Source organism: Bos indicus, chromosome 5 (assembly GCF_029378745.1).
Source record: "Bos indicus isolate NIAB-ARS_2022 breed Sahiwal x Tharparkar chromosome 5, NIAB-ARS_B.indTharparkar_mat_pri_1.0, whole genome shotgun sequence".
NCBI lineage: Eukaryota > Metazoa > Chordata > Mammalia > Artiodactyla > Bovidae > Bos > Bos indicus.
In genome coordinates, this window is record NC_091764.1 from 46585527 (window position 1) to 46657615 (window position 72089).

At 37.2% G+C, this 72089-nt stretch overlaps 1 protein-coding gene and 1 long non-coding RNA gene across 2 annotated transcripts; one reads left to right on the forward strand and one right to left on the reverse strand.

Annotated features, from left to right (window-relative positions):
- Window positions 1-2811: 2811 nt before the first annotated feature.
- CAND1 (cullin associated and neddylation dissociated 1) lies at window positions 2812-38035 on the reverse strand. Its single transcript, XM_019960858.2, has 15 exons — window positions 37690-38035; window positions 28856-28999; window positions 21439-21593; window positions 19084-19207; window positions 17858-18114; window positions 17672-17777; window positions 16425-16570; window positions 13569-13861; window positions 11812-11953; window positions 9979-11472; window positions 9018-9113; window positions 6515-6684; window positions 6274-6438; window positions 5096-5203; window positions 2812-4362 (listed from the first exon to the last, which is right to left on the reverse strand). Exons 1-15 carry the CDS (start codon window positions 37755-37757, stop codon window positions 4138-4140), a joined length of 3693 nt encoding a protein of 1230 aa, XP_019816417.1. The 5' UTR covers window positions 37758-38035; the 3' UTR covers window positions 2812-4137.
- Window positions 38036-38234: 199 nt separating this feature from the next.
- On the forward strand, window positions 38235-51263 carry LOC109559253 (uncharacterized). Its single transcript, XR_002180738.2, has 2 exons — window positions 38235-38363; window positions 50429-51263. It is a non-coding gene; the product is annotated as an uncharacterized lncRNA (long non-coding RNA).
- Window positions 51264-72089: the final 20826 nt, after the last annotated feature.

Consider the following 72089-nt stretch of genomic DNA (forward strand, 5'->3'; position numbering starts at 1 on the left):
AAATCCTGATCTTAAAAGAACATGCATTTTTCTACTGAAGTCTAAACTGATTTCTAGAATAAGAAACTAGGAGTTTATTTCTAGACCTTTTAGGAATGCCTAGTTTAGTTCACGGATGGTAAGGATTCCAAGCAAAGTACACATTTGGTTTCTTAACAATAATGCATTAGGGTTATAGTAAGATACCATCACACACATTTAGCTGCCCTGACCTAAGTAAGCAGTTGGTTTTATATTAAAAGTGAAATGTCTATGAAACAAGTAAAAAAGCTTTTCACAGTAACAGGATTACTACAGGCTATTAAATCATGAGGTCATCATGGTATCATACATTAACCAGTTCCATAATATAATTCTTCAGAATTTCGCTGTGAGAGAGCATTCTAGAATAAAATCAATGTGCATCAACCACTAAGTTACTGATAATGGTTAAATACACTAATTCCAACACATCCTAATTTAGAAAGAAATTTCAGATGGCCTTTTCTCATCTAATACTTTAGTGAAACAATTCAATTTGCCAAAGTAATCACTAATAATCATTTAAGATCAGAACTAAAAAATACAAAGAGGTCAGGGTATCCACACTTCCTCCACTAAAAAGCATTCTGACACATTAACATTACAAAGTCTAACAAAGTAAAATTATCTGCAATACTCCCATTAGTTTTAATTGAAGTTGATTTTTGTGAAAAACAAATTCCATTTTCAATTAAGAGCTAACTTTGAAAGTTACAAACAGCAAAAACATATTGCTGATAACTCTTGCCTAAATTACAGGTGTTCACAAAATCTTATTTTTCTAGTATTAATAGGAAAATCAGCAACTTACTGTACTATAAAGGGAAAAGAAGTAATTTCAGTGTGCATATTTCTTAAGAAAATGACCACGTATGGTCAACTTTTGCAAGCTTGCCACGTGATTATTTCCGATGTGTTCCATTTTGTAGCCAAAGGTATCAGGAGTTTTACTTAACTAGAAAAAAAAAATCCATTAAAACCAGAATATCCTCTTCCCAAATAGTAAAATGGAACTGTTATTACCACTGTCCATTTTCCATTTCACAAAGGATTAGTTAAAATTTCAAAAACATGTGTGACTCTGGAGTAGCAGTAATTTAAAAATTAGGATTTAATTTAAGAGCTAGAACCAACATCTCCTGAAATTTTAAAGCTCTTTAATATAAAAATATTTACTAAGTATACTATATCTAGAGACTGGCAGTTAATTTTTACAACTTAAGTTTTTGGTAGAAGTTTTTACCTCGGCAGAAAATGTTACTTCAACTTTTAAAAAATTGTCACGCATTACTATATTACTTTGTCATGTGGTTAAATACACCTTAAAAGGATTATTAACTAGTTAACTGAATTTCCTGACTGAGGATCTTGTGTATTTCATTAAACTTCAATCATGCCTATCTATATAATCATATTCATGTATCTGAAATTGAGTTAGATATAAAAGGTATCAGAATATGCCTTTAAAACCGGTTAGATACACCCATATTATTTATCATTTACCCAACAGAAGTGCAAAAACAAAAAAGTGGCCTGGTTATATAAAAATTATGTAAGTATCAAACACTTGTTGAAGTCTCTATACTCCAAATTTGTGAGGAATTCCAAATGGTTAAGCAGCTTTAGATATCACTAATTAATATATGACCACATTTTAAAAATTATCATGCAGTGCTATTGACTTTAAATTTTTAGGTTAGGCTTTGCCATACCAAATTTCCTTTCTGCCTTAGTCTCATAACGTAACAAACAACTTAAAAACAACCCATATTGAGCTGTCTTTAAAAAGAACTTGGTTAAATCTAAACAATTTAAATGTCCTCATCAGTGAACAGCTGTTTTTTTCTCCTGAGGAACCATCATGTGCAGAACCGCTAAGTAGAACTTCCTAATAATTATTAGAAGACCAGTGAGCAGTGTGAGTGACAGACTGTGACTGAAGCTCACACCTTCCGTCCCAGTACCAGGACGTCACCACCAGAAAGATGAACCTGATCAGTATGACTCCGCATTTAAAACTTGAGTATTCTTCTTTTACTAACTGTTATATATGTGAATATATACATTGTAATATATATATATATCATATATATAAACACAAATCATATCGACTACTAGAAAAGAGCAGAACCTCTTTAAAAGATAGAATTTCAGCTATATTAAAAAATTAGCCATTTTGCGAGACTCAAAAAACAAAAAACTACAAGCATTTTAGAAGTTAAAAAAACTGAAGGTGAAATCCAATATGTGAAAAGAGTTTGGATTTAACTTCAATTAACTAAGACATTCACACAACATGTCAGTCTCCTACTTGGTCCTAGAGCCTATAGTATTGTAATTTATTGTGAAACCGTGAAACCAAATACTTAAAATATATCCACAACATCTGTACCACGGTAATGCATAGTACATAATATACTAACAGCTTGAAATAAATTTCTATTACAGTTTTTTGCAAATTATAGTATGATTATCACCTGCCACACACTCTGAAACAGCACCAACTTCATGTAACGTTTCATGTCCACATACTAATCAAAATCCTTACTGGTAATGAAGTCTTATGCACGATCATCTGAATACCTAAAGTTAGGCTGTTCGTCTAATAACCACAGTATGTTATAATTAAAATCACCTCATATTTGCATGTTAAAGCAGGTAAGTCAAACAGCAGGAAAAATATTTCTAATTCACAGTTTCAAAAATAAAGGGTGCAGTTTTCAAATATGTGAATGCTTAAAACTCGTCACTCAATTTAACAACTGCCTCCTTCAATACATGTAAACTATGTTTGCACAGCATTAGGAGATGTCTTTTATTTCAGAAGTTAGTTCTTACTGTTACAGGAGCACCACAAATTTGAAGGAATAGGCTACAGTGTGAAAGGAGCTCACTGAAGGATATGTTAAATAAAATTTTAACTACAATATAAGGTACTGCAAAGCTTTGCTTCCCCCCAAGCACAGACCCTTTCATCAGGAGTAGTCAACACTTACCAAATACAATATGTAAATTAGCTCTAGAAGAAAGAGGGAAAAAAATCTAACTCAACTAAAAGAAAATACTATTATTAGCTAACAAACCTGGGATAGCCAGCTTCAGAAGTTTCCAAAAAATAAAATTCACAAGCACACAGTTATTAGAATCACTCGATATGGAATGTAGAGGTCCAAAGGAAATCAAAGAAAAATCTGACTAAGAATTTCTAGGGGGAAACACACGCACACAAATGGGTAACCGAGAAAAACTGAGTACTTAAATATTCAAATTTTAAATGTCTAAGAAAATTTATAATAGAAAAAGTGGCAAATTGTTATTTGGACTTGATTTGCTGAAAACACCTGCAAATTCACACTGGCATTAAGAAAACCAAAGTTTCAAAAATTTACTCCCCTCTCTCTCCAGATATGTGTTTTCTGTGCAAAAATAAATATCTGAAAATTGCACTAATACAATAATACTTATTTTAACTTTTGTATTATGAATAATCTGCACATGCTGCTTTACAGACAATACATATTTGCAAACTTGCTCATGCAAAATTAGTGTGCGCAACAGGGATATTGTTAATCCCCATACTTAAAAAATGATACCCTATTGTCTCTCTTAAACCGCCAACCCCTCTGAAATGTAACAAGTCTTACACAGATAATTCTTGTCTGCCAGCTAAAAATCAATTTATGTTGCTGAAACAAAGTTACACAAGAAAAAGAAACATGGTTTTTGTCTTGCAGAATTTTTGATTTTTAAATAAGAGAAAATTTATAAAAGAAAGAAATTCATGGTCACAAAATTTTAACATTTTAATCCTAAACATTACAGGGTAAATATACTGGACCCTATCTCCATCAATCCTAACGTTTAGTTGTCATTTTAAACGTTGCTCTAACCACTAAAACATCAGTGGTTTTACAACCTCTGGATTATGGAAATACATATTTCTGAAATAAATGCTACAAAAACAACAATGGAAGAAAGTCAAACTGTCTCCATGAAGGGGAAAAAAAGTGGAACATTTTGAAGCTTTTAAATACTTCTCTTTTCATGTCTTATGATTAACCTGTCAAATCAGTGCATCATATGGTCAATGTAATGGTCCCCAGGTTGAACAAATATCTAACTAGTGTCCATTGATTCCAAGTTAGTGGATGATGAATCTTTTTGGATACTTTCAAAGATGGCTGCCAGCTCAGGGTTAGAACTGATCTGTGACTGGAATTCACTCATCAGCGGACTCTTCTCTGCTTCTGGAATGGTTAGCAGTGCTGCCACTGCTCTCATGGCAGATCGCTTTAGTTCATCTTGCTTTTCAAACTCCTGCTTTACTGAGTTTGCTTTTACCTGGAACATTGAGTAAATTTATATTACATGCTATAAAAGGCAGCTCTTATACCAACAAAATCTAAGCACATAAAAATAAAGCAAAGCAACTCTTGCATAGATCCAAAAGGCACATTATTCTTCAAGCAGGGGTGTTTTGAAACTTTTTTAGCAATCACTGTCTCCTTTTAAGGGAATATTTTATACAAAGCCCATTATAAAAACCAGAGTGGGATCTGCTTAGCAAGTCCTACTTTGTCCTCCATCAAACTACTGTTTGATGTTACCATATTTGTTCATTATTCTTCAAACATGTCATGTACTGAAATCTCTGTGCCTTAATTCATATAATCATTTTTGTATGAAAAGTCTTGCTTCACTTTCTGAACCTAAAAATAATCCTGATTTTTTCAAGGTCCATTTTAAATACTGTCTTGTGCATATATGAAGCCTTCTATGACTCCCACACCCATTCGCCTCCTCCAACAGAATTAAACATTTCCTCCTCTTTTGTGGACCTATCACTTTAATCATATCAGTACTTTAAAAATGTGTCACACTGTTAGAACAAACTTTTAAGAATAGCATTTAACAGTGATAAGCTTTCTAAAACATCCACATTTAATACATTAATTTTTGAAGCCAACTGCTACCCAGGGTGCCAGCACAGTTAAATTTGGAAAACCACAGTACAGAATCAACTGAGAATCCTGAACATACCAAGTCTGGCCTAAATCAACATCATCAGTATTACCTTAGTTGTGCACGTGGCACGCAACGGCTCAACAAGTCGGTCCAACCTCTGCAGTACCGCGCTTGGACAAAGGGTAGAGAGTCTCACCAACATTAAAAATGTTAGCATCTATTATGAATAAAAAAGACAAAATTTAGATTCTGAATTTATTTTCTAAAGACAAATCCCAAATTCTGACAAAGTTTTTAAAAGAAAATGACTAGCCTGTGCTACAAAGTTTCATTTTTAGGTAGTCTGCCATTTGGAATCACACAGAATTCAAATCTAAGAAATTTTAGCTACAAGTACTAAAGTTATCTATCATATGGTCCAAAAATACAGAACTAGAAAAGTGATTCTCAATCTTGACTGCACATGAGTTAGAGCTGGGGAGCTTTCCAATTTTTTTTTTACTTCACTCATTGGGATAGGGTCATAAACTAACTGTTTTTCAAAAAGTTCATGTGCACCAAATGGAAAAAAATCAGTGAATGAGAAAATAACTAGAAGAAAAGCTTTATAACAAGTTTCTACTATCTTAGATTTTTCTAAAGAACAAACAAAAAAAAACCCCCCAAAGCCTGCTTATTCAGATTAATCCATTAAAGTCCAATAACCCATAGTCTTTTATCTTAAGACTATAAATTGTAGAAGGATCCTATTCTTTCAGGGCTCTTTTCATTGAATTCTGGGAGAATCAGGTTATTCCATATTACATTATGGAAACATCAAAGTAAGAGTTCTGATAGTATGGCTGAATTACTGCTCAACTACCACTTTTGCCCTGCTTGACCAAAGGCCCTGAGTAGACGATTTTTCAAATCACCGTTTTATAGTTCACATTTTAAATAGGAAGATAAAAAGCAGCTATGAGCAAAGTTCATGCTCTACGCCTAAGAGGCGGTATAATTTCTCTGTGGTTGCATCTACAGATAGCTTTGTGTATAACATCCTTTAACAACACTCTGAATCTGACTTGCTCCGCTAATGACAAGGTTTCTGGATGTTCCTATATGTCAACTGATGTTATTACACTGCACTGCTACTTTGTTTGCATATTAGAGAGTTTCTAACACACTAAAATCATGACAAGTAAACTAATCGTTCTCATTGAATAACAAGAGTAAATTACAAAGGTGAAAGTCACTAGCAAAAAGTATTCTTCTAAAACATTTTATCAACAGGCACAAACATCTCACCTTAATGTCATAATGGTCCTTCAAACCGTCTTCAACATGATTAAGAAATTCAAAGATATCAAGTCTGTCCAGACAACTATCTAGAAGCGTGTACATACACTCAAAAGCTGCCTTTCTAATATCCAGGCCGTCATCAACTGTATGCTTAAATGGACCCATTTCTACCTGTTGAAATACAAAGATATGTAAATATTCTACAAAGTAAAAGACAAGCTTAGGTAAACAATGTAATCTAACGTACCTCTCTTATAAGCTCCTTTCTAACTTTTGTTTCATTATAAAGATGTGGAAGAACAGTATCCAAAAGATCCCTTATTAATGATGGCTTATTATGTGCTGCTGAGTTGAATGTGACCAAAGCTACTCTTCTTACATTTAAATCTGGGTCTTCTAATGTTTTTAGGAAATCACCTGAAGAAATCAAAGAGAAGCAACATAGTTATATGGCAAGTTTAAAATTAAATAGGCATTATACTGTTATTTTACTAGTGTTGGTATTATGGCCATTTCTTGAACGTGGATCATGAAATATGATGAAATACTAAGTGAACTACATAATTTCTTTTGGCAACAGTTATACCATCATGTCTGAATATGAGTGTATTTAACTGATAAACCTATTCTCAGCACCTTTAAACACAGGAGTGAGGGCCCCCAAAGCTCCCAATTACTTTTATAGATAGTTGATAAAAAGGTGGGTGGCAAAGAGAAGTGATGGAGTCAGCAACCACAAGAACTAGTAATGTGAATGACTCTCCTTAAAGTTCAAAATTAGTACTCACACTAAAAAAACCACCAACAGAAGTGGAAGTTTTTTCATTCAAAAAGTACTTGTTGAGCATTTATCGCATGAAGCATTGGGGATACAGCTGTGCGAAAGTCAAATTTATGCTCATATGAAGTTTACATTATATGTATGCTATAGTTTACATTCCAAAGGTGAAATCTTAAAACCTGAGTTCAAAAGATAAACAAGGGTGGGGACAGAGCCACAGCTAAAATATTGTTAACAAGTAAACAATTTATCAGATGACAGAGAAATGTGCCTCCAAAAACTTGTTTTTATCTTTAACAAGAAATGTATAAATTGACAAGAGGTCTAAGAGTAGAAAAGAAGGAAACTGAAGCCTAACATAAGACAAAAAGCTAGAGAAAGTGCCCAGCCACTCTAAACACAGATATAAGTCTGACTGTTCTTGCACATGGGGGAAAGAATATCTTTGGAGTCACACAGATGGTGATCCAAACTGCTTCACTTGTCAACTCTAAGACTGACTTCTAGCAATTTATTATAGGCAAGAGCCTCAGTTTCCCAGTTAATAAAATGAGAATTATAAACTTTTAGGGCCACGGAACAGAATAAATAGCATGCACATTACTGAACACAGTGTCTGGTACATGTATTCATTCATAGCTATTCATCAATATGTAATCTCAACCCTATGATAAGTAATCTTTTAGAATACATGGTGGGGAAAAGGTGCCAGAAGACTTAAATGTATCACAACAGCAATCTGCTAAAATGGGAGATGAAAAAAATGCTTCAAACATCACAGATTGGTAACCTCAAGACTGACCACCCAGGAAAGTTCTGACTACAAAAAAGGTTAAGAGATAGCTTGTGTTCAAGAAGAATTTAAAGCTCCTCACCTCTGTCTGTCTAGAATTACTATGACGGTAAACTGCTTTTAAGTAAAGCTCCTAAAGTACTGCTATCATTATGGACAAATGGTGACACAATCTAGGATCAGTGGTCCCCAACAACTTGGTCTAGGAATTTCAATTTTAAACAACCAGAATGATCATCATCTAACTGAGTAACTACTCCAGTGATGCACACTTGCTGACTGTTGTCAACCTAGAAAGATGTCTCTAGAGATCTGGCACAGGTCTCTTCCCTTGTTGTATCTTGTACAATGCCAAAAATGAGAGTAAACAAAAGAAAAAAGAGGGGAGAACAAAGGCAAGAATCTTCTGACAGAGACTTCCTATGAATTATCTCTACGTCTCAGCATTGTCATCCATTTATCCTCTATGTCCCTCCTACTCTGAGCTAGTAATCCCTTTGTGTAGTTCTTTTAGACTGTTTTTGCCCCTTCTGGCCCACTGCAGAATGGCATGAAGCTGTTAAGTTTCTATGCATACCCCTCTATCCTTTCTGCTGATATCCCCATTCTTTTGTCAAGAAAACCCCAAGAGTTTAGTTACTAAAGACTCTAGGGAAACTGATGATGAAAACAACTTAAGAAGTTATAAAATCATGAAAAATAATAAAGAGATGACCTTTTTCTTTCTTGTGTATCTCCTCTTAGGCTGACAGGGATAAATACCTCAAGAATTATCTTTTTTAGTCTTAAATTTCCACCTTAAATTTAGAAGCCTCCACAGAGCCCCTTGGGAGCTAGAGGGATATAAATAATAACAGAAAATTCAGCCATCACAACTCAAATGAGATTCATTTACAACTGGGAAGAACTTCAGACTGTCAGATCATATAATATTACCCTTTACCCATTAGTTTACTTTAGGTCATTCCCCAAACACTATTACCAAATGTGTAGTTGACTTTAAAGACATCCTAGCATATTTAGCTAATTTCAATTATTTGCAAAATTATGTTTTTAATGAAACAATTACCAGACCCTTAAAATAGTTCCTTGGAGATATATTTAGCTATTGAAATGATTCAGGTTTTGACAATTAACTACTATTTAGGCAGTATTTTTATCTTCATTTGCACTTACCTATGCAGTTCTTTAATAGTGGATCAATAGGTTGTGGATGATCAGAAATAGTAAACTTCACAGCTGTAACCACTGAGCTTCGGGCATATGATGAACCTAATTAAAAATAAATTCTAAGTCTACGGTATTTAAATCCGCTAAAATCCATGGACATCTTTATCATTTTCAAACCACTTCAAGTAACATCAGTGTCTGTAATTCCTTAAAATTCTCTTTGATCAAGAAGGGTATTTCTTCTTTCCCTCAGGATACCAATGGAGCAAAGTTTATTCATTTTGTGAAATATAATCTCGCTAGATCTCAAAACGAACAATTTCATCCAAGGAGGAGGCAGCCTGAGAAACCAGGAGTGAAGGATCTACCCCTCCTAAAAGGGAACTGGTTTAACCACATCAGCAGATAAGATTATCAAATTTATTAAAAATGGAAGCAATTTCTAAGAATGAATGGCCATTTTTACCTTCTCCTTGGATAATAAGGGTTGACACTGGTAAATCTGAAAACTGTTCCCAGAATTTTTCATTTGAACTTAGTTCACCAATTTTAGTACTGTAAGCATGGTTCTCGGGCTTTATTAATTCAAGACCAAAGAGTAACATTAAAATATACTGAACACTAGAAATGACACCAGATTTAATCATTATCTAACTACACTCTTAATTCTTTTAAACAACAAAATGTCATTTGAACATGGCTCCATATTATAAGTTCTACATGTAACAAGATATAGCATTAGCCATCTTTCCAGGCAACCAAATACTAATAACAATTGGGGGGGGGGGGGGGAGGGGAGGGAGGCTCAACAGGGAGGGGATATATATATATATGTGTGTGTGTATATATATGACTAATTCATGTTGTTGTACAGCAGAAATCAACACAATACTGTAAACCCATTTTTCTCCAGTCAAAAAATTTTAAAAATAAAAATTTTCTTAAATAAGAAAATCTAGGTACCCACCTGATATTAAATACCCCTTAAGCCGTGGAAGGAGAGTTTCTGGATCAATTAGAGTGAGTTTGCCTAGACATTCAGCAACAACATTTCTGGTTCCTTCTTCTGCACACTCACAGTGCTTTAGCAATAAGGCCCAGATGTTTTCAACATACGGTTTAAGGCCCACCACTGATGCAGAGCTAATAATTTCCTTCAAGGAATGAAGCAGTAGATACTGCCTTTTGGGTTGACTGGTTATTTCTTGTAAGACAAACGGAAGGTATTCAGGAAGGTTGCCCACACTAATGCTGCCTAATGCATAGGATGCAGCTGATTTGACTTCTTCACTAGGAGATGAGAAAGCTTCTAATATGACAGACTTTAGTTCCAGCTGCCCACTTAAGTCAATATGATGCCCAACTTCTCCAAGAGACAGTAGAGCTAAGAGACGAATTGAATCTGTAGACCTTGAGTTCTTCACATCTTGAATAAACTGACCTACTACAGCTGGTCCTTCTTTAGGGCATGCTCGAGTAAGAGCAGCTACACATTTGGCAATGGAATAATAAGACTGCTTATGAGTAAGAGCTGTGCTCTGAGAATAAACTGGGCCAGTGAGCATGCGCAACAAATCCATATATCCTAGATTATTTGTTCCAGTAACAACCAGAGCTTGGAAAAAGTCTAGCATAGCACTAAGTGCTCCCCCTTGCAATAAAGGTGATCTAACAAGTCCAATAAGTTCATTGAGAATGGATCCACTTATCTTCGAAAGGGAGGAGGGATACACTTTTGCTAGTGTGGTTAGAAAACTGATAGCCATCTGTGAAACATGCATATCACTTTCGCTGATAAGAGGTGGGAGCTCATCTAGAACTGCATCAATCATGGCAGCAGTCAAGCTGTCACTATAGTTTTTAATTAGAATATCTAAAGCAGAAAGGGTACCCAGTTTCAAAGCTCTCTGGTTTTTCCTGAGAAACGAGGCAAGGATAGGAACCCCTTCTCCCAGGACAGGCCTCAAATCTATCTTCAACGGGGACCCAGCAATCAGTGTCAAAGCCTTCACTGTAGTTAACCGTGTAATCTCATTCTTCAGTCTCTCCAAGAAAATCTGAAGTGTATTGGGCAAGTCAGAGCCCAAATTGTCTCCAAGGTTGCAAATAATTTGTCCCATACAGGAAATAGCCCTTTCCTTGACTTCCTGATCAATGTCAGCTGCTTTTAACCTCTTAATGGTACAGGTAAATAGATCTTTGATGTAAGGAGTCGCATCAAACGAGGAAGGCTGATCTAAAGGACGAATTACTTTGACAAGTTGTTGAGTAACAAGAAGAGCTTCAGATGTAATCTTGTAAAATGGGTCTCCAACACAAGCCACCACTGGGGGGACCAAAGCTTGAACGTGAGGATGGAAGACTTGAGGAGAGTGGTTACAGAGGATTACATATAGACAGGACAAAGCATCGATCTTCAAATTTGATGAGCTTGATTTATCATTCAGTGAGAAAATGATTCCTAAAAACCCAACCAAAAAAGAAAAATCCAATATTTTTATGCATGACAACTTTATGAAAGCAAAAATATAAAACTAATCCCTAAAAGACTGCTAAAGCTTCCACTTTATATTATCTCTAAAGTAATAGAAATTCCACAAGCTGTGATAAATATTAAAGTAAAATATTTTAGGGTTTGGTTTTAAACTTTTTACTTTTAACTTTAGATATTCAATGTTCCTATAAAGTTAGTTCCATGTACAAATTAAGTTGTCACAAGTCATTCTTTTCAAGGAAACAATTATTTAAGCTTATCTAAGTCTTAATAAATCCCAAAAGTGATTTACTATTTCTTGCATACCTGGTACAAGTACAGGAATGTGTTGTGTTAGGGCCCCGGGTAATACATTTACCAGTTCAGTTAACATGTTAAAACAACACTGTCGGGTCTTCACACTTTTCTCTTTCATCTGTTTGTGCAGAGCTTTAACAATGTTTGGAACCTGTAATTATCAAGTGCTCATTAGCTGGTTCAGTTATTGGTACTTCCTCAGTTCACTTAACACAAATTACAAGGGATGCGGACGAATGGAAGAATTTTTCTGGTCAAATTCCTAACGAATGGAAGAATTTTTCTGGTCAAATTCCTAATTCTGCTAACTGCTAACAATTAGTTCGATACAAACTTTGTTGCCATCTACTATGCATGTTCTCTTGTAACTATATTTGCTTGATACTGATAAACAGAGAAAAGCTATCATTAGCTTTCTACAGAACAACAGAATAGTCTTCCTTGATTAATTTTACTTATGAAATGCACCAGACTAAATAGAAATCTAAATAATAATTTTCAACCAAAACTTTAGGAACATAATTTATAAACTTAAATAGCACATATAAGCAATTACAGGAAAAAAGACAAATTACAGAAAAGAAACCATTAAATGGGTCTTTGTCTTTGCTTTTCGTTGGCTCTTACAATGAAATCAACCTCACTTCAAATGTAGTTACAAGCAGCAGGAATAGGAGTCAAAGACATCACTTCTATACTTTCTAATATTAGTGAAACCTAAATAGGGTATTTGCTAAAAAGTCTTCAGGAGAGCAGGATACAGACACATACCATATTGAACAATGATGTGAGAACTAGAGGCAAAAGAAAACACCTATCTAATTAATTCATCATAGCACCATCATAATTTTTTGTGATTTTTATCTGCTTTCCATATAGTCAATTACTTATGTCTTGGATACACTTTCTTTTTCTTCTACAATTAATCATCAGTGTTCACCTTTTAAGTTCACCACAATCTATTAAAATTTTTACTACTTAAAACAAGATAGCTATGACACGTACATCCCTTGTCCTAGTTTAGTTGTTTAGTTTCTCTCAAGATCTCTTCTGTAATCCATAAAAATGGACATATATGTACCCTATGGGGATGCTTTAGAGATTACATATAAGATAGGAAAATGCCTAGTGTGTACTAAATATTCAGTAAATGGGGACTATACAGACCTAATATTTAGATCCTAAAGAAGATGTCCTAAAGTGAAAAAATATGTATTTTATCAATAATAGGTGGCATATAAAATCAATAATAATATCAATAATAATACATGGTATATAAAGCCTGTGTGGCAGGCTTCATCGTGTGTTTAAACAGAGCATATCATTTCCATCTTGGGTAGACAGTTTTAAGTAAACCATTATTACAAATGAGAAAACTGAGACTTAATAAAATGTTTAAATAACTTGTCCAAGACCACATACACAAACACACACAGAGTCCTAATTTCTCTAAATTAGAAGAGAAAGCTATGAACACAAGTAGTCCAATTCTACTGCCCTAAGATTTCTCCATTAATACATCAAAGATAAAAGATATTTTATTGAATCTTAAAGCTAATACTGTTCAGCCAAGAAAAATCAAGAAAACTTCAATCAGAATAAATTATAAGTAAGTAATGTTATATGAGGATCCATAAACTATTATACAAACATATCCCAGAAATGTTTCTCTAAAGCTATTCTGGAACTCCTATTTTCATACAAAAACACCATTTTAAAACATCACATTTACTAGCAGGACTTTCAAAACCACACTTTAAACTGACCTGACTCTGAAGCATTGTTAAAGGTGTTTCTCCCTGTTCCATTGCGTCAGGGTCACACAGCCAACTTTGCACAGGACGAGTTTGCTTCAAAAGAGAAAGGTATGCATGAAATACATCTGCTTTTACATTCTCTTCACGCTCTTTAAATCTGGATATCAGTGCAGGAGAGACGGTCTTGTAGAATTCTGGAAGCATTTCATGCCTTGTGCTAACTACAGCATCCAAGCACTTAGCAGCTGCACGTCTCACTTTCCAACTCATGTCATCATCGTCACTGTATTCATCATCACTCCCTAAAGAGAAGTTTTAATGTTAACAGACTATTAATCATAAGAAAAGTTTAATACAGAAAATAAATTGATAATCATAACTAAGATAATTTTCCAACTTTTAAGATACACAGCCAGAGACAGATTTAAAAAGAACTCGTTCATAAACCAGAAGCAGTTTACTTAAAAAATCTACAAATAAACCTCTAAAGAAAAATGATCTGATTGTGTTTTTAACTTAACATTTTCTCGTTGATGGATAATGAGCTGTTTATTAACTATCATTTATTAACACATTAAACATCTTCAGATTACAAATACGTATAAATGTCCCAGCCTTTTAAATAATATGAATAGAAGTTCAATTCAAAAGATTCACTTGACACTACAGGAAAACCAAACAACGGGGGAGTTCATAAGATAAACCATAAAAATAATGATCACCAATGGCATATCACACTGTGAAACTAATTTTTCAGGGGTAAAAAAGAATCCTGACATTAGCTTTCTTTGTGGCTACATGGCTTTCCATTAAATTTGTTGATGGGCTATTAGGAACAAATATGCATATTCTCAACTTATTAAAATATTATCTTAATATAGCTTAAAGAACCTATACTTTCTCAGTTACAACAATAAAATTCTGTCCACAGAATAGAGCACTAGCTTCTCCAAATTCCTGCTAAACATTAAAACAATATTCTAAGCTTAAGTATTAACAACTCCATCTCACTTATACCAAATACTGCTAAATCAAGGCATTTGATTTGAAGAAAAATTACAGGGCACTATCAAGTAGACTATTTAAAGCAAGTAAGTAAAAATTTTTAGAGAATGTAAACATTTCCAATGGCAACCCAACTATGGGAATAACTTTATAGAAATATACTTTATTGAAAAAGTTATAAAAATTAAATAGCCTAATAACTAAAATTATGGTTATATAAGTTACAGTAACACTATGATAAAAATATATTAGGTATCAGAAAATATTAGGTGTAATGAAGAAAGAATGCTAAAAAGGGAAATAGGAGTATGCGGTATGGGAAAGTCCTGAGATGGGAGACTGGATGAGGGAGGTATGTAAAAGAAGTAATCAGGTATAACCCCAAAGTTTTTGGCCTGAGAAACTAAGAATAGAGGTGCTATTCTGAGATGGAGAAGTCTAAAGAAGAAACAGGTTAATAACCAGTCAGTGGAGGAAGGCTGGGAAGAAGATATTCTGGACATCTAGGCAGTGTATCAATTAAGCAGTTTTGCATATATGAACCTAGAATTAACAGGAAAGATCTGGGATAAAGTTTGGGTTTTCAGCATACTGATATTAAAGCCAAAAGACTAGATGAGATCAACAAGATTATAAGAACATAACAGAGAAGTCAAGAACTAAGCCCAGAAATACTCCACAGTTTAGTGATCAGGGTGATGAAGAGGAATCAGCATAGGGAAAGAGAAGGAGTAATCACAAAGACAGGACTAAAGCCAGGAGAATCTGATATCGTGGCAGTTAAATGAAGAAGTGCTGCTGAAAACTGAGGAACAAGCTAAGTCAAACATCTGAGGTCACTAGCAATCACTGCAAAACTGGATTCAAAACAAAAGGGGGAAAAAGGAGTTGGAGAGCATTTATTCTTTTGAGGAGTTCTGTTATAGTGCAGAGAAACTGAGCAGTATCTGTCGAAAGTCTAAAATGAGACTAAGAGAGAGTTTTTGTATCTTTTTTTTTCAAATGGATGAAATTACAGACTTTAGAGCAAAGGCATTACCTAAATTCATTCAAAGAATCAAACTTAAAAAGTATAATTAACAGGAAATCCACCAACACATAAACCCAATAACTTATTTAAACATTGCTATTATGATTCTTTTAATAGAACAGAGACAACTACACATGAGCAACCCTGTGCCTTTGATGTGTTACTCCTTTCCACAGTAAATACAACAAATCTCAGCACAATGACATCAATCTCAGGAACCTCAGAAATACTTGGATTAATCATGAAAGTTAAGTAGAGCCTCAAATAATACTTAAAATTTCTCATTAAAAGTAACTATGCATCAGATCAGATCAGATCAGTCGCTCAGTTGTGTCCGGCTCTTTGCGACCCCATGAATCGCAGCACACCAGGCCTCCCTGTCCAACACCAACTCCCGGATGCATAAAACAAACCAAACTGCTAGGAATATGTTATAGATATCTATAGGTACAATTTATTCATTTCCCTCCTTACAAAAACACTGTGTAATCACTGATAAGTGCTTGCCAAGAGAAAAACACTAACATTTTTTTTAGCTTATTTAAAAAAATTAAATTGGGACAGAGTAATTTTGTTATCTACTTTTCATTCAACTTATTAACCGCTTTAACAAATGTTTACCTAGAACATGATTTTGAAAATGTTGCATACAGTTCAATAGCTGGACGCCCCGTAATTAAATCAACTTGCTCTTGTTGAATACTGTGGTTATTTCCACTTTCACTATTATAAGCAAGCAAACAAACAGTACATTCTGGGGCTAAGAATCATCTCCATCTATAATTAGTTCTTTCATGAAAATATAACAAATCCTACTTAATTTGAAATACCTTGGTCGTCATCATCACCACCGTCTGCATCCATGGCATTTTCATCTTCATCTTCATCATCATAATTATAATTAGGATCATAAGTAAGATACTTAAGACATATATTTATAATGGTAGAAACATGGGGATACACTTCCTTAGGACATCTGTAGAAAAAACAAAAGCTACCTTGAATAATTGTACTTATTTTCTTGATTCAGTATCTGTCAACTTTATTAGCAGATTGTCTTCCGTTTAACGTTTTAAAACATTTACTTTTCAAATTACTCTTTTTTAATCAATTTTAAGATGAACTCTTCCCTCCTACCACCACCACCACCACTTAACACCTTTGAAGTCAGGATGATTTTTACAATAAATGATATGACATGGTTAGTGTGGGGTCATACAAAGAGAGATCTGCACACAGTCTATCTTTTCAACATACAGCTATAACACAAAGGCCAAATAAATGCATTCTTCAGTAACTAGCATTACTGGTAAAAATGGCAGGGTACATTAATTTAGGTTTGGTCTTATAACTTTAATGTTCAGAAGACAGAACGTATAGTAAATGCCCAAGAATAAGTATTTCTCAATTAAAGGTATAGAAATGAACCCCACAATTTGTAGCAATTTTATATGACTATAAAGCTACTTATCGAAAACCATGAGTGAAAACTGCTTACTATTACTACAAACAGCCAACAGTCAAGTCACAAAACACTGTGTTACAATGCTGTCAATTCTAGCCAGGAGTGTGGGGGGGCGGGGGGGGGACGGGGGGGACAATCTCGCTACTTAGCCAGTATGATCTTCTCACACATAAATGCAGTTATTATTAGAACCAAGGTTTTCAAACTGAGAATCACTGCCCTAGCAAATATAACAGATCTCAAAAATTGTTAAAGAGATACAAAATTCACTAGTATATATTTCTGACCAGATCATTAATTTGTTCTGGTAAACCACATTAAGACAACTGGAAGACAATTATATATACTTTTCCCAAGTTCTTTAAGTTCTAACAGTAAGGAGGAAACATTTCAAAATAAATGTGATGACTGTATTTTAAAATAAAGATGATACTCACTTCAAATACTGTATTGTTATCACTTATTATTTAAAACTTAATTAAAACATCTGAAATCCAAAATTCAATCCAGCTGTGAGTAAAATAATCCATTTTTCCTCACCCACCAAATCTAGATCTTATTATTCTATTCTTAAGAAAAAATATTTGAAAAATAGGTATCTTTAAAACTTGCCTTCTCACAAATGATTCAAAGGCTTGAATGCAGTACTCTCTTAATTCATCGTCATCTACATTACAAAATTTTACCACCAAAGGAATTATCTTCTCAAGGTATTCACCTAAGAAAAGCATATTGGTTCTTATAAATATTCATTAATATGTTTTAAAGAAAATTTTTAATTATATAAATATTTCTTACCTATTCTATGACCAGCTTGCCTACTAATAGCAGCAATACATTGTATGTAGGTTCTTGTTGTTGACATGGAATCATTTTTGGACAACTCTGACAACAGATGTTCAATAAGATCGACAAAAACTATATTTCCACAGCTCATAACCAGATGGCCAAGAGCAATAATGGTTCTTTTCCTCACTGCAAGTCTAGGGCTGGTCAACTGGGGGAGCAGACAGGTCAGAATTGAAGGATGGAAATTAACAAGAAGTCCTCCTTGCCTTAAAACAAAATGAGAAGAGAACAAATAAATTCAAAATGTCCAAGAACTATTACAATTTCTGCCTTCTGACCATCTCTCGATTACTTCTTCTCCCTATTGTCTTTTCTCTACAAATCTATACACTCAGTTTCAACCCACTTTGTTGGTTCAACTCCTCTCTCTCAAATCATTTCACATGTGCAGTTCAATGACTCAACAGCAGTCAAATATCTGTGTCCGGTGCAGTGCTAGTGATAAAGTCACACAGAGGACAAAAGGTCTAACTGAATTTTCACTACATATCAAATTAATAAGATTCCAATCAATCAGAATGATCTCCGACTACCTTCTATTCATTCTATATTCTGGAATACTAGAATATGTTTCCCACCTCAAGACTACTCATATATTCTGATATATTTTATCCTTAAGCACATATATCTGTGCTCTGACCACTTTGCAAAACTAAATCCAGATGTGGTTTCCATAACAAACTTTCATGGCTCCTTCCATTTTAAATGTCAAAATACACCATACTCTGCGTTAATATTTAGTCCAGCTCTGCCTTACATTACAGCCATTTGTCTTATCTCCTATAGTGAAGTATAAGCTTTTTGTGTGCTAGGATAGCTCTTCACTTTTACTGTGTATTTGTACCATATGAAGGCACTTGATTACTTTCAAGTTCAAGTGAATTAGCCACAAATGATAACTATATTCAAGAAAATAAAGGGTAAAACAAAATATAAAAACTGTGCTGAAATATTTAAATTACAAATTTTATTATTTTTCAAGCTACAAGAAATATGCTTGCTATGTAATATTACGTGAGTATAATTAGCTTTTTTCTTCCCTCACCCCTAACCACACATTTATAAAACAATTTAAATATGAATAATTTGACCAAGTTTTATTATATTTATCAGAAAGAGTTCTTAATAAATGCAAATATCTGTATATAAGTAATAGAAACCACAGTCACGTTTACCTGCTTAACATATCAGCCATAATATCCAAGGCTTCTAGCTGAACAGAGACATCTTCCTGCTTTGCTATTGCACTGGTAAGACGCCCAGTAATCTTTTTACATACATTAGCAGCTAATGCAGACCCTGTATGAAAAAGGAACCATAACTTCAAGGCGAGTATGTTGAATTCCACCTTAAATTCATTCTAGTTATTAAATATTCAGCAATTCTAAACTTGATTTAAAAACTGACTCGAGAGATCCACGTCAGAAAAATGTTTCAAAATAGGCTGTTTTTCAATAAAATAAGTTATTAGACATAAACAAGAATTAGAGATAACTGCAGAAGAGTGCATGAAACAGGGAAAACAATATTGATTCAGTAAACTCATACTGCACAACTATTTCTGTGCACCAGTGGGAATGCTGGCTATGGAGCTATTAGCAGCTATAATGTTTACAACTCTAAACTGGAAAGCACATAACATTTTTCTCTACTTGAGTCATCTTTAGTAGTAACCTAATGAGATCCTTTCCAATCTAAGTAGAAATGTTGTTCCAGGAGACTCATCAAAAAGGTTATTAATATTTTAAAGTAGATCTATATTGTTACTGACCAGAGAGAGGAAAAAAAGGAAAAAGAAACTGTGAAAGTAAAAATCTGCATGGTTAACAGAATTCCTGTTAGAGCCAGAAATCGGCTAAAAACAAACATGTTTTAATGAGGGGAAAAAATGAGGAAAATTATCAATATAGCTAATAAAAGGATGCTTGCTCCTTGGAAGAAGTTATGACTAACCTGGAAGAAGTTATGACTAACCTAGACAGCATATTAAAAAGCAGAGACATTACTTTGCCAACAAAGGTCCATCTAGTCAAATCTTTGGTTTTTCCAGTGATCATGTATGGATGTGAGAGTTGGTAGTATGAAGAAAGCTGACTGCCAAAGAAGTGATGCTTTTAAACTGTGGGGTTGGAGAAGACTCGAGAGTCCTTTGGACAGCAAGGAGATCCAACCAGTCAATCTTAAAGGAAATCAGTCCTGAATATTCACTAGAAGGACTGATGCTGAAGCTGAAACTCCAGTACTTTGGCCACCTGATGCAAAGAACTGACTCACTGGAAAGACCCTGATGCTGGGAAAGACTGAAGGCAGGAAGAGAAGGGGACGACAACAGAGGATGAGATGGTTGGATGGCACATCACCAAATCGATGGACATGAGTCAGCAAGCTTCAGGAGTTGGTGATGGACAGGAAGCCTGGCATGCTGCAGTCCATGAGATCACAAAGAGTCGGACTTGACTGAGCAACTGAACTGAATACAACTATAAATGACATACTCAAGAGTTGGTGAAATGTTTTTGAAGTAACTAATTCAGTAAGGGTAAAGTAACAATGACATGATACAGTGAGGAAAAAAAAGCCCATCAACTCTGGGTTAGAAAATAATGTGTATGAATCTTCTTCACCCAACAAGCTAATCAAAACTTTGGATGAACTGACCTAATCTCTCTGAATTTCAATTCTCTTATCAACAATCTACAGTATTAAGACCTCCCACAGGATTAACATTTGGACAAAGTGAAATAGTATACATGCATCATCTAGCATGATAGTTAGCACAGTAATTAATAAATATTAAGTAAATGAATGAAAACTACATACTAAGACTACATTTTTACCAATACACATATTTCCATGAAAGAGTAATTGCACTCCATTTGCAGATGAGACAGTAACTTTAGACTGTTAATTTAAGCCAATAGCTTAGTAGTCAAGACCAATTCTAAAACTTACATAAAAATTTCTGTTGGAGATCAAAAGCTAATTACTTGACAAATTCATTAACTGTAACTGTTTTAAACTTTTTAAAATTGTAAGTAGTTATAAAAGGCTCAGCCTGAATTAAAGATACTAGTAAACTGAAATCTTTCATAGCTATCTTAATAGTGTTAAGTTTTACACCATAAATTCTAATGCAAAGCAAAATTAATACTGAAAATGGAAAGCTAATCAAAATAACTCATGGTTTTGGGTATCTTTTCTCCCATTGCATACACTGGTTTGACTCTTTTCTGCAAGTCACTGTACATGCAATGATATAAAATCAAGTTCCAACACCAAAAATTTTCAGAACTGGCATTCCAAAAATACTTAAATTCAATCAAAATAACTGAATTTATTTTTAAGCAAAAATAAGACTCTATAGACTTTTTTCCCCTCACTGTTCAAAGGGATATTTACAAAGATCTTTCAGGGGTAAATACATCTCTCTCTCTCTCTCTCTCTCTCTGTGACCAGGAGGAAAAAAAAATTAAAGGAGAAACACTTCCATTTATAAAAGGGAAACAGAAGGAAAAAACACTCTTGCTTACCACTGGAAGCTGGAGGAAGTTCTCCAATTACTGTCTTGAGGCCAATACTCGAAATATCTCGAAGTTGTTCTTTATCAGAAAGCATGTTAGTGCAGAGGGTATCTACAATTGTCTCTACTTGGTACTCTTTCACTTTACTCACTAAAGGGCCAAGACTGAAACACAAAAAGAAAAAAGAAAAAAATTAACCTAGATAAAAAAAAAACACAGAAAGAGAGACAAGTAGTATACAAATAAGAGTATAAAAAATTCTTGGTTAATAAGCTTCTGGCAGTTTCTAATTTCTTCCCATTTATTTTCTTCATAGTATCATGAAACTCAAGATGCTTTCACCCGACCCCCACCCTTGGCAAACCCTTCAAATACACATCTTGTAATAAAAAAGCTAATTAGGAGTCTGTTCCTAACAAGAATCCCATGATTTACCAGCAATAGAAATTCTATCCAACATATCACATTTGCCAACTGTGATCCTTTCTTCCTACCATCTAACACCAACTTCATTCAATTCATAAGCCCAAGAATTTATATTTCTTTTATTTTCTTGTTTTAAGCATCAAGTAATCAGTTGCAGAAACCAAACAAGTCAGAACCTCTCCATGCTTCCAAAGCATCTTGAATATGCCTTTCATATTAGTATCTCATACTGCTACATACATGCACTGCATGTAAGTCCACTGGTTGAGGATAAAGGCAAGCTCTCCTCCTATGTCCTTCCTACAGAATTCAGTACATAGATACCTGGGGCATGACTATCCATTGAAGAGCCACTGTACTCAAGACTGTACTGAATAACAAAAGTACGGCCCTGATCTTCAAAAATTTACCATCTGGTTGGTGAGGTAAGGAACTCACATAACTATTTTAGAAATTAACTGAAGGCATTCACTACTCTGCGCAACAGAAAGAAAAAAAAAGGTAACTTTTAAATGCAATGTTAGTATTTATTTACAGACAGGAGACTGCACTTCAGAGAAATTTTAGGTACTTGCATTTACGGGATATAGTTAGAAAAAAGAGCATTTCAAATGGAAGGATCAGATGCTAGAATGAATACAATACACACTAAAGAGATGAGAAGTCAAAAGAATTGCCTGACTTAGTCATTACTCATATTAGTTTTAAACTTTCAGGGTTACTTTTCAGGGACCCCAACTCAAACTTTCAGAATTGTTGCTATAAAATATTGCCCCCAAAAAGGTAAAAAACAAAACAAAACAAAACCAACAGGGACTTCTCTTTTGGTCCAATGGTTAAGTTAAGACTCTGCCTGCCAATGCAGGGGACGTGGGTTCAATCCCTGCTCCAAGAAGATTCCACATGCCATGGGGCAACTAAGCCCATGCGCCACAACTCCTGAGCCTGAGCTCTGCAACAAGAGAACCCACCCTCAATGAGAAACCTGTGTACCACAACTAGAGTAGCCCCTACTTATTAGCACAACTAGAGAAAGCCCTCTCACAGCAATGAAGGCCCAGAGCAGCCAAAAAATAAAAATGAATTTGCAAAACTAAATAAAAACCAACAACAAAAGAAACAAATAGAAAAAAGGCAAAATGGCATACTGAAAGCGTCCTACATCAATATTTACAATAAACAATGAACTAAAAAACAATACCATCAAAGGGAAGAAATTATGAAACTGAATAGGAAAAAAAGCAAGACTTAACCATCTGCTGTCTACAAGACACATAATTTAAAAATAAAAACAGATTAAAAGCTGAAAGTAAGAGAAAAAAGATGCACTATGCAAATACTAGTTAAAAAAAAAACTGGGGCAGCTATATTAACATAAGAAAAAATATATTCCAAGATACAGTATATTTAAAAAGAAATATTTTTACTCATAAAAACATCAAACATCAGGAAGACATAATTATAAATATGTATGCCTCTAATCATACAGCTTTAAAATACATGAAGCAAAAATTGCCATTATTAAAGAGAAAAACAGATAAACAGACAATGATAGTTGAAAATTTTAACACTCCTTCTCTCAGTATTTAATATCAAGGAAAAAAAATCACAAAGGATATATAAATCAGAACAACACTACCAGCTACCTTGACCTGACATTTATAATATATCACATCCAACTTCTGTAGAAAACACTTTCAAATATACACAGGGAGCATCCACCACAGTGAAAGCCACTCAGTCACGTCCAACTCTTTGCGACCTGATGGACTATACAGTTCATGGAATTCTCCAGGCCAGAATACTGGAGTGCGTAGCCTATCCCTTCTCCAGGGGATCTTCCAACCCAGGAATCGAACTAGGGTCTCCTGCTTTGCAAGCAGATTCTTAACCAACTGAGCTATCATATGCTGAATCATAAAACCAATCTCAGTGAGTAGACAGAACAATACAAACCAAAACAAACAAAATAAACCTCTCTGAAATCTTAAAGAGTATGATTCTCTGATCATATGCAATTAAGTCAGAAACCATTAAAAATAAACATCCAGAAAACCTCTAAATATTTGAAAATTGCTTCTAAATAACTGGTAAATCAAATAATCATCACAATGGAGATTAAAAATGCTTCAAACTGAATGATATAAAAAATTAATCACACACTACTTAGAGAAAATATACCTTTAAATGTTTAAGAATTAGGAAAGGAAAAAATGAGAGGAAAGAAAAATAGTTAAAAAAAAAAAAAAAGCAATCAGTAAAATAAGGCAACACACAATAGGGAAAATGAACAAACCTTAAAGTCAGTTCTTTGATAAGATTAGTAAATATGGTAAATCCTTGATTAAATGAATTGAGGGGAAAATAGAGAAAACAAATTACCAAAATTAGGATTAAAAGAGGTGGATATTCACTGATAACAATTGTTAAGGTAGAATATCCCAAGGAATGAACAGAAAGTACTGTAATAATTATGAGATACTGCAGTTAATGGTTAAAAGATCTAGTTATTATTGTAATTGTTGATCCTCTTCAAATATTTCTATAGCTTCAACACAATTTCAATCAAAATTTGAGCAAGCTTATTTTTAACACAGAACCTGAGAAACTGATTCTAAAATTTACATGAAATACAAAGAACTTAAAATACTCTTGAGAAAAGAAAAATGAGGCTAGAAAACTTACATGACCTTACTTCAGACTGCTACAGATCTGTACCAGCGTTTCTCAACCAAGGGAGATTTTTGCCCTTCAACAAAAATTTGGCATGTCTGGAGACATTTTTGGTTGCTCCTACTGAGGCATGAAAGAATACTACTGGCAAAAATAGTGGGTAAAAGCTGAGAGACTGCTAAATATCCAACAATACATGGAATGTACAAGATAGTTCCCCATAACAAAGAATTATCTGGTCCCAAAACTCAAGAGCACCAAGCCTGAAAAAGCCTGAGCTATGCTAATAAAACAATATGGCATTGACATTAGAATAGACAAATAGACCAGTGGAACATAACAGAGTCTGGAAACAGACCTAACACTTTTATAGTCAATTGACTTTTGATGGAGATGCCAAAACTGACAGTACAGAAAGGAAGATGCTTTCAATAAATGGCGCTTCAACAACTGGATATCCATATGCAAAAAAAGAAATAACCTCAATTTCTACTTCATAAAAATTAATTCAAGATAGATCACAGAACTAAAAAGCTGAAACTATAAAGCTTTTAGAAAACAAGGACAATCTTTGCAACATAATATAAACAGATTTCTAAGAACACAGAAAGCAATAACCATAAAAGCTGAAACTAATTTATAAATTAAGTCAAACTAAATTTTAAAGTAAATTAAAAATTTAAGGTCAAATTGGGAGAAAATACTTATAAAACATATATGTGCAAAAGGACATATACCCAGAATATATGAACTACAATTCAGTAATAAAAAGACAACCTCAATTTTAAAAACTGGGGAAAGTCCACAAAAAAGTAAATGGCAATAAACAAACAAAACAGCATTAAACATCAGTAGTCATTCAGAGAAATGGAAATTAAAACTACACCTATACACCAATTAAAAGAGATAAATTAAAAAGCAACATAACCAGGACTTCCTGGCAATCCATCAGTTAGGACTCCATGTTTCCACTGCAGGGGGCACAGGTTTGATCCATGGTAGGGAAACCATCTGCAATGTTGAGAGTCGTAGCCAAAAAAAAAAAAAGTAACACAACCAACCGTTGATGATAATGCGGAACAACTGTACTTTCATGTAAAATGGTACAAATACTTTGGAAAACAATTATCAGTTTCTTAAAAATCCAAATGTTCATGCATGCTAAGTCGCTTCAGTCATGTTCAACTCTTTGCAAGCCAACAGACTATAGCCTGTCAGGCACCACTATCCATGGGATTCTCCAGGCAAGAATACTGGAGTGGGCTGCCATTTCCTCCTCCACGGGATTTTCCCCCAGGCAGGGATTGAACCTGAGTCTCTTATGTCTCCTGCATTGGCAGGCAGGTTCTTTACCACTAGTGCCACCAAATAGACAACAGCAATTTCATTCTTCCTAAGAAATAAAGACAGACACATGTCCTAAGATTCTTACAAGAATGTTCATTCTACCTTTATGCACAATAGCCAAACCCTAAAAAGATATCAGTGAACTACTAGTCAACAGCAAAAAGTCACAAAACACTAATATATCCAAAATAAAACCAACTTAAGGTGAACAATGTTGACCTCTAGTAAGAAGTTGTGAGGTAAGGATACAATTTTATGTTTTCCAAATGGTAATCCAGTTTAAAAGAAAAAAAAGTTCAACTTTTCTCATGATGCCACCAACTGCATCACGTAGTTTCCATCCTATTTTCCACTACTGTTCTATTAATGCGTCACTACCTCACTGCTTTCATTAGATAAACATAACACTATGTTTTCATATCAAGCAGGGTTAACCAATACATCTCCAAGTCCAGTGATTTTTCAGGGCTTTTGTGGTCTAACAAGCAAATATCCTGCCCCTCTTTGCAAAATGCCCTTTAGAATCAACCCCAGCTTGTGGGAAAAACTTGATTTTTCGAGTTAAGTTAGCATTAAAATAACCCAGAACTAACAACTCTGTTGAGTTATTCTATCCAGGGACCTGAGATGTCTTGCCATTTGTTCACAAGTACATTTTTGCTATTGGTCAAGAGTATTGTCAAGTTTTTCTCCTATAAAAGTTTTTTAACAAATAAAATTATATGCTTACTTTAAACCACACAATATCCTCACCCAAAGTCACCACTGTAACATCTGTTACATTTATTGCTAGGCATTTTGTCTTTCTGTTGCTGTAATAAACGGACATTTGCTTCCATATCTTCTGTTTTATTTGCTTATATGAAGGCTGATTTTTGTTCATTAATTTTACAGCACACTCCTTCACTGAATTTTTTATTCTCTTTTCTTGATTGACTTGTTTTTGGCTATGACCTTTTAAAATTCTTTTATGTCTTAATTTCCTCCCCCTTGTCTTACAGTAGCTAATGCCTTCAAAAGAAATCTAATGAAGATAGAGAAACACTCGTGTTCCTGCCTTTAGTGTGAAAGTATCTGGTAATTTAGTGGCTTTTGGGTTGAGGTATAAATGTGTTTGTGCACTTTTTAAAAAAGGACCTATGGATTTCCTGTTATTAAATGCTTTACTTGAAACGAGTGATGAATTCACGTCAATGATATAAAGCATCTCTGACCTGTTCTTCACTCTGACATTAAATATGATGCCAGTTTTCAGAAAGCACTTCATTCCTCTAATTATATTAAGCAGTCTAGGTGTTGGATTTTATTTTTTTCTTTTAAACGAAGAACAAAAGTTGAATCTCATCAGTACCTTGACAACTAACCAGATAGTTTTTTCCCCTCATCTATTAACATGATGAAATAAAAATATTAATAAAGCCCATAATATTAAATTGTCCTTATATTCAGGATGAAATCCACTTGGTCATGGTAAACTGCACTTAATATACTACTGATTTTATTTTGAACATTTAAATGAAACTGATGTGTAATCTTCTTTTAGTGTTATATTTAGTCAGAATTTGTTATCAGTATTTTGTTTAAAAGGTTTTAATACTTTATGTTGTAAATAATTCTAGAACTATCTATACTGGAATTATCTGTTGTTTGAAGTTTCAAAGAGTGTGTGAGAAGATTTTTGGGCAGGGGTTTCTTTTGGGTGATGAGTTCTTTGACAGATTTTTCAATTTCTTGATAAAGCTACTTAGTGATTTATCTATTAGGACTTTCCCTCCTCCTAGAATCAGTTCTTGAGTTTTATCTCCTAATATATTACCTTTGTTTCTATCTTCTTTCTTATATTATTAAATATATGTCATTTCCCCCCACCTGTTAAATTTTATGTATAAGAGATCATCAAAAGCTCAGGTTTCTAACAAGATTCATACTCAAGTGAATAAAGATCTGTGTACCTCTCAATCTGGGACAAAACCTACTTTTTATTATCATTTTTAAAGGCTAGTTAATTGCTCAGCACATATGTTAGACAAAATTTTGTTTGTTAATAAGCACATACCAAAATAAAAGATGAAAATAACTACTAAAGTAAAACTAGACTCATTGGCTCTATTCTGCAACTTATTTTTTTTTTGAAGACCCATTTTATTTTAAACCTGCAAATGCCCCAAGTTAAAGAAAGTTGTATTACATGTCTAGAAAAATCTATGCTGACCAATGATTTCTCACACTTTGCCTGTTTTTACAGATGTGTAAATCCTTAGCCTTAAATAAATTTAAAGCCTTTATAAGAATATTCAAAAGTAATAATGAGAATGCTCTATTTAAATTAATACCACATATTATATGTCATACAAAATGAGATTAAATTCTATAATTTAACTTTATAGGAAGCCAAAGTTATTGTACTTACCAATAACTTACTATGTAAGTTTTTAAGGATCTCTAATATTTGATATGCATAAATTAAAAAGGTGCATTAATACAATTTACCAAGAACTCAAATTCTCTACCCAGTTGTCAATATCACACCTAAAAGATGCTCTCAATGCACCACTCTCCAAAGTAATGGGAATTCTTTTAACTGTTGTATCATCAGTGTTAAGTGAACTATAGTTTTAACTGCTGCTATCCTTTACTAAGTCTTATTATTTTTTACTTCCCTTATCATTGGTTCTTAAACTCCACACTGCCTTGGAATATACAGTAAGTAGGCCTTTTAACCCAGCTAAAAAATCTGGCCAAATAAGTAAGAGAACCAGTCTTTCTAAAGTTTCATAAGATATAAATACCATTGTTCTAGCCAATATAGAAACTACATATAAGGATGTGTCTACGTACCAAGTACAAATGCTAAGTCAAGATACCCACAAAGTCTAAAACACTCCACAAAGACTCAGAACAAAACTAAGAAAATTTACCAGTTACCATATTGAACTTTTTAAAAGCTGAGGTGGTAGGAATCAAGTAAAACACAACTCACCATTTGACAGCTAAATTCTGTACCTCTCCATTTTTATCTTCCAGTAACTTCAAAATCATTTTCACTACTTTTCTTTCACTATCATCATCCAACTTGATGGAATCTTTCTGCAGTTCTGTCATCAAATCATTTGTAGCCATAAACCTAATAAAAGATTAAAATTTGTCAGTAATTAAAATTTTTAAGCATTAACAAAAATCACTGTTTTCAAATCTAATGCTATCACTCATATCTAAGTCCTGATGTACTCTTTTAAATAAGGTATCATTGGCTTTATTTTCCTCAGGTTAGCCTTGATTTCAAATTTACTGACAGGACCTTCAATGAATAATAAAGCTGACCCTTGAGCAACGTGGGCATTAAAGGTGCCAAGCCTCCCCATGCCCCACCCCCTCCTCCACATCTCATCAAAAATCCATGTATAACTTTACAGTCAACATCCACAACTGCACAGTTCTCCATCTGCAGATTCAACCAATCGCAGATCATGTAGTATATATGGCATGCATTTAATGAAAAATGTTCCCATGTTAAGTGGACCCGTGAAGTTCAAACCCATAGTTATGGGGTCAACTATAATTGCATCAAGGCTTTTAGGGGAAGAAAAGTGCCTCTCTACTTTTACTTTGCGTGTGATTTGAATTTTATCTAGGAAGTCTTTAACATTAAGAATACCTTCCTGTGCAATACTTTAGTGTCAGACTGGGCGGCTCATATTACAAACCACTGGGAAAATTACAAAATGCACTCTCACCTCCATCCCAACTCCCACCACCAGAATCAAGTGTATTTTCAAAAGGATGTTTTGGAGCAGAAAGCTGTTCCACCAGACATCTAGCCCCCTTTCCTTAAGGACCACTGCCAACGGACAAAGTTTTAAACTACACACCAGCATAATTCTTATCAAGTCTTGTTAAACCGCTTAAAAAGAAAAGCATATGGTCAAATTGGGATAACACAGGTAAATTAATCCTGTGCCTTTTAAAATTAACACTGTTCTCCTAATTGGAAGCCTCTTCCCATTGTACATGATGAAAAAAATGAATTTAAAATCATGTAACAGTCCGGAAAGTTAAAAAGAAAAAAACAACTAAATAGAACCATGCACGCACTTCTACACGCAAAGCACGAAAAGCATCTTCACCAATTATTTTACTTAGATAAAATCCATTAGACAGGCGTATCAGTTAGGAACCTCTAAGAATCTCTGAAATGTTAATCATACAGTTGAAGAGAAAACACAGTGATCATCAATTTAAATTTAAAAAAGCATATCATCCCAATAAAAAGTTATTTTATAGTTCTGAAGAAACTACGGGTACAAAGATCCCTTCCTTTATTTACCATTTATTTATTCACTGCCTGTTATGCTACAAAGGCTGGATTATGAGCAAAGGACCCTCAGAGAACTTATACTCTAATAAAGAAATTTATTGATTTCAAAAATCTATAATTAACAGTTAAACATTTTTAAAAACTGAAGTGAGCATCAGCAAAATTAGCAATAGATAATATTTTTAAAAATCAGAAAACTAGATTGCGATAGTAAGAATTACGTTTTAATTGTGACCCTAAAACCAGAAAGTTCCCTCTGTTAATGTGTTAAAAAGTTTGCACTATAAATCTGAAAAAGAAGTAGTTTGACCAGTTTGAAAGCTGTCCATGGCAGACTGAGAAGCCAATTTGTAAAATGTCTCTTACGCATTTATTGCTTTAGCTATGGCACGAAGGGCTGAAATGATAAACTTAGATCCAGTCCCTTCCTTTGAACTTTTCATCTCACATGGCAGACAAACAGGTAACTTGGACAAATCTCACACAAACTTTTAAAAATACTCAAGGGTGTGCGGCAATGACCACACCAAAGAATTGACAGTTTGGATTTCAAAGGTTTAAGAGGGGTTTCCATGGAGAAAGCTGGTTTGGGATTTTTAAATCTGTGTGCATGGTGGTGGTGCTGGGGAGGAGCATAGCACCCCAGATGAGAAGCAATTCAGTGTGTCTGAGACACAGGGAAACCTAACGGGAAGATGGAAATCCAGGCTGAGGTTAAGATGGGACAGGCTGTACATACTCATTCCCTATGTCCTGAGAACCTTCTGTCAGGTACTATGCTAGGTGCTATGGAGACAAGGGCTAGCAAAAGCAAACACAGGTGCTTCCTGCTACCTTGAAGTTAACGTAACAATCGAATGGAGGCATAATAATTTTTTTTAAACTACATATATGAGTACTTATCATATGTAGTTATGAACTGAGATAAATGCTATGAAGGAAAGGAACATGATACAAAGACAATGGGCTAACAAAATAACATGAGCTAGACTGGAAAGAAAGTTGTGTATCAGAAAAGACTAAGGTCCTAAACACGAATAGGAACTGTGTATGGGGAGTGGGGAGGTTATAACCAAGTAAGCAAGGGCCAAAAGATCAGAGAAGTCTGAAGACCTTACCAAGATTTTAGTCTGTATTGTAAAAGTGATGGGAAGCTACTGAAAAGCATTTGAGGTAGAAATGAAGAGTAAGTGGAATGATCAGATTAACATTTTCCAAGTATTACTCTAGTTACACTGTGGAAAATAGTTTGAAGAGAATCAAACTTCATTTAGCAGACCGAATGGAGAACAGTAAGGAGAGCTGCTGCAGCGGTCTAGGTGAGAAATGATGGTAACTAGAATTAGAGTTATGACAGTCAATGGAGATGGAAAAATGGACATAGAGCCAATTCTCATTAGCAAAGTAAAATGTGTTGTAACCCCCAAATCAATTCTCCAATGCTTTCATGTCATTTGCAGACATGTGAAGAACCACGAAACATTTGAAGCACCCGAAGTACGCATCCGCACACACTCTCAGCTGACACTGTCCAAGGTAATGGTCTGCCTTACTTCGCCTCTCATATGTAAACAAGCATCCTCCTCTCAGTCTATCTGGTGCCATTTTTTTTTTTTTTTTTGCATGTCTGTGCTTTTTGTTGGTAATTTTGCTGTTTAGAATGACCCCTCCAGGTGCAGTGCTGAAGCGCTATCTACTGTCCCTGATAGCACACAAGAGGGTCATGATGTGTCTTCCAGAAGAAATACATATTAGACATGTAACTACTGTAGAACAACAAACAACCCTATTTGAGACTTACAAGATTAAAAATTAACAGGCTTTTGAAATGGATTAGATATGGGAGTAGTAAAGCATGAGTTAAGTACAAAGAAATAGGAGGGAAAACACAGGATTCTGGTGTTACAGTGGGTATGTATCCTGTCCAGTCTTAATGTTACTGAATAACCACTGTCACACATTAGATGGTTCAATCACTCATCTTACATCAGAGGGAGAGAGAATTAACAAGCCTAGTTCCACTACAGACTACACTCAATGGCCACTCCTCTGATCCTAATCAACAAAATCCCAGCAAAAGTATAGCCGTCACCATCATGAATTACTGCCCTGAAGACCAACTTCATCTGCTCTTGGCCAAAAAAATGAAGATTTGGGGGGAGGGGAGAGATGCTGAGAAAGGGGGCCTAGTAGCCTCTACAGTCCAGGAACTGTTCTGAGGTTCATACCTAAACTTCAATTACAATATCCAAAAGAATAATCCAAACAGATCAACAGATCTTATCTTACAGTGAAAGGATATTGTTTTCCTATATATAATCACACAGAACATCCATTTCAGGTAAGTTCACTTAGCAACACAAAACACCAAACATCCTCCTAACTAAAAGAGTGACTGCAACTTCTGCTTTACAATAGCTGTTCCCTTGCTTTACCATGCCTCCTTATAACATTTATTAAGATGTCAAGTGATCGAATTGCCCCTTTCTGACAACATCCACTCTAAAGCAAACAAACCCCTGCCTCCTTAGACCTTCCCAAAATTATCCAAATAGGTACTAACAACCTCTTACTGAGACAAATGGTAACAAACCCAACCTGTGGGAGGGATACCTATACATATGAAAATTTCAAGAAGGAAAAAATGGTAAACAGTGTTTACATACAAAATAAAAGAGCAAAGAAACCACCCACTAAGTTACCTGGAGACTGTTAGCGATTTGAGGGAGAGTAATTTCAGTCAGCTTAGGTGGGCAACCTCTCCTGAGTTTATCTCATCTATGGGAATTAGTGCAGAAGGCAATGATCAGCTGTGATATTTAGGAAGAAAATTCTAATGGAAGAACTACCAACATACTGCATTAAAGAGGCCTGAGATAAGGAGACTAATTTGAGAAATACTCATCAGGGAACTAAAGTAAAGAAGAAAGGGTGATATCAAGGGTTCCAACTGGGACATTTGGTGGATGGTAACATTAACAAGAAAAAATAAGTTTTAAGGTGGGAGAGGAGGAAGTTGTTAACAAGCAGACTTCTATGGGAGTCCCAGGTGGATTAACCTACAGGCAGTGGCATCTCATTTACTCAAATATTTTGGTGCTACCATCATTAGAAACTGTGCCAAGGCTCTGCACAAAAAGTTATAAGCTAGACAGTCAGAGACTGCAACTTAACACACTTGGCTTATTCTACTGAACTGAAAGTTCCCGGAGGAGTAAACTTATTCACCGTAAATAAATCCAATGCGGAGAGGCAGAAATAATGGTAGAAAGATACACTGTGAAAACCACAGTGAGTGGTTTTCACAACACTTCTAATACACAAACACAATTTTAAATTTTACCCTTGCTTCCAACAAAGATTTAAAGGCTATTGGCAAACTGCATTTCCCAATGAACAAATTACCTTTCAAAGATTTCATACACACCCCACCGCTATCTCACTTTTTCTCATTTCTTCTCTTAGTCATGAATCAACTTGGGACAGTCTTAGTATTGTTCATGTAAATAAAACTACTTTTTAGCCATCTTTCTTCTTCCCAGTGTCCTCAATGAGGTCCCTTTCTCCTCTTTTTCAGTGGTGAGACCTAACTATTGCTGATTATGAGTGTTAGCAGTACCTGCATCCACACCTCCCTCCAAATCACATTAAGTGAAATCACGTAAATCACTGCCATCAACAGGCACAGTACTTAGAAAATGCTCAGAAGTCACCTTCTTAAATCTACAAATCTATTTCTTCTGATCAAATCTACTTTTCTTCAAACACAAGCAGAAGAGCCTCTCCTGTTGTAACAGCTGTCATTCAGTTGCTCAGTTATGTTTGATCTTTGTGACATCATGGACTGCAGCACACCAGGCTTCCCTGTCCTTTACTATCTCCTGGAGTTTGCTCAAACTCATGTCCACTGAGTCAGTCATGCTATCCAACCATCTCATCCTTTGCTGCCCCCTTCTCCTCCTGCCCTCAATCTTCCCCTAACCCATTACTGTAAATGCCCACACAGTACTTTCAGCTATTATAGGACCTGTAAGGTCCCTTTCAACTCTGAAAGCTGATGATTCCATAACAGGCCTAATATTTTTATTAGCATCTTAAACAGTTTTCAAGAGCAAATGTTTTCCAATAGTCAAAATATATAAATTAATTTGGTGACAAACCATTATCAAGCTGGGAAATTCTACAACGCAGTGAATTAAGATCGCATCAAATAATTTGGGTAGATTTTGCAATGATTTCTTAAAGAAACTTTCCCAATCCTTATGTTTTTTTTTTTCTTAACTCTGGAAATCAACTAAAACAAGTTATCTATTGAGAACTCCCAGGACCAAGGCCCTAAATTAAGTGGAGGATTCAGTTCAATAAGAAAAGGTCCCTGCCATGTCTAACAAGATTATTTATACTCTCTCCCTGAGTGGTGCTTTGTAGAGAATGCTCTCACACCTGTACTCATATTCTCTTCAAGACCTAACTCAGATCACACCTTGCACGTGAATCTCCTTGCTTTCATGTTCTCTGCCACTTAGGCCTGAAAACTACATACAGCCCTGGGTTAATTATCTTTTTACAAATGTCTTAACCATTCAACAAGCATGCAGACAATACTGAAGGCAAGCACTAATCTTCAACTTTTTGGAGTACCTCTTAGGGAATTTAAAGTGTCTTCTAGCACAAAATATTCCACAAGCCTAACTCAGAACTGAAATTTAAGGTCTTATTCGTAATGTCCTCTGGTAAAAACCTTGGTGAAGTAGAGTATGGTAGTTGAGAGTTTATGCCCTGAGGTTATCTGGAAATCCTAGATCTGCTGCTGTCAAACTGCCCTTGGGCAAGCACTTATTGTCAGACTGAAGTTTCCTCAACTGTAACAGAGACTGCTTGTGTCTACTTTATTAAAGTTGTAAGGATCAAGTGTATAAAGTCCACAGTAAGTATTAACTATTATGTACAGAGAGATAAAACAATGATAAAAAAATTCGTTTAGCTTTTGATTCCCTGGAATGCTTTAATTCAGTTGGTGGTGAAGTACATGAAAATAAAAGCAGAATACCATTAGTTACCTCAACCCACTGAATATTCAGGATTAGTATTTATAAACGAAGCATTTGTTTTATTTGTGCATATTAAAGTTCTCATTCTTTTATCTACAGAATCACCAAGCACCCACTCCAGTGTTCTTGGCTGGAGAACCCCAGGGACGGGGGAGCCTGGTGGGTGCCGTCTATGGGGTCACACAGAGTCGGACACGATTTTTTTTTCCTTTTGGATGTACTGTTTTCTCTTCCCCTTGCACAAGGTAAAGTAGTCTGCATACGTTAAGATTTTCTATAATGTTAATTAATCGTGTCCTCAAGATCCTTCTAGCATTAGGTATTTTAAAACATGTGACTACAACTGTGATATTTCCAGCAAAATAAACAAGTATATAAATTTCTAAAGAGAAATTAGAAAGCATCATTTTAAAATAGAACACATGTATTCAAATACAGAAAAATCTTGTACTTGACTGCAAATGCTGTTTTAATTAATCTCTTACATGTCAGTTACTTAACATACATAGTGCTTTGGTTTCAAAGTCTTGTCTATTACTAAAGGGTGTGAGCGTATTACAGGTCTTAAAAATACAGTTATTAAGAATATCTTTATGACAAATTACTGAAAGGCATTTACTGTTCCTAGGCATATCTTCTATAATATTCACCAACTATTTTTAGAAGATTAATCCTCCAAGCAATGTTTTGATTTATTCAAGCCCAAACTAGTAGATAACCCTTATCGAGTTCCACATTGAGTATTACTCTTCCATATAATTTGTAAAAAACCCTCAAGCATATATGTATTACTTTCTTTTACAAAAAATGTAAGGAGGCTTCGGTCAATAATCACATATGCAGTATTATCACATGACTTGATTTCTGTATTTTCAGTGGCTTGCACTGAAAGCAAGCAAAGCTCCAAAGGGAAACAACATTCTAATCCTTTAAGGAACAAACAACTTTTATTTCCCCCAATAATTTTTATTTTCACCCTAAAACTCACAAACCTAAAAATACCCCAAATAATCGTCTCTTCCCAAAACACTAAAATATTTATTATGAGCAACTTTTAACTAATTTTAAAAGTTTTGAATGCAATACTTCAAAACTCCCTAGGTAGCAAAACTTTTTGAAAATCATTCTTGGCTTTGAAGCCACAATACCAAAATGTATTTCATTGGCTATCTTAATATACCAGCATATCAATTTAACTAGCAACACGATTATTACATTTTTCATGATTCTTTAACAAACGGAAAAATTTTCCCCCAGGACCTAAGGTTTGGGTGTGTTTTCAGGTTTTAAAATGTACTGTTCATACGGAAAAAAAAACAACCCTTGGACCAAAATTCAAATTGAAGACTACTTGTTCTTCCCTTTAAAATGCACAGAAAATACAACCACTAGAGAACAAAACAAGTATCAAAAAATATAAAAAATCCGCTTCAGATCGGGAGCTTATTTAAATTTAATTCGTGATGGAATAGAAGGCGGGAAGCAAGAAATGTAGCAATTATTACTGTGCAAAAAAGAAAAGAGAAAAAAATCCAAGATAATCTGTGAAAATATAACAATTCTTCAATATGCATGTGACCAAGGTCTGGAACCAACAGCACAAGTCTCCAGGAACAGAACTTTATAACAAACCTTCATATTCACCGCCCCCATATTAGAAAACTCCTTTCAATAAGATCCATTTGTTCCCAGTACTTGTTTAAGGTTCAGCAATTCACCTTTCTGGCAGTAATTTTGAATAAAAGGAAACAGGACTGAAACCCTGAGTTCCTGCTTGGGTTTTTACCTGCCAAAGAAAAATGACAAGAGATGCTGGCGGGAAAACTCTAGGAGTCAAGTTTCCACCATCCTGGCACCCCCTCCACCTTCTTACCACCTTTACTAAAGGGATAATCCAAAGAAAAAGTTTATAACACAACCCCGAAGACTTGGGAGGAAAAGCAAATCGTTCAAGCAGAATGCACCTAGGCCTGCTCACATCTGCGGTAAAGGAGACGCAGCTGGGACCCCGCGTGGGCAGCAGCAGCAGCTCGGGCCCCACGAGCAGGGAGGCCTAGCGCCTCGGGCAGGCCGGCGAGTAGGCCTGGCCTCCACGTCTCCAAGCCTAGAGTGACTCCCTTGCCCACAGTGGTGCGTGATCTCGCCCCTTCACGCTACCTGGGACGAGAAGTCACGTCCTGGGAGGGCAGAGCATGCGGTGGGGAGACGCAGAAGGGGCCTATGACCGGAGGTGGGCAACGGCCTAGAGGAAATAACGAGGGGAGGGGGTTAGAAGGTGGGCGAGAAAAGGGGCCTGCTGGGATCGGGGAGCGGAGGGTGGCCTGGAGGCGTCGGGAAAGCCGAGGAACCAGTTAAGGCCAAAGGGGTGGGGCAAGGCCTGTGTGAGGGCCGGGGCCGCGGATCGGGGACGCCCGCCGAGGCGGACTGAGGGTCGGATTTCGGCCTCACCTGAAGTCCTTGTCGCTGGATGTCATTTTTTCCAGCAAATTGGAGATGTGGTACGAGGCGCTCGCCATGTTGACGGCCTCAATCCCGCCCGCCGGCGTTGCTGGTGCTGCTGCCCGCCGCCGCTGGGGCTCCTCCTCTCGCTCGCGGCAGCTCCCGCTTCCAGGGTCGCAGCGCGACGCAGACGCTGACTAGGGAGGCGCCTCGACAGGCTGCCCCCTCCCCGGCAAGGCGTGGGCCTGTCCCGGGGGAAGCAGAGGCTAAGGAGCCGGCCTAACGACGGCGCTGCTCGCCGGAGAACGGGCTCATGAGCAGCGTGGAGTACAGCAGGGCCTCTCCGAAGAGTTGGACACTCCACTCCCTCCGCACTCGTTCCCTAGGGCAAGAGGCCAAAACCCGCCTCCTTCGCTCCGGGGGCGGGCACGGTAGACGCGGGACGCTACGGAAAGCTAAGGTCAGGGTTCACGGAGGTCTCCCCACGCACGCTGTGGAGACGCCAGATAAAGGGCAATCCTGTTGGCTGAGGCCCATGTCAATCTACACGTGACCCGCCCTTCAGAGGCCTGCCTACAACCAAAGGAGCTGATCTCGCGAGACTTAAAAGCGACGGTTAAAGGACCGGGTGGCCGGTGGGATGAGGATGTCTTCATCCGAAAAATCTTGTTTCCTGTATGACAGTAAGAAAAAAAGTTTACGATTTTTAAGGCGCACAAGGCCTGGGAATAAAACTAATTAACAGGTTAGCCTGGGGCACCAACAGAATAATTATTAGAAGGAGCTTTCGTCTGGAATCGGACGCGGGGCCTACATCGCCTTAAACACGATGGTGTAATGTTGCCACGTGAAAACCACAAACCCCAGAATTCAGTCGGCATGTTATACTGGGTTGGGGTATGATTGGCTGAAGAAATTTGTAGCTTCCTTATTGGCTCCCGTGTGAGGAGTGAATGCTGGGATTTGTAGTCTGGCAAGGCAGCCGTGCTGGCTAAAACCTTTGGAGCGCGGGGGGCGAGGTTGCTGCTGCAGATTCGAATTTTCTCGTACAGTTGTTTTTGGTGTTATGGGATGTATGCAGAGCTAGGCTGCTGCGGTCTGGGCAGGCGCATTGCGGCTGAGTTGATGTGCTTGGCAGAGGCCTAGTAGCGACTTCTAGCACTAATCCAGGAATGGGATAGTTGCCTCATTCTCAGAAAGCAACCAGTGCTTCTGCTGGGTCTCTGGACGTGCATTGAAGAACCAGACCCCTAAAGCTAGAAGGACGTAATAAAACCAACGACCATTACCGATGACTGTATTCGGGGCTTACTCCTTTTGTTTAGAATTACTAAACAGTTACCCTCTGTGTGCAGCATTTGTGGAATTGACAATCCTGCAGCTATTTCATTGTTCCTTAAAACAGACAGCAATCGGGTATCAGATACCAAATCACTTGCGAAGGTGGCCAAGTTTTTATCGCCTTCATTCGAGTTGAAGCTAGCTAAAAGGCCTTCCTACAAAAAAGAGAGAGAAAGCCTAGTTAAGAGACGAGGAAAATTCAGTCTCAATCTGTTATTGCTCCTGTTGGGAGAAAAAAATGGCTTCTTCCAAGTGTTAAATCTCAACATTTCTCTACCGTTCTTTGCTATATCACCAAATGTTAATTTAGTGTCTTAGAAAAGACAGACATAGTTATAGGCAATAACAAAATAGATAAAACATTATCTGTTCTCATCATTCACATTTAAATGTCATCTCATTACTTGTTTACCAGTTTGTATTCTTTAATACTGTTTTCCTCCGCAGTAGTACCATATCTCTTCCCTTATTTTACCCAAGTCTGCTGGTCCATGAGTACTTAAGCCATAATTCCTTTCTGCTCTAAACAACCTTTTTAGAGTATTTAATATAAACTATACACACACCACACATCACACACAAGCTACTCATTTAACTTGTGTGAACCCCAAGGCCTAAAATCTCAATAATTTAGTGATAACCCCCCTTTTTTTAGCCCGAATCTAATAAGTCTAGTAAATCTAATAAGTCATATATCTGCCTTTTGTGTGTATAAATTCTTTCATTTACCAATTTACAACTGAACTATAATATTTGTAGTAAGACAGCTTAAATTTAAATTCTGTTTACTGCTACTTATTAACTGTCTTAGGCAATTCATTTTAAGCTCTCTGAGCCTCTGTTTCTTCAATGGTGACACAATGATGGACAGACTATTTCTCCATGAGGCTGGTTTAAGAGTCAAATGAGCCATTGTCTTAGTCTGCCAGAATTGCCATAACAAAATTGGGTGACTTAAACAAGAGAAATTTATTTTCGCAACAGTTGCAGAGGCTGTAAGTCCAAGGTCAGTGAGCCAATAAGGTTGGTTTCTCCTGAGGCTTTGACTTGTAGACAGCCACCTTTTCACTGTGGCCTCACCTAGCCTTTTCTCTGTGCACCCACATCCTCCTATCTCTTTGTCATATGGACACGAATCGTAGGGCCCCAACCTTAATTGTGTCTTCATTTAACCTTAATTACCTCTTTAAATGCCCTGTCTCCAAATACTGTCATACTGGAGGTTAGGGCTTCAACATATGAATTTGAAGAGGAGGGGCAGAATTCAGTCCGTAGAAATATCCCATATAAAGTGTTCAGCACATTGTCTGAACATAATAATAGCTTTTTTTTTGCACTTGCAAAGGTCATGCAAAGAATCTTATAAAAGTTGACTATTATTATTACTATATTCTCTGTCTTGTCCCTATCCCAAACCATCCTACATAACCAGTTTAGGGTTTGCCAAAACTTTGTTTTTGTGTTGCTCCTCACCAATTTTCTAAGTTCCCTGGGTCTCTGGTACTGAATAAAGTCCAAATGTTTGCAATCAGTGACTTCCTTCATCTGTCCCTAATCCTTTCTGATCTTTCTCCTTCTATTATAATATAGGAATTGCTCAGGAATTCTGCTTTTTAAGTATGAGAGACACAGAGAGGTTAAGAAACTTGCCAGAGATAGCAGTGAAGAGCAATCAGGATTAAAACTCAGGCAGTGTTGCTTCAGAACCCATGCCTCCAAACGTCTATACTGGAATGCCTCTCACCTCCCCTGTCTCCCTTTCTAAGATCTTGAACCAATCATGTTTATATGCTAGCCTCCAACTACAGTGTAAGTTCCTTAGAGTTTATACCAAGTTTAAATCACTTCTGCTCCGTTCAAGTTCTTATCCTGTGACAAATTCATAGTAGGCACTCAATAGTACTTAATTTTATTTTGTATTCTTGACCACTTAGAGGTTTGATTTGTATGTCACTGAGTATAGTTTGTCACTCAATAGTGGGAAAATGTTTTTCTTTAAGAATCTGTAAATGCTAAATTAATGATAAGTGCAAAAGAAAATAAGTCTAGATAAGGCTATCTTCTTAGAATTTTCTTCTTGGTTAGTGGTTATAATGCAAAACTGAGGCAAGAAATTTGATTTTTAAATAAATGGGGTCTTTCTAGCTGTTGGGAGGTTCTTCAAATATAAACCAGTAGTTTAGCTTGTTTCTCATTTATTGAGTGTCTACACTGTGCCAGACATACCCTCCTGTCTATATCAGGACCACCTTGGGAAGAGAGGATTCAAGGAGAAATGTGGTTATTAGTTTACAGAGTGATGGGTCTTTCCTCCTCTTCCCACTCAAAAATAAAAAAAGAAAAAGAAAAACCCAAACAAGAAAACAAACAAAAGAAACCCACTCAGAGAAAATGAGTCTCTCTGTATGAAGAGGACTTGGAAAGCTTTGAGGTTTGCCCAAGGTGTTATTCCAGGTGAAGGAAAATATTTGACAGAGTGCATCAGAAAGCAGTAATCGGAAAACAAAACAAGAAACAGTTCATATAGGTACCCCAAAGCTTCAGATTATTCATCCTTTGGTTGGCCACCTATTAATCTATACCTATTTGAGGAGGGCAGAAGAGAAATGGAAGCTAGAGAGGGATATTGCGTTATAGCAGCTGTATTCCCTCTTATTTTTAAAGATACCCATCAAGGGTGGGTGGCAGTCACCCCTTATAGGAAGTGACTTTGTTACCATTATCCTTCTAGTGCCCTCCATTTAGTGCGTCAAGGATGCATGGGTCTCCAGTGGGCAAACTAAACAACTCCCTCCAAAGTATTGGTAAGTTGGCTTGAGTGCCCTCTCTCTGCCATATGAAGACACAGAAAGAAGGTAGTCACCTGCAAGCTAGAAAGAGAGCTCTATGGAATTTTGTTATGGTAGCCCTAGCTGACAAATAAAAGTCTGCAGCCACCTGATATATTCAAGCATAGAATTTCTTAAGGTCCTGCCTATTACCATCTCAAGGGAAAGAGTACCATAAAACATATTTTGGTAATCATTGTTCCATTGCTAATTATTTTTCTGAACTGAATGCTGAACTGGTGATATAGAAGAAGAGAGTCTTGGTAGAGAGTAAGTTTAGTTGATATTTATCTTAGTACAGCCTTATGCCAAGTAAATGTGAACTGTACTTACATCATACATTTGCTGTAAATTGAGTTCTGTACTTCTTACATTTACTGTAAACTGAGTTAAAGGAACTAAGGAAAAAAGAGCTATTTTTTCAACTAGTTATTAATTTTTGAAATATAATTGTTGAATGTCAAAGCTGATATGTTAATAAGGGAGGTAAAGGGCAGTTCTGATTTGTGTTTCAGTATAGACAGCTTTGCACACAAATGAACAGGTACAAAATGCTTCCTATTAGAGATCATTTGTCAGTACTGAATTCAACTTAGGTGCAAAAGGAAGTAAATGCTATACAACACTTAAGATTTATTTCTATTTGATTGAAAACACCCCAAAAACTAGAGTTTTTCCTATAATCTACTGTCTTCTATATAACTGATAGAAGTTCTTAATTTTTAGTGACACTGTAGATCAAATTTAATTGTCATTCTGTGAAGGAATTACTTTTTTAGAGATAGAAATATATTTGCATTATGTTAGATAAAATCACAAAGATTAAGTCACAAAGTTTCTTCACTTGGAATATCTTCCATTTCTTTTTCACTTTTGACTTTTATAGTAATATTGACTATCATCTGGCATTTTAAAATTATAACATTTTCTGATATGAACTGTCCAGGATTTTCAGACAACTAAAAATAGAACTTTATAAATGTAAAGCTGGTTATCAGTTGTGGCAGAAGGATACAGAAGAAAGGGCTAGAATTCAGCAAATGCTGCATTTTGCTATAAATACAGATATTTGCTGACGATGACTTGTCCTGTTACTTTAAAAGGTAATCTGCTTACTACCAAGTGAAAGTTGTAATTTGAGGAGGGGGAAAGGTGTGAAAGACTAATGAGAAATCATGAGCCCACAGAATCAGGGATTGGAAAAAAATCAGAAAAAATAAAATTGAGGCAGGGGAAAATTACTAATTTTAGTGAAAACAAATTTAATGAAGTGGTACTGAGATTCTCTCAGCAATGAATATTTATACAATGAAATTAGTCCATTATTATTACTTATACTATTAGATAAAATGGTAAAAATATCACCTTCTAGAAAAACTGCCAATCATAAAATACATTTTTTGTTTTTTTCATTTTGGAAAATACAGACTTTTCTGTGTGACCAAGTAAACTCTCTTTGTACTTCATGGAGAAGGCAATAAAATTTTTCATCAATTTGTAAGTGTGAGAGCTTTGTTATAATGGATGTAGTTATTTAACATTTAAGATATGGTGCAACCTAGAAGTGGTTTAGAAGAAAATGTTTATTGATTGAGGCAAACTATTACTTTTAACAGTATAATCAAACTTAACACAGGAAAAAAATATTTGCAGAACATTTATTTGACAAAGGACTTGTATTTAGAACTCATATAACTCCATAATAAGACAGAAATCTATGCTTAAAAATAAGCGAAAGATTTGAAAGACACTTCACTGAAGAAGCTACAGGATGACAAATAAATGAAAAGGTGCTCAATATCATTAGTATCAGGGAAAGATAAAGCTACATGAGACATCATTACATATTTATCAGAATAGTTAAAATCAAAAAGAGTGATCTTACCAAGTGTTGGCGAGGATATGGCAGAACAGGAACTCATGCACTGCTGGTATAGAACAGTTTGTCAGTTTCTTAAAAGCTAAAATAATCTACATATAACTCAGGTATTCCATTCCAGCTGTCTACCCAAAAGAAATGAAAGCATATGTCTACACAAAGACAAGAACATGATTTTTTCTTACCAGATTTATTTGTCATGCCAGACTGGAAACAACCCAAATATTTGTCAACAAGAGAACAGATAAGCACATTGTAATGTATCCATACAGTGAAATACGTCCTTGAGATAAAGATGAGCAAAATATTAATACATACTCATGGATGAGTCCCTGAATCATCATTCTGAGTGCAATAAGTCAGAGAAAAAAATATACATAATCTATGAGTCTATTTTTGTATAATTTTAGAAATTGAAAGCCAATCTGTAGAGCCACAGAGCAGATCAGTGGTTGCCTAGGAATGAGAGTGGAAACAGGGACAGATTATTAAGGGTTCCAGGACAGTCTTGGAATTGATGAAAATGTTTTTTAATTGCAGTAATGATTTCACATGTGTATACATATGTCAGAACTCATCAAAGCATGCACTTTAAATGTATGTTTATCAAATGTCAATTACATCTCAGTAAAGATGCAAAAATAATGATAAAGACAGAAACCAAGTTATTTAAAAACAAACATATATAGAATACAAGAGTCAAAGTAATTTTAGTCTTCTTTCATGAATGTTTTCAGAAGACAATGTTTGACTTGAGGCATCAGAAAAATAACAGTATTATCATGACGAAAAGCAAGAGATTTTTGCTCCAGGGGAGCAGCAAGGAATTGTATAAAAAGAGTATATATTTTATATATAAACTATAGATAGATACTACCTATAGTTTTATACATTTTATTTACTATATTTATGACAAAGATGTTTATGTGCTAATGCTTCACTTAAAATTACTTAGTATAGTCTCCCAAGGCAACAGAAGTAGAAACAAAAATAAACAAATGAAACCTAATCAAACTTACAAACTATTGTACAGCAAAGGAAACCATAAACAAAATGAAAAGGCACCCTATAGATTGGGAGAAAATATTTGCAAATGGTGCAACTGAGAAGGGCTTAATTTCCAAAATATACAAACAGGTCATACCGTTCAACAATAACAAAAACTACCCAATCGAAAAATGGATAGGAGATCTACATAGACACTTTTCCAAAGAAGACCTACAGGTTGCCAATAGGCAAAAGAAAAGATGCTCAACACTGCTAATTATTAGAGAAATGCAAATCAAAATTACAATGAGGTATCACCTCAAAACAGTCAGAACAGGCATCATTAAAATGTCTACAGATAACAAATACTCCAGAGGGTGTGGAAAAAAGGGAACCCTCCTATACTGTTGGTAGGAATGTAAATTGGTGAAGCCACTATGGAAACATTATCAAAGTTCCTACCACAATATTGTAAAGTAATTAGCCTCCAATTAAAATTTTAAAAAATTAAAAAAAACTATAGCGTTTCCGTGTGTGTGAAAGTTGCTCAGTTGTGTCTGACTCTTTGCGGCCCCTTGAACTATACAGTCCATGGAATTCTCCGGGCCAGAATACTGGAGTGGGTAGCCTTTCCCTTCTCCAGGGGATCTTCCTAACCTAGGGATCAAACCCAGGTCTCCCAAATTGTAGGAGGATTTTTTACCAGCTGAGCCACAAGGGAAGCCAGGAGAGTTGCCATATCATCCAGCAATCCCACTGCTGGGCATATATGTAGAAAAAACTATAACTCAAAAAGATACAGGCATTCCTGTGTTCATAGCAGCACTGTTAAGAATAGCCAAGACACAAGCAATAACCTAAATATCCATTGACAGATGAATGGATAAAGAAGATGTATATACAATGGAATATTACTCAGCCATAAAAAGAATGAAATAATGCCACGTGCAGCAACATGGACGGACCTAGGGAAATAAAGAAAAGACATACTAAGTAAAGACAAATACCACCTGATATCATTTAATTTGGAATCTAGAATATAATGCAAATGAACATCTACAAAACAGAAACAGACTCACAGACGTAGAGAACAAACATGGTTGTCAAGGGGGAGAGGTAGAGGGGGAGAGAGGTGGGGGAGGGATGGATTGGGAGATTGAGGTTAGCAGATGTAAGCTATTATATATAGAGGGAATAAACAACGACCTGCTGTATAGCACGGTGAAGTATATTCCGTGTGTGTGCTTAGTCGCTCAGCTGTGTATGACTCTTTGCAACCCCGTGGACTGTAGCCTACCAGTCTCCTCTGTCCATGGAATTTTTCAGGCAAGAATATTGGTGCGGGTTGCCATTTCCTACTCTAGGGGATCTTCCTGACCCAGGGATCAAATCCACATCTGCATTGGCAGGCAAATCCTTTACCACTAGTGCCACCTGGAAATCCAACTATATTCAATATCCTGTGACAAATCATAATGGAAAAGAATATGAAAAAATCTATATACATATACGTATAATTGAATTACTTTGCTGTACAGAAGAAATTAACACATTCTAAATCAACTATACTTCAATTAAATAGTTAAAAATAACAAATCTATTTATAAGCTATTAGTTTTCTAAACATATAATCAGTTATTTTGTCTGTGTTCTACTCCCATATTTCCAATGGTTCTGGCACATTTCTGCTTAGATATTGCACAGTTACATTACATTCAATATGTTATACATATAGCCAGTTGATTCAGAGTGTAGGCTCTAACTCACAAAGACCTAGGCTCAAATCCTGAATATAGCACTGAATCCATCATCTGGACAACTCCTTTAAAATAGAATAATGCTAATAGTACCTAGGGTTGTATGAGATGAATGTAAAATGCTTGGCACAGCTACTTTATAAATAATACCTATTAGTAAAAGCCAAAGTGATTTTTCTCCAAAAAATGAGCCCTCTTGCCTACCACTGCATTTCTTCTCATAAGTCCTACAAATATTCCCAGCTCTTAGATGGAAAATCTTGGGAAAATATTTGAATTTTGTATTTTTCTATATTCATTATCTATATTCCCTTCAACACCAGTTCTTCATTAAAATATCACTTAGATTTCCCTTTCTAATAAATTCCCGATCCAATTAGTCTCTCCAGGCCCTCCTCAGTTTACTACTATATAGCATTCATTAAGCCCTTGCCACACTAGATGCTAGCTGGGTGATTTAGATAAGTTAGTTAACCTCACTAAATTTCAGCTTTCTCCACTGCAAATTGAGGATGACTGTAAAATGCACTTGAAGTGCCTGATAGAAGAGTAATTGCCTGAAAAATGGGAGTTACTTTTACTATTCCCTAGTTCTATTCAATATTTATAATTAATGGTCATTTTAGCTTTTTTGGTTGTCACATCTCGCCATTGCTTCATTGATTTTACAGTTCACAGAATCCTCTAAACATTTCCATACTTGCACTGGACTGTGGTTATTCCACTTGTCACTCCCTCCTCATCTTTCACAGTTAGTGTATTCCAAATGATTCTCAGCTCTGACTGACTTAGAATCAACTGAAATGCCTCTTAACAATACTCAGCCTGCACCCAAAACCAATTAAATAAAAATCCCTAACTCTAATGTGCAACTGGTTTTGAGAACCACAATTTTGTTTTGCTTGTTTGTTTTTGGTTTTATTGTTCATGTTTTGCTTTGTTTTGTTTGGCATTATAAGATTTGCTTTAGGTTCTGAAGATCTTGGAGAAGGGCATGGCAACCCACTCCAGTATTCTTGCCTGGAGAATCTCATGGACAGAGGACCCTGGTGGGCTACAGTCCATGGGGTTGCAAAGAGACACGACTGAAGCGACTTAGCACGCACACACTGAAGATCTTATTTGGATCTTGTCTTTACCATGAGACATTCTAGCTATTCCTTGCAGTTACTGAGTTTCTGCAAATTTAGGTGTCATGCAGCAATACCCTTGACCAAATCATTGGTAAAAAAAGAGAAAGAAATAAGATAATAATATAAATCCTGGAGAATTAATGAATGAATGCTGAATTAATGAGAAATTCATTAATTTCCTTAATTCATTAATCAGCACATCGGAGAATATCATTAATCAAGTACTTTAATTATAAATACACATAAGTGCACTAATGATACCTCTTAATAACTGCAAACATCATCCCTTCTAAATCTTCTACAAATGATATTTGGAGAGAACCTGTCAAAGGACTCTATATTTATGCTGCTGCTGCTGCTGCTGTTACTAAGTCGCTTCAGTCGTGTCCGACTCTGCGACCCCATAGATGGCAGACCCCCAGGCTCCCCCATCCCTGGGATTCTCCAAGCAACAACACTGGAGTAGGTTGCCATTTCCTTCTCCAAAGCATGAGAGTGAAAAGTGAAAGTGAAGTCGCTCAGTCGTGTCCGACTCTTAGCGACCCCATGGACTGCAGCCTACCAGGCTCTTCTGTCCATGGGATTTTCCAGGCAAGAGTACTGGAGTGGGGTGCCATTGCCTTCTCCCTATATATTATAATCCTATCTAAAACTGATATGAGGTTTATCTGGTGTGATTTTCTTAATAAATCTATTATCTTCGTAATCCCAGTTTTCCTTCCTCAGTTCTTAAAGGTTCAACAATTTATTCTAGAGTTTTACTGGGAGTCATAGCAAGCTCTTGATCCCATAGTTTTCAGTCTTTCTCTCTCTCTCTTTTTCTTTTTTAGATTTTTAATCTAACCCTATATTTTAAGCACTTTTTCAGTTCTCTCCAAACTCCAAAAGATTACCAATAACTTCCTGGTGGATTGAGATTATATCGTTTGGTATCTTGAGATATTGTTCACCCAAGCCTGGAAATAAACAGGAGCAGATGAGTATTTTTCACTATTTTACTGTGTTAATCTCCATTTCTTCTTATTACCACTAATTTTATTCTTTATAAGTGATGATAAATCTTCATAGAAAAGACAGAAACATAACCCCTTAAGTAGGGGTTAACAGTTAGAGAGTTAAGTAATTGACTTACCTTTCTCTATTCAGTAGCATTGTGCCATTCACCCCAGTGGCATTCTTACACACCATTCTTGTTTCCTTTACTTATAAGGGTCATTTTTCTTGCTGTTAATACTTTTCACAAGCTTCAGAATCTTCTGGGCTTTTAGCCTCACTGACATTTCCATATATTTCTTGCTGCTTCTCAGAATTATTCCTTCCTTCTTGTTCTGAATCTTTCCCTCATATTTCTTTAAATATTTTTTCAAAAGTCTTTTAAATATAAATTCATGTACTCACTGGAGAATTCTCTGTGCATTCATATCTATAATTTTATATTCCTCCCCTTTTCCCTTTCATCACTGTCACTCAGAGGTTGGCAAACTTTTTCTGTAAAGAGATAGACAGTAAATATTTTAGGTTTTCTGGGCCTGCAGTCTCTGTTGTATTTACTCAACTGTGTCATTGCCGCACAAAAGTGGCCATGGAAGATACATAAATAAATGAGTGATTATGATCCGATAGAACAATATTTATGGGCACCTATCTTGGGCTTTTATATACATTTCAGTTTAGCTCAGTTCAGTTCAGTCGCTCAGTCGTGTCTGACTCTTTGCGACCCCATGAATAGCAGCATGCCAGGCCTCCCTATCCATCACCAACTCCCGGAGTTCACTCAGACCCACATCCATCGAGTCAGTGATGCCATCCAGCCATCTCATCCTCTGTTGTCCCCTTCTCCTGCCCTCAATCCCTCCCAGCATCAGAGTCTTTTCCAATGGGTCAACTCTTTGCATGAGGTGGCCAAAGTACTGGAGTTTCAGCTTTAGCATCATTCCTTCCAAAGAACACCCAGGACTGATCTCCTTCAGAATGGACTGGTTGGATCTCCTTGCAGTCCAAGGGACTCTCAAGAGTCTTCTCCAACATCACAGTTCAAAAGCATCAATTCTTCGGCGCTCAGCCTTCTTCACAGTCCAACTCTCACATCCATACATGACCACTGGAAAAACCATAGCCTTGACTAGACGGACCTTTTGTTGGCAAAGTAATGTCTCTGCTTTTGAATATGCTATCTAGGTTGGTCATAACTTTCCTTCCAAGGAGTAAGTGTCTTTTAATTTCATGGCTGCAATCACCATCTGCAGTGATTAATCTTGTATAACCCTAAATCTCTTTTACTGGCTGCTCTCAAACTGGCTTTAACTTTGTTTTGAGCAGAATGTTTTCCACAATATGACAAACAGCTTAGATACCAGGAAAATTCTTTTCCACCATTGTACACAGCCTCTAGAAATATTGTTCTTGAGAAAATGGGATATCTTTTTCAGATGTTGCCTCATCCTGTTCCTAACAATTAAAGACATCCAGATAGTTGCTAATCAGGGGACTTGTAGATTTGAAAGAAAGTACATGTTAGCCTGTACTTGTCCTGTCCAGGCCAACGGTCCACTTATTGGGAACAGGGTGGGTGTGTGCCCTCTGGAGATTATTCAGAACAACCCATGGAGATACAGCCAGAAAGTAGGAGAAATTTGCTTTACATATTTGTATTTAAAAATTCTACTTGTAGAAGTTTTATTATGTGCATCATTTATTAGTATAACAACATGTATACAGTTTGTAAATGAATATATCACCTATGTTGGAGAGATGTGTTCGGGTGTGCAATTAAAAACACTGGCTGGAGGTTAATCATTACACCCCCTTCTTCCCATTTTCCAGATGCAGCATCAGTCCAAGAGAGCCTGGATTACATCATTCCGTGGGCTGTGGGCACTATGCCTGTGCTCCTGTCAGAAGCTGCTGTGGTCCTGAAACGCTGCACAAGGAGAATTTGTGCCTTTTAAATCTTGGGTTCTGGGGATTATGCCAGGGCTGGTTACACAGCAGGAAAAAGCCAGACCCATGATGTCATTCAACATATCTTCTCCCAGAGACTAGATACACTTGTGAGCTAGATTTGGACTTTTATACTTGCTTCATGGGCATAGGTGTTCTGTTTTGCTTTGTTTTGTTTTAAGCCTCAAATTACCCCTTATCCCATGGCCCTGGTTTTAGTAAATGTCCTTGTACTGTTCTGATGTTTCAGCTTGAGGCTGTCGATAACAAACAATAGTAGCTTCATAAGGAACCAAAGTGCACTGCTGTTGTTTACTGACTCATTTTGCATCTCACAGAAAATGTAATGGATGATAGTGACAGGCTGCTTTTACCTGCCATAGCTCCAGAAGAGGAGGACTTTAATCTCAGCTGTAGAAACTGTTAGTTAGCTCTTCCTGTGGAAACTCCAGACCCCCACCATCACTGCCACGCCTCCCCCACCTTCCTCATCCACCCTTTAGCCCCCCCAAAATAGGTTGTTAATGAGAGAGCCTCTCAATTAGGGGAATGAAGAATGCTCTGGTTGATTTTTTTTTTCTGGAATAAATTTGAGTTAATCTAAGAAAAATGCTTTTTAACCATTTATATTAAAAATGACTTCAATAAACCTGACCAAGGAGGTGAAAGATTTATATACTGAGAACTATAAAACATTAATAAAGGATATTGAAGGTGATTTAAAGAAATGGGAAAATATCCCATGTTGTTGAATTAGAGGAATTAAAATGTCAAAATGACCGTACTATACAAGGAAATCTACAGATTCAGTGCAATCCCTATCAAATTACCCATTACATTTTTCAGAGAACTAGAGCAAATAATTCAATTTATATGGAACCATAAAAGACCCAGAATTGTAAAACAATCCTGAGGAAAAAGAACAAAGCAGGAGGCATAACCCTCCCACACTTCAGACAATACTACCAAGCTACAGTAATCAAAACAGTGTGGTATTGGCATAAAAACATATAGATCAATGGAACAGAATAGGGAGACCAAAAGTAAACCCACACACTTATAGTCAATTAATCTTTAATAAATAAGGTAAGAATATACAATGGGGAAAAGACAGTCTCTTCAGCAAGTGGTGTTGGAAAAGCTGGACAGCCACATGTATATCATTAAGTTGGAACACACTCTCACACCATATATAAAAATAAACTCAAAATGCCTTAATGACTTAAATATAAGACTCGAGACCATAAAACTCCTAGAATAGAACATAGGCAAAACACACTCTGACATAAATCATACCAATGTTTTCTTAGGTCAGTTTCCCAAAGCAATAGAAATAAAAGCAAAAATAAGCAGATGGGACCTAATCAAACTTACCAGCCTTTGTGCAGCAAAGGAAACCACAAACAAAATGAAAGGACAACCTATAGCTTGGGAGAAAATACTTAAGAAATGATGGTACCAACAAGGGCTTAATCTCCAAAATATACAGCTCATTTAACTCCATAACATTCAAAAATAATCCAATCAATAGACGGAGAGAAGACCTAAATAGACATTTCCCCAAAGACAACATACCAAAACGCATGTGAAAGGATGCTCAACATCACCAATCATTCAGTTCAGTTCAGTTCAGTCGCTCAGTTGTGTCTGACTCTTTGCAACCCCATGAATTGCAGCATGCCAGGCCTCCCTGTCCATCACCAACTCCCAGAGTTTACCCAAACTCATGTCCATCGAGTCGGTGATGCCATCTACCCATCTCATCCTCAGTCGTCCCCTTCTCCTCCTGCCCCCAATCCCTCCCAGCATCAGGGTCTTTTCCAATGAGTCAACTCTTTGCATGAGGTGGCCAAAGTATTGGAGTTTCAGCTTCAATATCAGTCCTTCCAATGAATACCCAGGATTGATCTCCTTTAGGATGGACTGGTTGGATCTCCTTGCAGTCCAAGGGACTCTCAAAGAGTCTTCTCTAACACCACGTTTTAAAAGCATCAATTCTTCAGTGCTCAGCTTTCTTCACAGTCCAACTCTCACATCCGTACATGACCACTGGAAAAACCATAGTCCTGACTAGACGGACCTTTGTTGGCAAAGTAATGTCTCTGCTTTTGAATATGCTCTCTAGGTTGGTCGTAAGTTTCCTTCCAAGGAGTAAGCATCTTTTAATTTCATGGCTGCAATCACCATCTGCAGTGATTTTGGAGCCCAAAAAAATAAAGTCTGACACTGTTTCCACTGTTTCCCCATCTATTTCCCATGAAGTGATGGGACCAGATGCCATGATCTTCGTTTTCTGAATGTTGGACTTTAAGCCAACTTTTTCACTCTCCTCTTTCACTTTCATCAAGAGGCTTTTTATTTTTAGTTCCTCTTCACTTTCTGCCATAAGGGTGGTGTCATCTGCATATCTGAGGTTATTGAGATTTCTCCCGGCAATCTTGATTTCAGCTTGTGCTTCTTCCAGCCCAGCGTTTCTCATGATGTACTCTGCATATAAGTTAAAGAAGCAGGGTGACAATATACAGCCTTGACGTACTCCTTTTCCTATTTGGAACCAGTCTGTTCCATGTCCAGTTCTAACTGTTGCTTCCTGACTAATCATTCAGTTCAGTTCAGTCACTCAGTGATGTCCAACTCTTTGCGACACCATGAATCGCAGCACACCAGGCCTCCCTGTCCATCACCAACTCCCGGAGTTCACTCATACTCAGGTCCATCGAGTTGGTGATGCCATCCAGCCATCTCATCCTCTGTCGTCCCCTCTTCCTCCTTCCCCCAATCCCTCCCAGCATCAGAGTCTTTTCCAATGAGTCAACTCTTCACATGAGGTGGCCAAAGTACTGGAGTTTCAGCTTTAGCATCATTCCTTCCAAAGAACACCCAGGGCTGATCTCCTTTAGAAGGGACTGGTTGGATCTCCTTGCAGTCCAAGGGACTCTCAGGAGTCTTCTCCAACACTGCAGTTCAAAAGCATCAATTCTTCTGCACTCAGCTTTCTTCACAGTCCAACTCTCACATCCATACATGACCACTGGAAAAACCATAGCCTTGACTAGATGGACCTTTGTTGGCCAAGTAATGTCTCTGCTTTTCAATATGTTATCTAGGTTGCTCATAACTTTTCTTCCAAAGAGTAAGCGTCTTTTAATTTCATGTCTGCAGTCACCATCTGCAGTGATTTTGGAGCCCCCCAAAATAAAGTCTAATCATTAGAGGAATTCAAATCAAAACTACAATGAGGTACCACCTCACAGTGGTCAGAATGGCCATCATTTTAAAGTCTACAAATAACAAATACTAGAGAGGGTGTGGAGAAAAGGGAACCCTCCTGCACAGTGGGAATTTAAGTTGGCGAAACCACTGTGGAATACAACATCAAGTTTCCTCAAAAAACTTAAATGAGAGTCGCCATATGAACCAGCAATCCCACTTCTGGGTATATATCTGGACAAAACTACAATTCAAAAAGATACATGCACCCCTATGTTCATAGCATCACTACTCAGAATAGCCAAGACATGGCAACAACATAAATGTCCATTGATAGATGAATGGATAAAGAAGACATGATACATACATACAGTGGAATACTACTCAGCGCCCCCCGCCCCCAAAGAAAGAATGAAATAGTGACATTTGCAGCAACATGGATGGACCTAGAGAGTATCATACTGAGCACAGTAGGTCAGAAAAAGAAAAATACTATATATTATCGCTTATATGTGGAATCTAAAACGTGGCACAAATGAAACTATCTGTGAGACAGACACACAGACACAGAGAACAGACTTGCGGTTGCCAAGAGCAGGGGATGGGGAGGGGATGGAACTGGAGTTTGGGGTTAGCAGGCACAAACTATTATACATAGAATGGATAAACACCAGGGTCCTACTGCATAGCACAGGGAACTATATTCACTATCCCGAGATAAACCATAATGTAAAAGAATATATATATAACTGAATTACTTTGCTGTATACCAGAATTAACACAACATTGTAAATCAACTATGCTGCTGCTGCTAAGTCACTTCAGTCGGTCCGACTCTCTGCGACCCCATAGACGGCAGCCCACCAGGCTCCCCCGTCCCTGGGATTCTCCAGGCAAGAACACTGGAGTGGGTTGCCATTTCCTTCTCCCATGTATGAACGTGAAAAGTGAAAGTGAAGTCGCTCAGTCGTGTCCGACCCTCAGTGACCTCATGGACTGCAGACTTCCAGGCTCCTCCGTCCATGGGATTTTCCAGGCAAGAGTACTGGACTTCAATTTAAAAGATGACTTCAAGATATTATAGCATATTTCATTACAGTAAAGTTGACCAAGTCTCTCTCTCTCCTTTTTTTTCCTGATAAAGTATTTTATAGGGATTCAGGGTTACCATTCTTTATACCAAGTTTCAATCTCTAAAGTATACCAGTAGGAGAATAAACAGCGTGTATTGACCTCAAGGAAACATTTGACATGTAGGGATTGCTTTCACAAGATACTTAAATTGACATCCTGTTCTCATCATCTACCCCTTTCTCTGAAAATATGTCACTGCCACACTGTCATGGTTATATTGGGGTGGGGGTCTATTATGTCTAGTTTTACTTTAACCATTCTTTTTTTGACCAGTATCTTAAAAAGCAAGTCTAAGGAGAATAATCATTTAATATTATGAAACATTTAACCTCTTTCTGATTCCATTTTCTGACTTTTCGTGTGAAAATTTAGCACTAAGGACTCAGAGTATTTTTCATAATTTTTTTTTCACCAGGAAGGGCAGAAATTCTCTAATACAAAAAATAGAGAAAGATTTTATAGCTACAAGCATATGGAATTTTTAGGCATACAGGTAACTTACTTTTCTTCTTGGTTTCCAATTTCTGCCTACACATGCTATCGAGTTTGTTTTATATATTGAATACATACATATATTGATATATATATATATATCACCACTGAGTACACATAATCTCAGAGATGAAAGGGTTTATCATCTACAGTACAAGAAATAAGACATACAGTACTTACTTATCTTGGGTACTCAGTAGTGGTGAGCCTATACTTGCTTCCAGTTTTTTCAGAAAGAAGTATTTCACCTTAAAAGGTGAACCCAGAGGATACAATTTCTGTACTAGTTATGATACTGTTTGAGTGTTTTTGAACAACAGTCTCTCCTAAAATTATTTCCTGAAGAGTAAGCAAAAATTCAGCCTTAAAAAAAAATCATCTAATAATTTTTTTTCAAAAGTGGGCACTAGTATGATAAATTGTTAAAATATGAGGTGCTTAATAAAAGTTTTGAGTAATAATGTAAAATGTTGCATCTGTTTGTACAGCTTATAAATAATAGCTATGTGGAAAAAATGGCCTTCCAACAAATACATAATTATATAAGGACAGTTTATGATTTTAAGATATAAATATCATTTTTCATTTGTTTTTTGAAATTTCTGAATTGTTATTTGGTAGCACAGAGCATCATGACAGATAGAAGTAAAATGCTCCTAAGCGGCAGCTTAAGGCAGTAATAAGACTTTGGAGTTGGACAGAAATGCATGAGTTAGGAGAAGGAAATGGCAACCCACTCCAGTACTCTTGCCTTGAAAATCCCATGGACGGAGGAGCTTGGTGCAGGCTGCTATCCATGGGGTCGCAAAGAGTTGGGCACGACTGAGCGACTTCACTTTCACTTTAAAACCATAAATGTAATTGATTTTCCTACCTTTTCATGCCAATTTATTCCATTAAAAATATAGTGAAATATGCTTTAAAGAAAAAAAAAAAAGAAATGCATGAGTTAGAAAAGAAGATCTAGCTTAACTAGCCTATTTAATATAAGAATAACAACTTCTAGTTCATAGGTTTATTGTGAAAACAAAATGGAAACATGCAGATACAAAACCACTCACCACCTGGCAGGTGGGTAAGTGTTCTGCCAGAGGAGACATATGACAGTGATGCTGTGCTAACCTGTTGAAGGTCTTAAAACTGTCAAAGGACCATACCCTTTTCTGGAGACTGAAAGAAAGATTGTGAGAAATAAGCAGTAGTGTTTGTATTGGGGGGGAAAGAAAGGTTGCTCTCACCCGCTAAATATTTCCTCTCTTTTCATCTGCAGTGTTCAGCTCCATAGTTCAGAAACAGAGCAAACTGTTCTCAGAAGTTAAAACCCTTAATGAATGTCATTCCCATGGAAACTTCTGAGGAAGTCATGCTGATCAAGGGTAACTGATGATGTATAGAGTCAGACACAAAATTCAGCTCTCCCTGCTTTTCAATCTATGTCTGCTGCTTTTACATCCATCAAGGATTCAGCCTGGCCTTTGCCTGTGCTCATAAGAAATACAAAAGATACTTAGCTTATTATGTTCACAAGCAGAACTGAGTCTTTATTTCTGTTTATCTCTACCAAGTCACTTCACAAATCTTCTTCATAACATAGTCCTGTACTTCTGCACTGTGTAAAGCTTTGGGCCAAGAGACAAGCAGTTCTAACCACGGTGCAGTAACTGAATATAGTTTTGTCTTCATTTTTAACAGTCACGATAAAAGAAAATTCAGTTGTGTCAAATAGCTTAGAGAGTGGTTAGTCACATCAAAATTCCTTTATCATTAGCTTCTTGAAGAAAACAAAGGGCTGGTTGAGAAACATGAAGTTAAAATGTCAGGGGCTCCTAAGCAATGAAACAATGGAAAAATAATCAATTTACAAAACTTTTATTTACAGAGAGTTTGTCAGGGCAAATTTACCTCTGTATACTCCTGGATCTCTTTCAATTTGCTTTAATAATATTAAACAGTTTTTTATAGACGCAATAACTTAGTATATAAATGATTCTGCTAAAAAGATAAATATTCAGAGTCAAGTTAACTTTAAAATCTCTTTCATATATGAAATGAAACCAACCCCTGGGGGATGTCAACTAAAAAAATGCACCTAAAAATTGAGAATTATGTCTTATTCAGCAGACTTTCTGAGGACTTCAAGCCCAAGAGAAAACCTCTCTGCTCAGAGACAGTGCTCCCAAGAGGTAGGGGTGGAGTCAGGATATATAGAAATTTTGCATCAAAGGCCAGGTAGTCCGAAACTTCAAAAGATTACTGTTAAAGAAAACTAGACATCTCACGCTGATGAATTTAGCATTTTTTCTGTGAAGATGCAAGAGTCAGGGCTCATTGAAATCATTCCTTTGATATGCACCTTAGCTCTCTCAGGCCAGAATCCTCTCCTTTCCCATCCTGACTCCCCTCAGGCTGTAGTGGCTGATGGCTTGATGGCCACAGCATCCTTAGTTTGCTTATATGGCTGGCAACATTTTTCATTCACAGGAGCAATGAACCAAAAACACTAAAAGGGGTTCTTATAATTAAGGAGAAATATTTAGAAAACATGGCAAAGAAGTTTTTGCTTCTTCATCAGTCTTTTCGATCAACATCTAACTGAAAGTCAATGACCTGAGTGGTTCTGGAGTCTGGTGGTGTCAGAATCAGTTAGAGGATTAGTCTTCAGTATGCGTTGGCACAGATCTTGCTCTCAGCTGTACGTCACTTTGTTGCTTTCGGACCGCGATAAAATAACAGTTAAGAATAATTGTTCTTTGCTTGAGCTTAATGACATCACAGAATTTTCTAGTTTTGCTTCTGGGCCACTATCAACTTACTGATTCAAATGAATTAGGACATGTACTATGACAGACTAATCAACCCCAATATTTCTTTTTTACAATCTGAACTCCACAGAAGTGAACACTTAGAACTATGGGCTTTTGACATGAATCTTATGCAATATAGAAGAAAAATATCACCCAAAGCAGGGATTTTCAAACATATTTTTTTTACCATGTCCCATGTTAAGAAAAGTACTGTATATCACAACTCAGTGCAAGCAAACTTGTAGATACAGTTGGCGCATATCCACGGATTTGCATCCTCAGACCAACCAATTGTGGATCAAAAGTTTGATATATACAGTATATTTGATATATTTTATAAATGTGACTATTTATACACACATAGGCATGTGTTTAAAAAATTTTACACAACATGAGAGTTACCAGTTAAGTTTTATTGGGGCCAAAATGAGGACTGCAGCCTGGGAGACAGCATTTCAGATAGCTCAGAGAAACTGCTCTGAGGAGGTGAGGGAAGGAGCTAGAGTACATAGGAGTTCTGCAACAAAGGACAGGTACTAAGGAACAACAAAAGATTACTGTTAAAGAAACCAGATATCCCAAGTTCAGAAATGTAGTGCTTTTCTGTGTATGAAAGATGTAAGAGTCTGGGCTCACTGAAATCTTTACTTTGATATGCACCTCAGCTATCTGGGGGCTTCCCTGGTGGCTCAGTCTGTAAAGAATTAGCCTTACCTGCAATGCAGGAGACCTGCTCTTGACCCCTGAGTCAGGAAGATCCCCTGGAGAAGAGAATGGCTACCCACTCCAATATTCTTGCCTGGAGAACCCATAGACAGAGGAGGCTGGTGGGCTACAATCCATGAGGTCACAAAGAATCTGACATGACTGAGCAACTAACGCCTTCACTGGCCGGTATCCTGTGTTTTCACATCCTAAGCTCCTCGGGGCTCATCATATGGAGTGCCTGCAGGGAGTGACTCTAGTCTGATGGCTACTAGGTGGCAGGTATTCTTTCCTTTCTCAGTTCCCTCAGGGCTCATCGGCTCATCATCCATGATTGGCTGCAATTGCTGGTAACTGTGACATCCTTGTTTATTAACACGCAAGAAATAAATCACTGCGGACAGTGACCACAGCCATGAAATTAAAAGACACATGCTCCTTGGAAGGAAAGCTATAACAAACCTAGACATTGTAATGAAAAGCAGAGACATCACTTTGCTGACAAAGATCCCTATAGTCAAAGCTATGGTTTTTCCAGTAGTCGTGTACAGATATGAGAGTTGGACCATAAAGAAGGCTGAACCCCAGAGAATTGATGCTTTTGAATTGTGGTGCTGGAGAAGACTCTTGAGAGTCCCTTGGACTGCAAGGTGATCCAACCAGTCCATCCTAAAGGAAATAAGTCCTGAATATTCATTGGAAAGACTGATGCCGAATCTCCAATACTTTGGCTACCTGATGCGAAGAACTGACTCATTGGAAAAGACTGATGCTAGGGAAGATTGAAGGCAGGATAAGAAGGGGACGACAGAGGATAAGATGGTTGGATGGCATCACTGACTCAGTGGACATGAGTTTGAGCACACTGTGGGAGATAGTGAAGGACAGAGAAGCCTGGTATGCTGCAGTTCAAGGGGTCACAAAGAGTCAGACACGACTTAGCGACTGAACGCCAACAATTCCATTTCTCATATGTGTGATACTATGATTTGTAAGTAAAAAATATATATGTGGTCTTCCCTTTCTGGCAGAGAGCTCCTAAAACTGTTGGAATTTCCTAAGTGCTGAGTGCAATCAATGTGTCTCTTGTCATGTTAATAAGCTGAGTCCTGGAAAGCACCTAAGAATGGGAGTTGGTTGCCTGTGCAGTCTATTGTCTGATTAGAGGACTGGAACTTTCAATCCCACCCCTCCCTTAACCTCCAGGAAAGAAGAGGTTGGAGCTATGCGGGCAGTTAGGTGATCATAATCAGGGAGCACTTCTGTCTGTCATAGCAGAAATGTGGAGAGATGGATGTGACAGAGCTTAGACTCAGAAAACTGGGTTTGTAGCTTCCGCTCCTTGTGTATTACACTGCCTTGAAAATAAAACATTTCACTTCTCTTAGCTTCAGACTAATGACAAACATTTAGGGTATTATCATGTGCCAGATATAGTGCTAGATTTTAAAAGACAAAGATGACTAAATAATAGTGCACACCCCTAACATAAAAATGATAAAACTAGAATAATGTTCTCATAGTATTATTATGAGAATTAAAAGGGAGCAAACAGGGAATATGTTGCACACATGTTAGGATTATTTTTGTTTCTCTCTTTTTGCATTTGAATCCACTTGTTTATGAAATAGCACAGAAACTTTGAAAAGTGCAAAAACACGTCTGTTCCACTAAATGAATTATTAAAAAAGCAAATACTCATTTAACTGAAACCAAGATATAGAAGTAGAATATTGCTGTTTACCCCAGAAATCCCTCTTTGCTTTATCAAATCACAACCTCTCTCTCCCAGAAGGTAGCCATTTGCTTGACTTTTATAGTTGTCACTGTCTTGTTTTCTTCACATATATGTGTGTGTGTGTGTGTGTGTGTGTGTGTGTTGGTGATGCCACCTAACCATCCCATTCACTATCACCCCCTTCTCCCACTGAGTCCAAAAGTCTGTTGTTTGTCTGTGTTTCCTTTGCTGTCCTGCATGTAGGATTAATGTACCATCTTTCTAGATTCCATATGTATGCATCAGTATACGATATTCGTCTTTCTCCTTCTGACTTACTTCACTGTGTGTAATAGACTCTAAGTTCACCCACCTCATTGGAACTGATTTGGCCATGTCATGTGGGTTGCAGGAATTTCATTCCCTGACCAGGGATCGAAGCTAAGCCTCAGCAGTAAAAGCACTGAGTTCTAACCATTGGACCATCAGGGAATTCCTTATACTTATCACATTTTAAAAATTATTTTAAAAACTACCTCATTGTAAATGTGAGTTGTAGTTAGTTCATTCTGTTGCTGTATAATATTCATTGGAATAAACATACCACATCTTCTACTTTGATCTACTTTATCATTTGAACATTTGCTTTGTTTTTACTCTTTGGCTGTTACACGAAGTGCAGTGATTAAAATTCTTGTCCATGTCTAAGCCTGCATTTCTGTACAGTATATACTTAGGAGAAGAATTGCTGGGTCATACAACATATATATCTTTGTTCCTGCTACATAATGTCTGTTTCCCAAAGTATTTACATCAATTTACACTCTTGAACTTCCCTGACGGCTCAGATGGTGAAGAATCCACCTGGAATGCGGGAGACCTGGGTTCAATCCCTGGGTTGGGAAGATCCCCTGGAGGAGGTCATGGCAACCCTCTCCAGTATTCTTGCCTGGAGAATCCCCATGGACAGAGGAGTCTGGTAGGCTATGGTCCGTAGGGTCGCAAAGTGCTGGACACGACTGAGTGACTAAGTACAGAATACAGCACACTCTAACCAACAGTGGATAAGAGTTGCTTTTGTAGCACTTTCTCACCAACTCTTGGTTATTATCAGACTTCGGCTATTCCAGTGGGTGTAGATCTCATTATAGTTTAAATCTTGCATCCCTGATCACTAGTAAGATTGAACACCTATCAGCCATTTGAGCATTTCTTCTTATGCGAAATGCCTGGTTAAGATTTTGCCCCTACTTTTTTTTTTGAGTTGTCTTTCATCATGCTTTGTATATAATCTTTTTGTTAGTATCTATAATATAAATGTTATGTAAATGACTTCTCCCACCCTGTACCTTGTCTTCAATATCTTCCTAGCGTCTTTTGGTGAACAGAAGTTCATAATTTTAATATTAGCCCACTATATCAAATTTTTCCTTTAAGAGCTTTTCTTTGTCCTAATTATGCCTTTTGAAAAATCTTTTCCCTTATTATACTCCAGTGCTCCTTCCGTTATAAATCAAGCGCCCATATATGTGTAGTTCTGTGTGCAGTTTCTTTTTATGTTTCCATTGATCCATGTGTCTATCACTGTAATAATCCCACAAATCTTCTAAATCCTCAGTGATTTTTATCTGCTTATTTAGTCAGCTACTGAAAACTATATGGTATGATTTCTCAATATGATTGTGGGTTTGTATATTTCACTTCATAACTATCAATTTCTACTTCCAACATTTTAAGTCTAAGTTATTAGATGCATACAATTTTTTATTTGCTATAAAATTTCTTACAAATTGAACTTATAATTCTTCTTTATTTCTAGTAATTGAAATAGAAACTTTTTTCATACCATCCATGTTTTTATTTTCTAAATCTGTTACTTATATAGCACCTAGTTTTAATTATCTCAAAGTTTTTGTCTTTTAATTAAATCATTTGATTTATTTACACTTAACACAATTATGGATTCATTGGCTTATACTATTATCAATCTATTGCCTCTCTGCTCCACATTCACCCTTCGCTGCCAAGTTTATGATACTGAGACATTTCTCCCTTGTCAGCTGGCACAGTGCTTAGTGTCATCACTGGAGGCCACTGGAGACACACAGGGGAGTGCAGACGTCAAAAGTATGTAGTATCCCCCATGGACAGCTTCCTCTGGCAGTTAGAGGAAGGCTTCCAGTGAGTTTTGTCATAGGGGAACCTCGCTGGGCTCTGTCATACTTTAACCAGTCCCTTCTCTATGCTATTTCTAGTGTTGAACTTTTCACAGTGCATTATAATTTGTCCAGGTGTCAGACTGTCCACCACTAGGACACAAGCTCTGTAAGAATAGGATCTGTGTGTCTGTGACCTCTGTTCTCCAGTGCTCGTCACTGTTCTAGGCAACAGCAGTAATAGCTAACCTATTGTTTATGTTGACCTAGACTATGTAACCTAATGTCTATGTTAGACGTCATCTGGTATGTTTGAATACAGTGGACATTTGTGCAATGTTTGTTGATAAAAGTGTAACTTATTATTCCCATTTTTCAGGAGAAGTAAGTAAGGATCATAAAGGGAAAATAACTTGCTGAAGGTCACATAACTAGGAAATGACATGGTTAAAATTTAAACATAGATATGTTTCTTTCCTCTCTTCTGTGCTCGTTAAGATACAAGAATGATAATACCAAGAGGGACTGTTTTTATTTGTTGCTTTAGAGTAGAATCCTCTGTTGAATTTGAACTCATTAGTAGGGAATAGTGGAGAAGGCAATGGCACCCCACTCCAGTACTCTTGCCTGGAAAATCCCATGGATGGAGGAGCCTGGTAGGCTGAAGTCCACGGGGTCGCTGAGAGTTGGACATGACTCAGTGACTTCACTTTCACTTTTCACTTTCATGCATTGGAGAAGGAAATGGCAACCCACTCCAGTACTCTTGCCTGGAGAATCCCAGGGATGGCGGAGCCTGGTGGGCTGTCGTCTATGGGGTCGCACAGAGTCGGACACGACTGAAGCGACTTAGCAGCAGCAGCAGTAGGGAATAGGGAAGTGTCTTATGTCACTTTGATTATATGCAACCACTTTTCATACATGCACTGATAAGATGGGTGTTATTATCATCATGATACAGAGAAAGACACTGAAATCCAGAGAAGTTAAGCAGAACTTCTCAAGCCACACAGTTTCCAAATGGCAAAGACAGAATTCAAATCAAGTTGATCAGGGTCTTGAATTTATACTTGACTATCATGAGAAACTCTGGACTGGAAGAAACACAAGCTAGAATCAAGATTGCCGGGAGAAATATCAATAACATCAGATATGCAGATGACACCAACCTTATGGCAGAAAATGAAGAGGAACTCAAAAGCCTCTTGATGAAAGTGAAAGTGGAGAGTGAAAAAGTTGGCTTAAAGCTCAACATTCAGAAAACGAAGATCATGGCATCCGGTCCCACCACTTCATGGGAAATAGATGGGAAAACAGTGGAAACAGTGCCAGACTTTATTTTTCTGGGCTCCAAAATCACTGCAGATGGTGACTGCAGCCATGAAATTAAAAGACGCTTACTCCTTGGAAGGAAAGTTATGACCAACCTAGATAGCATATTCAAAAGCAGAGACATTACTTTGCCAACAAATGTTCGTCTAGTCAAGGCTATGGTTTTTCCTGTGGTCATGTATGGATGTGAGAGTTGGACTGTGAAGAAGGCTGAGCGCCGAAGAATTGATGCTTTTGAACTGTGGTGTTGGAGAAGACTCTTGAGAGTCCCTTGGACTGCAAGGAGATCCAACCAGTCCATTTTGAAGGAGATCAGCCCTGGGATTTCTTTGGAAGGAATGATGCTAAAGCTGAAACTCCAGTACTTTGGCCACCTCATGTGAAGAGTTGACTCATTGGAAAAGACTCTGATGCTGGGAGGGATTGAGGGCAGGAGGAGAAGGGGACGACAGAGGATGAGATGGCTGGATGGCATCACTGACTTGATGGACATGAGTCTGAGTGAACTCCAGGAGTTGGTGATGGACAGGGAGGCCTGGTGTACTGTGATTCATGGGGTCGCAAAGAGTCAGACATGACTGAGTGACTGATCTGATTAATATACTGACTGACCAGGTACCAAAAAGGTAAGGAAAATAATATAATAAATACCTATATACCTATCATTCAACATGAGAAATAAAACATGACCCCATGTATGGATTACATTGTTTAGAATTTGGTGGCTATCATTCATATGCATGTCTTTAGGTTTTTCTATATATATAAAAATACTCTGCAATATACAGTATTATTTTCATGTAGTTATATAAATGACATTCCTCAGTAAATATTTGAATGCGTATTCTGTGCCAGCCACTCTTAAGTACAGAGAAAACAGTAGTGACAGAACAAAATCCCTGCTCTCATGAAATTTAATTCTGGACTGGGAAGACAGACAATAAAGCATAAAAAAAGCAATACATACTATATCTGGTGGTAGCAAGTAAAACAAAGTAATACATAATAAGGGATAAAGAGAGATAGGGCTGAAGAAAAAGGTGAAGTCCTCTTTTATCAAGGGATATTTGAGCAGATATCTGAAAGAGATGAGCAAGTGATGTCTCGCATTATAAAACAAAACAAAAAAACACTCTTATCAGTATGGAGAATAGATGGCGGTGAGCCAGGAATGGAAACAGGGAGATCAGTTTCAAAAAGTCCAGTTGAGAAATGATGGTGGCTTGGATTGTTTAGTAGTCAGATTTTGCTTGTGTTTGGAAAGCAGCATTTATAAAATGGGATGGGGTGGAGTGGACGTCTTTGACTACCATTTTGATTTTTAAAATACTTACTGCTTTCTTCTGATTCTCACTTTTTAATGTCAACATCTTACTTTTCTTTGAATTTTTCCATTTCATTAAACTTTTCTTTTTAAATTACTTTAATTGGAAGATAATTACTTACAATATTGTGATGGTTTTTGCCATATATCAACATGAATCGGCCATAAGTATACATGTGTCCCCCCCAATCCTGAAACCCCCTCCCACATCCCTCCCACCCTAACAAGTTGGCTAGTGTACACTTGTTTGTATTACCATGTTTGCATTTTCACCCCTTTTTTCATTCTGTATTTTGTTTTCATTTTCTCTCTTTTCATGTATTAGTCTTGCATGACTATCTAATTAAACATTTTGAAGAACAAGGTCTGCAGTTTTTTAAAGCTTCACAGTTTTTATCATTGTCATTTTTTATCCATTTCAAAGTGAGAAGATAAGTCATATTTCCTAACATTTTGTTTTTCTAGATGTTCCTTTATGATTCTCTCTACCCCAGCTTCTTCACTGAATGCTCAGCTTATTCTCATGATTCAAAAGCTCAAAGTACAAAACATTTTACAGTGGAAACCCAATCTCCTATTGTTATTGTTGGTCAGTCGCTCAGTCATGTCCAGCACTTTGGGACCCCATGAACTGCAGCACTCCAGGCTTTCCTGTCCTTGACTATCTCCTGCAGTTTTCTCAAAGTCATGTCCATTGAGTCAGTGATGCCATCCAGCCATCTCATCCTCTGTCACCCCCTTCTCCTTTTGCCTTCAATCTTTCCTTCAATAAGAGTCTTTTCCAATGAGTCAGCTTTTCACATCAGGTGGCCAAAGTATTGGAGCTTCTGCACCAGTCCTTCCAATGAATATTCAGGGTTGATTTCCTTTTAGGATTGACTGGTTTGATCTCCTTGCAGTCCAAGGGACTCTCAAGAGTCTTCTCCAGCACCACAATTCAAAAGTATCAATTCTTTGGCACTCAGCCTTCTTTATGGTCTAACTTTCTCATCCGTTACTGGAAAAACCATAGCTTTGACTATATGAACTTTAGTCAGCAAAGCAACGTCTCTATTTCTTAATATGTTGCCTAGGTTTGTCAAAACTTTTCTTCCAAGGAGCAAGCATCTTTTAATTTTGTGGCTGCAACCTCCCAAACTTGTACCCATATGCTCAGCTCTTACCATGGTATCTACAGGTGAATAATGTTCTTAGTTCCCCATGTATCATTATAGATTGTCTTTATGTGTACTAAAAGATATGGTTTCATTTTCCTATTTTTTAACAAAAGGTTGCATATTACAAATACTCACCCTGACCCTTCTGATTCACTGAATCATATGTGTTATAGATTTTCCATAACACCACATAAGATACTTTCTAATTTTTTAGAGCTTCATAATATTAAATGCATTTTGTGCAGTCATTCTCCTATTGATAGCCTTTGGGTTGCTTCTCATTTTTTTGCTGTTATAAATGATGTTTGTAACAGACATCACTAGGATCTTTTCAGCCTCATCAGGGTCCTTTTTCACTATTTCCCCACCTTGTGCTCCTATGATGACCTATCTGGAATGAGCTATGGTTTACTCCAACTAGACAGTGCCTCGTCACTTGTCCAACACATGTGAATTTCCCTCCTGACATAGGGTCCCCCTGCTGCTCCTAAGGCATGAGATGTCTCAGGACAGGCTCAGCACACACGCATTCAAATCAGAATTGCAAGAAAGGGAATCTTAAAGAGAATCACAGAGAGCAAATCGTAGAACAAAGAGACATGGAAACCAGCAGAAAAATGATTAATCCTCACTCCTTCCATCTCACAGACTACCCTAAAATGCAGTAGTTTATAGACTCTTAGGATCCCACAAGATCAAGCAATGAGTTTATTTGAAACTGGATGGAAGGCTGCTCAGTACTATACCTTGTGCTGCCTCCCCCTACCTCTTTCTCCCTTTCCTTTGCTCTTGATCTTGTATTTTTGAGTTAAGGTAGCAACATACAGGTGTTTGTCCTGGAGAACTTGGCTAAGAGCTGGATCCAAGGACCATCCTTGAAAGCAGACCCTTCGGAACATGATTTTGGAGTTTTCTCTCCAGCCTTATGCCAATGGGCTTCCCAGGTGGCTCAGTGGTAAAGAATCCACCTACCAACCAGGAGACACGGGTTCAATTATTAAGTCAAGAAGATCCCCTGAAGGAGGAAATGACAACCCACTCTAGTGTTCTTGCCTGGGAAATCCCATGGACAGAGGAGCCTGGTGGACTATAGTCCATGGGGTCGCAAAAGAGTCAGACAGTTGTTTAGTGAGTAAACGACAGCAATTTGATCCCAATAGGGACTGTATTGCTGATAGTAAGTGGAGGTGGCATTAACTCCTGCTTGAAGTAGCATCAGAATCACTAAGACTTTCATCTAGGGTCAGGTTAGGATGAGGTATGGTGCAAACTGAGACTCTGGCATGTGCTGAGGTTGTAGCACATTGCATGTCTCAGTAGTACAGGAACAGTCACAAGGTTGAGTCTTATGGAGGAGACTGGGTCCTGTGCACAGCCCTGGGCAACTCATATACGGCCACACTGAGCCAATCGCCAGGGTGATAGTCTGAGAGGTACCATGCTGATTATTTAGCTGTTGTTTCCCAGCTCCAATCCGCTTTTCTTTATAATGCTTTGTGATGCCCTATGAGCCATGTTTCTGTTTTAGCAGCTGGCTCCCTGTTAGGTTTTTCCAAAAGGGAACACTAGAGGGAGACTGAAAGCCTAGAGGAGAAACCACCAAGTCCTCGGTCTGCGTTTGTGCCTGTCAACATCACCCTCTCAAACATACTGGCTTCTAGCACCCCTCCTCAAAGGCCTCAGTTCTTGCTCTATGGAGGCTGCCCAAGGCTCTAAATTTTAATGAATCCAATCTCTTTCCTTTGTCTCCCCCTGTCCCTGGAATGCTGGCTTCTTTCCTTGTCATTATTTCTGTGTTATCGTTTTCCTTTTGCCTTTTCAGTCTCTTAAGTATCCGTTTAACCAATTCCTTATGATACATTGTTTCTTATATAACTGAATTGAGTCAAATAAATTGAATGAGGTACCCTTTCCAGAGATTGTGGAAGTAAAATGCATTACTTTGTACATACAGAAATGGTTCTAACAGTTTACTTGGTTGGTTGACAGAACTTGGGTTCAATGGAAGCGTGCATTCATTGAGATGAGGATGTAGAACTTTCCCCAGTAATGCAGAGGATGGAATTTAAAGGTTTCAGTGGGTGGGGGGTGCAGTGGATTTATCATCAGTGACCTGTACACTAACTCCCTGGACCCCTCCTCATTACGTCATCTTTGATACCTCGGGGGATGCTTCAAGGGCTAACCAAAATTCTTGACCACCAGCCACAGAAATGAAATTGGTAGACATTCTACTGAAATGTTACTTGATCATCATAACAGAAAAAAGTAATCCAGGTCTTGTGGCCAGAGAGTTGACATGAGTCGTCACAATGGAGAGTCAAGACCTTCCATCTAACTTGCAAACCTAAGCCAGTTCAAAAACTCAAAGACCTTTGATTGAAAAGGAGGATGGGTCCCTTGGGAAATACCTGCAAGTATATACTGTCCACAAGTATATACTGTAAATCTTCCTCCAAGCTTTTCTCAGAGATAGAGCAGTCAATTACTATCATGACTGTGTGCTGAGGAAGAGGAAATACTCAGAATCAGCTTCTAGAATGGATTGAAAGAAAATGCTCAGCTCCTGCAGCCGCAAGGCAGACTGTGCTGAAAATCAGGCTCTGGATCTGATTTTAAGGGTGGAGATGATGCAAAGGATGTTATGCACACTTGACAGATTTCCTCTGTAAATGAAAGAGCTTTGATACAAAAAGGATAAGGTCCTGAGATCTGGATTTTAGATAGGTGAGCTTGAGAGTCTGTGACACCTAAATTCCTCTAAACTCTCTACGCTGGCAAAAGCAGACACTTGCTAGGGCTTCCCAGGTGACACTAGTGGTAAAGAAGCTCCCTGCCAAAGCAGGAGACATAGAGATGAGAGTTGAATCCCTGGGTCAGGGAAGATCCCCTGGAGAGGGGCATGGCAACCCACTCCAGTGTTCTTGCCTGGAGAATCCCATGCACAGAGGAGCCTGGTGGGCTACAGTCCATAGGGTTGCAAAGAGTCAGACATGACTGAAGCGACTTAGCATGCACACATGCATCACTTGTTAGGAGAAAGGCCTTCTTGTACCTGGAGACCAAGCAATGATCTCAGCTATAGCAAGTATCTTATAAAATCTTGCTGATTATTAACACACACCCCCCCACCCCATTACCCAGGCAGAAAACCAGAGTCATATTTCAGCACAGGTTGAATGAAGAAGTACTCTGCTCCAGGAAGAAATAGTTTATGTGTCAAGGGAATTGAATAATGTGGATCACATATACAGGCTTGAACTAGGGGAACATGTGAGGGACTAGGTTTTTAGGGCATTGGGGAGGAGTTTGAAATACAAGGCCAGATGGGGTAATTTACTGATATGGGGACACTCATCTATGACTTGGGATTCAGTGCTTTGGCAAAGACAACAGGACCTTGTCCTCCTAGTCTGCTTGCTGAGATGGCTCTTTGAAGTTTGGCTAGAGCAATAGCTTATAGTAAATGAAGAGGTATTGCTAGAATTTCCTTGACATGAAACTGGGAAAGCATTCAGAGGGCTCAAGCTTATGAGAAGTTTTGAAGGACCCACCACCTAACAGTTAATCAGCGGTCCTAAAGGATGCTTCTTTTGTAAAGCAACAAGATGTACTTAAAGGAGTCATTAGTATCTTTGAGAAGTATGATGGTTTCTGTCCCACATGGGCTGGGTTGACAGTATAAGATGCTGCATGGCAACTGTAATCTTTGGAATTCAGGAGAATGAAAGGATTAAGAAATGGCAGAAGCCAGGTGGCAGCCCTGAATCTTTGGAGGCAAGATGGAACCAGTGACCAAAATGAGTAAGGCAACATACATCATAGTTTGGTCAGGACAATTTCGCTTGTTGTCCCAGTATTATTATTAATGATAGTCCCAACTTTCACTCCCAACATCCTGGTTTAGACAATAAGTCTTTGGTTATAGTAATGGACAGAAAGAGTGAAATGGCCATCAGGATGCCTTCATCCAAAGGAATCTAGGGTGAGAGCTAGGTGATGTTTCTAGGGTCAAAATACAAGGATCATGGAATGAAAATCTAGTTGATTTGTACAACAACAAAACAATTTTTAAAAGTGAGAGTTGGTGTGTAGTGAGCTGATGTCAGCTACTATAACAGAAAATTGCAATTTCTCATTCATTTTCTAGAGCTAAGACAATTCACAGACCCAGAGCCAACAGATTGAAACAGAGGGTGTATGCCCTTGAGGAAGTACCCTGTAATGTTATCACAAGCATGTCTTTTTCTAGTCATTGCCCCAAAACAATCTGTGATTTTTTTTTCCAGGATAACTCCCCACTGGAGTATGTAGAATGTTCAGACTTTTCAAGGTAAAAAGTAAAATTTATGCAGGCTAGTTGGTAAATGGAGTCCTGGCCCATGTCCATCTCACAGTTTATCTCATGAATCCGCAGATCTATCTTGTGCTAATTTTCTCGGTCCTGAATATAAAATTGGAATAAATATTCTTGGCACAAACAGTAATTTTACATTTGACCGTAAGATTTGCAAAGTAAGGACCGTGATGCTAGTAAAAGCCAAGTGAAAGTCCCTAAAACTGTCACTCCCCCACTTGGCAAAGATAGTAAGTCAGAAGCATTACCTTCCAAGAGACACTGAAGAGATGAGTAGCACTCTAAGACTGAAAGGATGTAGGAATGGTGCTCCCTATCATCTCAAGGTTTAATTCTTTCTCCTGTAAAAAACATATGGCTAATGGGGGATATTATTGGAATATTGTAAATATAAACAGGCGGTAGCCCCAGTTGCAAATTCCGTGCCAAATACGGTAGGTTTATTGGAGCACATCAATGTAGCCAATGGTATTTGGTATCCAACTATTAATTTGCTTAATTTTCATCAGTAGAAAGGATCAAAAGCAGTTTGCTTTTATATAGTAAACTCATTGCCTTGACCCAGATCTATGTTAAGTTTCTTGTTCTCAGTCATGTGTCTGCATGCTGTATCAAGTCATCTTGATATTTCATGGAACATCATGGGTCTGCTATATTGATGACATTATACCAATTGAATCTGGTGAGCAAGAAGTGGCAAGAATCCTGAATAATGGCATAGCACTAGAAAGTGGAAGAAAAGCCCCAAGGAGAGTCAAAAGCTTGCTATATTGGTAGAATTCTCTGGAGTCACTGGACTGGGAAATACTGGGATACCTCCTTCCAAGATGAATATACTATTGCACCTCACACCTTGTGCCACAGGAAAATAAGAGCTGTGTTTTGTCAGCCTCTGGAGTTCGGAGGAAGTACGTACTGTAGTACAGAATACGGCTTTGATCCATTTATTGGATCATTTAGGAAGCTTCCATTTTCTAAGACATCCAGAACAAGGGAGGGCTTGGCCATAGGTCTGTGATAAGATGCCAGAAGTTTCTGTGCTACTCAGGCCATGTGATCCAGTCATTTACAGTATGTGTCTTTCACATCTTTTTACAGATTTATCCCTAAGTATTTCATATTTCTGATGCTATTTGAAATGTTTTTTTTTCTCAAT

Bases quoted from the DNA above. Each gene is read 5' to 3' on its own strand.
- CAND1 (XM_019960858.2), bottom strand. From the start codon at position 37,757: ATGGCGAGCGCCTCGTACCACATCTCCAATTTGCTGGAAAAAATGACA. The intron at 11,954-13,568 runs GTCAGTTTAAAG...TGATAATTACAG, and splicing joins TAACAATGCTTCAGAGTCAG to GTTCCAAACATTGTTAAAGC. The intron at 9,114-9,978 runs GTGGGTACCTAG...ATTTTTAATTAG, and splicing joins TAAGGGGTATTTAATATCAG to GTTCATCATATGCCCGAAGC.